This window comes from Anolis sagrei, chromosome 5 (assembly GCF_037176765.1).
Source record: "Anolis sagrei isolate rAnoSag1 chromosome 5, rAnoSag1.mat, whole genome shotgun sequence".
Classification (NCBI taxonomy): Eukaryota; Metazoa; Chordata; class Lepidosauria; order Squamata; family Dactyloidae; genus Anolis; species Anolis sagrei.
The window spans coordinates 172,790,105-172,862,193 of NC_090025.1; the positions used below are offsets into that span (position 1 = coordinate 172,790,105).

A 72,089-nucleotide genomic window follows, 5' to 3' on the forward strand; every position below is an offset into this window, starting at 1 on the left:
AACTACCTGGATCAGTCACAGTCTGGTTTCAAGCCTGGTCACGGTACTGAGACAGCTTTGGTTGCCTTTTGTGGATGACCTCCACAGGGAACTGGACAGGGGAGTGTGACCCTTCTGGTTCTCTTGGACATCTCAGCGGCTTTCGATACCATCGACCATTGTATCCTTCTTGGTCGGCTCTCCGGGATGGGCCTTGGAGGTGCGGCTCTGTCATGGCTCCGGTCCTTCCTGGAGGTTCGTTCCCAGATGGTGAAGCTGGGAGACACCTGCTCGGACCCCTGGCCTTTGACCTGTGGGGTCCCGCAAGGTTCCATTCTGTCCCCCATGCTTTTCAACATCTACATGAAACCGCTGGGAGAGGTCATCCAGAGTTTTGGAGTTGGGTGCCATCTCTATGCAGACGACACGCAACTCTACTACTCTTTTCCACCTAACTCCAAGGAAGCCCCTCAGGTGCTGGACGAGTGTCTGGCCGCTGTGTCTGTCTGGATGAGAAGGAACAAGCAGTCTGGGTGTCCTCCTGGACTCATCACTTACGCTTGAAGCTCAGGCGTCGGCGGTAACCGGGAAGGCCTCCGCACAACTAAGACTCGTGCGCCAGCTGAGACCGTATCTCGTGAAGTCGGATCTGGCCAGGGTGGTCCATGCCTTGGTCACCTCCAGATTGGATTACTGTAATGCACTCTACGTGGGGCTGCCCTTGAAAACGGCCAGGAAATTTCAATTGGTACAACGGGTGGCAGCCAGATTACTAACTGGTGCTTCTTGAGGGAGCGGTCAACCCTCAGGTTCTTACCTACAAAGCCCTGAACGGTTTGGGACCAGCGTACCTGCGTGACTGCATTTCTGTGTATGTACCCACACGATCTCTTCGATCATCTGGAGAGGCCCTGCTCACACTCCCACCTCCCTCGCAGGCGCGACTGGTGGGGACAAGGGAGAGGACCTTCTCAGTGGTGGCCCCTCGACTCTGGAATTCACTTCCCAGGGACATTAGACATGCCCCAACGTTGGCAGTCTTTAGGAGGAGCTTGAAAATGTGGTTGTTCCAGTGTGCCTTCCCAGAATAAGAACTCTCAGCAATAATGCACTTTAATACTGACTTAGGATGGATTGCGTACCCTCGTTTCTCTCTGAAAAATCCTATCCTAGTTACACTTTACCTGTTCACGTCAGCATATTCTCAATTTTAATCTATTACATTTGGCCTGGCTGTTTTTAATATGTCATTATTGATGTTGTTTTTGTTATGTGATTTATATGATTTGTATTTTATTGATTGTTTATTAAGGTTGTGTTACTGATGTAAGCCGCACCGAGTCCCTTGGGGAGATGGTAGCGGGGTACAAATAAAGATTATTATTATTATTATTATTATTATTAACCCATTGCACCACCAGGGGGAATCAAACTAGGGAATCAAAATAAAATAAATGATTTATTTTCCTATGTGCACAATAATACACTTAAACACAATTTTTCAAAGTATTTTAATTAATCTCCTCACCTGCTTACATTTTAGAACACAAGTAGCACTGAGGAGGTAGCAACCCTCTGACTGTACCAGTCCAGATCCTAGGACAATATCAAGCCATGTGTTTTTTCTCTCTTCAGGGGCTAATGGTCATATACAGTACAAAGAATGAAAACTATGGTCAGTCACATGGCTTTTTGAATGATATCTTATAGTTTTTAAAACAGTAAGAGCCACACATTAAATGTTTTTCCAAATTTAATTTCTTTTCCCATTCTTATGTGTGTACAAATCCTTTCATAATAAAAGAGTTGAACAGTTGACACTCTGGAATTAAAATACAATGAACTTCCAAAACACTGATAAAATTGATAGAAAGTTTTCTAATGCCACCTATATGCCTCATTGCTTGATAAATTTGTGCCACGCTGGGAAGACGGAACCTGCAGAAAATATCCACATCTGTAGAAGTCAATGGTCTTAAAACAGTCCAGAAAACAAATGCTGATAAATATCTAGGTAAAAAAATCCTTAACAGGAGACAGAACCAGTTCATTTTAAAAAATGTCGCTCTTCCCATTTGAGGCGTTTTTTGCGGGGCTGCACAAAGTCGTCGTCTGAATCACCTGATAAGTTTGGACTGTCTCTATTAGCACGGAAGTAAGGCTGAACAGGAAATGTTATGTTTGGAAAAATATTCTTCAGAAGTTCTTCAAAGTATGCTTCCAATTTCATGCCAGCATCAGCCACTTCTGAATCAGGCTGTTGGGAAGAATTAAACATACCAGTTGGTCCTTAGTTATATTTGCAGTAATATATGACCCAAAATAATTTGAAAGCATAGTTATCAAATCTCACTGAAATACAGTACAAGCAGTCCCTCAGTTACAAACTTCTGACTTACGAACAACTCATAGTTAAGAACAGGGCTGAGACAATAGGAAGTGAGAGAAATCTTCCCTTTGAAAGGGAAAATCACTCCTAGAAGAGTGTTCATGGGGAAAAGGTGTCTCCATTGAAGCTTTAGCACCAATCCTTGTTTCCACAACAAGCCAATTTTTTTCAAAATCCAAAGTGAGATGAAGTCTTCAGAACAGGGGCACAGACAACAAAACAAACACCACAGGGGTGTTAACTCTTCCCTATACTATCCAAAGCTTGTATGTATGTGTGTGTGTGTATCTATATATATATATATCTGCAGTTACACTTTAAAATGTACCTGTTTCAACTTACAAATAAATTTAACTTAAGAACAAACCTACATTTTGTTTGTAACTTGGGGACTCCCTGTAATTTGGTATTAACAAACAGGTAAATGAATTTCACTACTCTATTATCAGATATTTTAGCTGAAAAAATATATTCCTCACTCTGTCAAGATACACACAGTTCATGGATTCAGTCAATATGTCAGTATCTAAAACACGTTGCCACTCTGATGTAATTTACAATAGCATTTATAACTTTACAATTGGCATGCAAGATTACATTAGCACCTTATTTAGTGTAATATTATTTCCTACTCTTTGAATATGAACAAGCTTTTACTTATTATGTAAGGTCACAAAATGTAAAGATATTCAGAATTAGGCATGTGCTATTGATAAAAAGTCATTACAAAAGTATTGGGGGTGAAATGTGCTACAATGGTAAAACACATTTACCATTTACATTTACATTTACATTTAGCCCATCAAGTTTCAGATTTTTTGGGGAATTTTCAAAGGTTTTATAAACTATTTCAAAAAACTACAAGAACTATCTCTTTGAATTTGCTGTACAATGATAAAGATAACATGAGATAATTTCCCCCAAATTTCAAAAAAGTTTTGACAATTAAAAAAACCAAACACAATAGCTATCTCATTGAATGTCTCTCATATTAACCAACCCTGCCCAATCCAGAGATTTACTTACTAGAAGTGTCAGTCAGTCCTCAGCTTTGCCAATTCAATAATGTATTGGAACACTGGCTGGCTGAGGCTATGGAGGAAAAATAGCTCTCCCCAATCCTGACTGGAGCTTTCTGATGTTGAGCAGAATTCTGGGAAATGTAGTTTAGGGCAGGGTCTTTTGAATTCTCTGGCATAGGGCTCTTTGCCTTCCCAAACTACATTTCCCAGAATTCTGTGCTTTCTTTCACAGCAAACTCTGCTTTTTCCCTGCTGCTTCTCTCTCCTAATGGCAAGCAAGAGGCCATTAATTTAAAGAGGAAAGGCAGCCTTTTTGGCTTTGCTTTAATTACTTGCACTGAAAATAAAACTGACTTTGAGAGGCTTCCAAAATTTAAAAAATACAAACAAAAAAGGATTGGGTAAATTTTTGACAAAGGCCACACCCACATGTTGGATATCACCTCACAAGTATGCTTGCATGCTGGTCGCTTGGAAGGCGCTGAACAGACTGTGCTCTGGCACCACGAGAAGCAGAGCCAATCTTCAGAAATGGGGCTACAAAGTGGAATCCACGACATGCGAGTGTGGAGAGGAGCAAACCACTGACCACCTGCTGCAATGCAACCTGAGCCCTGCCACATGCACAGTGGAGGACCTTCTTGCAGCAACACCAGAAGCACTCCAAGTGGCCAGATACTGGTCAAAGGACATTTAATCAACTACCAAACTCACAAATTTTGTATTTTGTCTGTTTGTTTGCTTTGTTCTGTTAGAAATGTAATATAATTTGACTGGTTGTCCTGACACGACAAATAAATAAACCTCACAAGTAGAAATTTAACTAATTTGATCCGACTTACGAACACAAACAAAAATATTGCACAGTCCTATTAAATATCAAGTCTGAAATATGTATGTTTTAAATCTCTGTTGTATAGTCCAATGTCACATACAACTATTTAGGAACCAAGATTGTAAATATTAACACTGTTAGAAGCTGTATAAATACTATCATATGCTGGAAATAGGCAGCTTCTCTGATGTTGAAGCTTCTGTCTCTGATAAAACAGCCACAGTTCAATACAGACTGAGGTAAGACTTGGCTATGCTCTTATTCATGATAGAAAGATGTGCTGATGAAATGTTACCTTAGTTACTTTCAAATATTTGCATTTTATCTATCAATAAAAGAAACAAATGAATTCAAAGATCCTTATATTATACTTACAAAACTTTAACTGAGCACGAAGCAGATAGTTCAAAATAAAAATAATAAATGTATTTTCTAACCTCATTAAATTCTGCACAATTCTGAAAGATCAGCCTGAAATCAGCCACCACATCTTCCAGTTTTGTGTACAGTGGATAATGCATTTGCAATCTGTTTTTGATAGTTGACAAATCCATTGGCTTCTTAATTATTTTGTAGTAGTCAGGCACCTAAAAAGAAACTGATCAGTATTCTTGGAAAATAATGTCAGTGTCACTTTTGTTGTTTTGGTGATACAAAGAAATTATGTCAATGAAGATCTTAAGCAAAAGAGTCATGATATGCATTCTGTTTTTATTAATGACAGTAAATGGAAGAAATATGAAGCAAAAAATAAAATGAAAATCTTATTTAGCTAAAATAGATTTAAATCACTGCAAGGGGCAATGCCATTATCAACATCATTTGTCCCAATTTCCCAGAGGTTTCTCATAGCTGTTTTGCCACACTTTGCAGTTAACCAGAGTAACAATCTCCATTATATATTTAAAACAATTAGACACTTTGAGTGTCTTTTTAGAGAGATAAAGCAGGATACCCCATGGAGGTAAGATCAGCCCCCTCATTGATGGTTTTCCGGAAAAGACTAAAAACCTGGATGTTCGAGCAGGCGTTCAGTTAACTCAGTGCAATAAGTGTAATGATTGAAGGACTGGCAATTTGGACGACGAAACTGGATCGCGATTTTAGTCAAGAGATGAATTGGATTGTTTATTGATATATGTATTGTGGATTGTGTTTTTATGCTTTTAAACTGTATACTGTTGTTTGTTATAAGTTGTTGTAAACCGCGTTGAGTCGCCGGCTAGGCTGAGAAACGGCGGTATACAAGTATAGCAAATAAATAAATAAATAAATAAATAAATAAATAAATATAATAATGTGATGATTAATGTGATGCCTTTTCATACCAAAATAATGCATCTATCATTGATGTTTACCTGATAGCATTTACATTAATGACATGTTAATAAAAAGATCGGTGATCAGAAAATTATAGGTTTTATCAATATATATTTGGGAGGAGGGCACTCAGATCTGAGATCTGAATGATATGCTGCACTGAGGAGCAAGAATGGCTTATTCGACCAGAGATGGTTACTAACACAAACCTTTCAATGCATTAATAGAAAATATTGAAGGGACAACCATACCGTGGGAGGGACTGGATCTTGAAAAGCAAGGCTCATTTCGTGGCAGTAAAGGTACAGCAGTAGTCTTTCACATGTCTGCACAATAAAAGATAAAACACTTACTTGAAGAGCTACAAAAGCATTATAGTCACTAGATATGTAGTCCTGTTATGTTGGAGTTGCTGCTAAAATTATGACATTGTTTCATTTGCCTCTCTTCTACAGTACATACCTTTCCATGTTTTTGCTGATAGTGTATAATTTCCTAGAAGTACTGACTATGGGGGTCTGAAACATTGAGTCACCTTACTTCTGATAATTTTAATTAACTAATTAATTAATCAGCATATTCCCAAAATGTGTGAAAAAATTTGAATATCCTTTTGCTTTTACTGGCTCTTTAGAAACCATCTTCCAAATAAATGAAGATTTCAGTTTGATCTGCAGAGCAACATATAACTGACTGACTTATAATGACCTAAATGATAAAATGAACATGGTACAAAGTGCAATTTGTCTTTCTGATATGGTCTCAGTTCTGGAAAAGCAGTGACCACATAACACGGTTACTTTTATTACCAGCATGCAGTTTCTCAAGAAAGTGAGAACAATTCTAGAATAGTAATAATTTTGGAATTGTTTGTGAACAATTGCCTTTCTTACCCTCCGATCTGTAGGTGACAATTCCATATTGCCTTCCAGTTTCCTTTTTTCTTCAGACACATTACTTGGGCCGTCACAATCATATTCTACTTCTGGATTAGACAAATCACGGCAAAATGTACAAATCCATTCCCCGCTGAAGAAAGAAGACGACATGTATCAATATATATTCCTGAGTTCAAAATGACTGCAGATACAAAATGAGCTCAGGCTTGCCAGGGACATTAAAAACAATAAAAGGGCTTCTTTTCTTATGTCAGTAGAAAAGGGAAGAACAAGGAGGCGATAGGGCCTCTTTGAGGAGAAGATGGGGCAATGCTGACAGGGGATAGGGAAAAGGCAGAACTACTTAATGTCTTCTTTGCCTCGGTCTTCTCACAAAAAGAAAGTCATCTTCAACCTCAGCAAGATGGAGTGGATGAGGGATCAAAGGACACCCAACCCCAAATTGGGAAACAAGTCATCCAGGAATACCTGGCCGCTCTAAATGAGTTCAAGTCCCCAGGGCCAAATCAACTACACCCAAGAGTATTGAAGGAACTAGAGAAAGTCATCTCGGAACCATTGGCAATCATCTTTGAGAGTTCTTGGAGAACGGGAGAAGTTCCAGCAGATTGGAGGAGGGCCAATGTGGTCCCAATCTTCAAGAAGGGAAAAAAGGATGACCCAAACAATTACTGCCTGGTCAGCCTCACGTCGATACCAGGCAAGATTCTGGAAAAGATTGTTAAGGAAGTGGTCTGCAAACACTTAGAAACAAATGTGGTCATTGCTAATAGTCAACACGGATTTATCAAAAACAAATCATGCCAGACTAATCTGATCTCTTTTTTCGATAGAGTTACAAGCTCTATCGATGCGGGATGCGGGTAGATGCGGGAAATGTCGTGGATGTAGCATACCTGGATTTCAGTAAGGCCTTTGACACAGTCCCCCATGACCTTCTGGCAAACAAACTAGTCCAATATGGGCTAAGCAAAACTACGGTTAGGTGGATCTGTAATTGGTTAAATGGACGAACCCAAAGGGTGCTCACCAATGCTTCCTCTTCATCCTGGAAAGAAGTGACGAGCGGAGTGCTGCAGGGTTCTGTCCTGGGCCCGGTCCTGTTCAGCATCTTTATTAATGACTTAGACCAGTGGTTTTCAACCTGGGGTCCCCAGATGTTTTTGGCCTACAACTGCCAGAAATCCCAGACAGTTTACCAGCTGTTAGGATTTCTGGGAGTTGAAGGCCAAAAACATCTGGGGACCTCAAGTTGAGAACCACTGACTTAGATGAAGGGTTAGAAGGCATGATCATCAAGTTTGCAGATGATACCAAATTGGGAGGGATAGCTAATACTCCAGAGGACAGGAGCAAAATTAAAAATGATCCTGACAGATTAGAGAGATGGGCCAAAACTAACAAAATGAAGTTCAACAGGGACAAATGCAAGATACTCCACTTAGGAAGAAAAAATGAAATGCTAAATTACAGAATGGGGGATGCCTGGCTCAAGAGCAGTACGTGTGAAAAAGATCTTGGGGTCCTCGTGGACAACAAGTTAAACATGAGCCAACAATGTGATGTGGTTGCAAAAAAAAAAAAAAAGCCAATGGGATTTTGGCCTGCATAAATAGGAGTATAGTGCATAGGTCCAGGGAAGACCTGCTACCCCTCTATTCTGCCTTGGTTAGACCACACCTGGAATATTGTGTCCAATTCTGGGCACCACAATTGAAGAGAGATATTGACAACCTGGAAAGTGTCCAGAGGAGGGCGACTAAAATGATCAAGGGTCTGGAGAACAAGCCCTATGAGGAGCAGCTTAAGGAGCTGGGCATGTTTAGCCTGAAGAAGAGAAGGCTGAGAGGAGACATAATAGCCATGTATAAATATGTGAGAGGAAGTCACAGGGAGGAGGGAGGAAGCTTGTTTTCTGCTGCCCTGGAGACTAGGATGCGGAACAATGGCTTCAAACTACAAGAAAGGAGATTCCATCTGAACATTAGGAAGAACTTCCTGACTGTGAGAGCCGTTCAGCAGTGGAACTCTCTGCCCTGGAGTGTGGTGGAGGCTCCTTCTTTGGAAGCTTTTAAACAGAGGCTGGATGGCCATCTGTCAGGGGTGCTTTGAATGCAATGTTCCTGCTTCTTGGCAGGGGGTTGGACTGGATGGCCCATGAGGTCTCTTCCAACTCTATGATTCAATCATGTGTTTTAGAAGATAAAATAAGGTTGAGATGAAGCCATATGATAGAGATGTGCCCTGTCTTCAATTTCTTTACCAAATAGTATTTGTCATCTCATGATCAGAAGGAGATCCCCACATCAGAGGTGCAATTAGGGAACTGAAGAGGTGTGATATATGTATTAAGTCATTGTTAGAACTGTTGTTCTTTGGCAATGTGTGAAACAGTTACAATGGAAACCGCCTGATGTAATGCATAAAATTGTGAAATAAACGACAAAAATGGGTTTTACTGTTAAACTACATTTCAAACATATAATTTTTAAATTTTCTAACACTAAAATATAAATAGTATTCATAAACCTAAACAAACACCAACAAAAAGCACCCTTCTCAGAAATATAAGAGGAAAAAATATGAAAACATTTTCCAGAAAGTAGATTCCTCAATGTTATTGCCACAAAACACACTTTCACAGACTGAATTTCACAGTGAGGCTTCCTGTTAAGTCTTTAAAACAGAAAAATGCTATTTTGAGTAAAATCTGTACTCCCGATTAGCATGAGTACCTTGGAAAATTCCTGAGTGTGGGAACATGGCAAGAAAGGTGGAACACTTTAGGACACCTATCACAACACAAAAGCTCTCCTCCGTTCTGACACACTGCACACCAGTCTTCATTGGGGTCATCCTCCTTCCTGCTGTCTCCAACGTGAGCTGACCCCATCCATGCTGTCTTGCCACTGGATAGCCGGTCACCTGTGCTGTCTGGTGCTTCAGTTCTCAAGACAGTTGCTGCAGAGGAGCGGTTGGTATTCAACAACAATGAGGTAAGCATGGTTCGGGGAAATCTGGACTGCAGGAAAAAGGAAAACATGTAAGTCTGATAAAAACAGAACACTTTTACCAACACTTAATATACACACTATAGTGGCTCTTAAACAATAAAGGGAATTATGTATGTCAATAGAATCAACCAGTGTCACTGAATGGATATTTGAGTCCCCTCGGGGAGATAGGGGGGAATACAAATAAATTATTATTTATGTATGTATGTATGTATGTATGTATGGTCACCGCTTTCTCACCGGGGGGGGGGTCAATGCTTCACATACATATGAAACCTAACATAAAACAACAATAACATATAACTATCCATTAGTTATAGAGATATAGTTTTCACTATGCAAAGCTTCCAGCTACTGACTGCAGCAAAGTAGCATGAATCCCATGCAGTTATCCAGGTTCTTGATATACTCCTGCTACTTCATACACTCCAGCTATTCTAGGACTATTAGTCCCATTGGCCACCACCAAAATGGTGAATAGTTAAGGAAATCAGAGTTTTAACCTAAAAATCTAAAAAACCTAGAAATTGTCTACTCCTAACTACTCCTTTGTTGTTAAACATAAAACAAGTCCTTAGCAGTTCAACTCATTTCCCAAGAAAGTAATAGTTATTCCACTCTCCCTCATATACAGACTATTTTTCATAACTGTTTTGATTACATTTCGATTCCGGGATTCTTCATCTGTTTCTTGCTTCACTGTTACAATTGGGAAATCATAGTTCTCAGTGGGCATGCCAGGCTCTTGTTTTATTCGGATGGGCTCTAACATAACCACAGGGACTTTCTGGGTGGAATCAGCACCTGATGGTCTGCTAGAGGAGCCAGAGCTGCAAAAAAACAACAACAAAAAAACAAAAAAACAAAACAAAAAACCAGTGTGGAAACGGAGGAAAAAATCATTCAAAAAGAAAGAAAGACAGACAGAAAGAAATAGACTGTTGTACTAGGTTCTGCATCATTTTAATCAATAATGCTGTCAGGTACAATTGTTTTGATAGGGGTTATGGGAATTGGACATCTGTTATATTGCTTCCCATTTTCTACTGTTCAAAGTTTGTTTCGGCTATGAAGACACCTATATGGGAGGACATATACATATGGCAAGGTATACATATGTGTAAACTGAAAATCTCAAGTAGCTCCCAACATCTTAGGAGGGTAAAGGCGTTATTAATCTTAATACACATACACAATGCTTAGTGCTTTCTGCTCTCCCAGCCCAGTATGAAGGAACAGTCCCAATGTATTTGTATGTCCAGATCTGAGGATGTTTCATAGATCTGATCATTTCAGTCAACATATTCATTCCTCATTAATATGCCAGTATTCATATTAGAAGAACTCATAGATTTTTCATACAAAGCCAAATCTTAGTTCTAAAGTCACTTAAAATTTCAGAAGCCCATGCTGGCCCTTTTTTCAAACAGCTAAGAAAACAAGTAAAATATATCTCAATTCATATTGGTGCATCATGTTCTGTATGATTTTTTTTCAAATTTAAAACACCTCTTGACTTCCTTAAATGAAAGGTTGACAGTCAAAAGATCTGGGGTTTCTAACTTCTTTTCTATCGAGAAATTGATTCCTTTGGGAACAGTCTAGAGCAGGGGTCCTCAAAGTAAAGACCGTGGGACAGATGTGGCCCTCCAAGGTTATTTACATGCCCCCCACTCTAAACATTAGACTTAGGGTTGCCCCAAGTTTGAAATGACTTGAAGACTTGAACTTAAATATCAGCCAAAAGCAGGCTCATACGTCCCATTGAAATACTGGTATGTTTATGTTCTTCCTTTTAAATTTTGTATTGTTCTTTCATGGTTTTTTATACTAGAAATAAGATATGCTAAATGTACATTTGAATTCATTCATGTGTTGTTCAAACTATAGCCCCCCCCCCCCCCAACAGTCTGAGGGATTGTGAACTGGCCCTCTGCTTAAAATGTCAGAGGACTCCTGGTCTAGAGGCAGTGGGCAGAGAAACCAGTGAACGGTAGGGTGAGATCTAAAAGTACATTCTTTTTCTCTCACTGCCACCTCTTTCTTCCTCTCCGTCTCCACCCTTGGAGTGCTGGAAAGGGACAGTTTGCTCTTGTGACTAGAAGCAATCAGTTGCAGAAAACCTTTGAACCTAGGCTAAAAATCATATGTGACCAATTTGGAGGAAGGTACAGGTTACTCATTCTTGTATTAAAGTGATAAAACTTTCACATTGTGTGCAGACATATCATTAAGTATTTTTCTGGCCACTGTCTTGGAATGTTTCTTTCATTACTGGAAATGTTTTATCTATTAGTGTCACTTTATATACTGCCTCTTGAACCAAATAAACAAAACTCAAATTTAGTTTCACATTATTATTACAATAAGACAAATGGCATGGATTCCACCCATCTTCCCAATCCCAGCAGCAAATTAAATTGGCTAATCCACATAAACATTTTTTCAGAATCTATTTTTTTTATTACAGAGTCTTACCTGCCTCTGCTTCCAACACTGGAAGCACTGGGTGAACGAACTGGAGGATGAATACTAGAAACTGCACCTGATCCTAAATAATTAACAGAAAGAGAGGAAATATATTACCATTAACTTCTATTTTTTAAAAAAAAATCAAGAAAATGGAAACAGTATTATTTGTGCTGAGTTCCCTGCTATTAAGTGCAGAAAATTCCCAGTGTTCCAGAGGTCAAGGTGAAACTGTGATTTCACTGCAATGAAGAGGGCTCCTTATTACTTAAAGTAGGAAAACAGCTACAGAGGAATTCCTATTTGTGGAACTACTAAGGAAATATCATACTAGGGTCTTTTGAGGTGTTTTAAAAGCTGAACGATCTGTTTTAATTATGCAATGTAGTGGAGACAGTACTATAACAAAGACCTAAATGAGTAATCATTGTTGACGCCAGATCTATCATGGATTCCACTACCTCTGCCACAACAAGCAATCCCTTTCCCTCCTATATGTAAATCTGTTCCAAAGCATCAATACCCTTTATTTGATCCTAGTCTATATCTCTGGTACAGGGTTTGATTTTTTAAAATACAATGTTAATTGTGGATTAATATTGATTATTTTCCTAGTATCCCTCCGATTTTGATTTATTTTATGACTTTTTTTTGCTCTCATTAGCACCATTCTCTTATTTGCTATTTTTTCAATAGCTGCCAGCTTCATCTGCACTTAATATAAACTGCTTCTTGCTTTTACATCTTCCAGGTTCTTGATTCTTTGATGCCCCCTCATTTTTCAGTATTTTCCAGCTCATTCTTTGCTATTCTAATCTGAGTTTACTGGCTAAATGTTTTGCAAATGTCTACTTTGTTTACTTATTTACATCAAATCTACTCTTCCTTATGATTAGAATTCCTTCTACTCTCACCTGTTTGACCATCATATTATTCACTTTGATGGAACTTGATAAACCTCTCTTCCCTAGCCTTCCTTATAGTCAGCTAGGAAGAAGTAAAGACACTTGAACTTTTTATTCTATTGTGTATTTTAAATGCACCCCTTTCCATTTTCTATCTCTTATTTTGATAAATTGACTGGCAGAGACTTTTATGCAGCATTTGTTATTTTATTAATAACATTTAGCAGTGGTCATACCTGGGGATGGCACTGATGAATTTGGAGATTGCACAGTTTTGCGTGAAGGAGGTTTGGGTTGGCTCTGGTCCATAATACTCTCTCGCCTCCCCATGCTTTCCAAAGAAATATTTGCTGAACAGTCAATCTTAAGATATGAAGAGGTAAGGCAGTTATGAAGAGGAGAATCATACCATCATTTTTCATTATCTCTAATTCACAATCTTCTCATGTAAAACATAAAAAGTACATAATTGATAGCAATGCAGTATGTAGGTGTAACTTCATTCTAACAGTAAAACAGATGAACAGTAAGACAGATGCTGAACTGATGAGGCATGCCTAGTACGCAGAAAAGTAAATGTTTAAAAGGAGAGACTGTCAGAAAAAAAGGACAAAGGGATATCTAGATGCTGGTCCTCCATCTGCTAGAAGTAATGCCCTTCAAATGTTCTCTGGTTTTATTGGAAAGCTTTCATGTTCCATATCATTCAAGACATCACATATTTCATGAGAAGCAACCAACATATAATGAGATATGAAACATAGTAGATCTTACATCAGGAAGAGAAGGAAGTGTATAAGAACCACTCATTGTTGACGCCAGATCTATCATGGTTGGTGGAAACGCCTTCCCATCAAATCCAGAAGCACTATTAATTGTGGGACTGGAAGGCGTTGATGTTGTACTGCTGGCATTAGAGGGAACAGCACCAACATGTCCACTGTTGATTTGCCACTGCAAGGGAATGACAACAGAGGTAGAGAAAAATGGTTTTTGACATATATTAGTAAATATATATCAGTAATAATATACTAATCATGCAGAAATCACTGTGTGGGTCCGGATTTTGTGATACAAATTGAATATCCCTTGTCCAAAGTGCTTGGGACCAGAAGTATTTTGTAATATATTCATACAAAGACATAATGAGAGGTCTTGGAAATGGGACCTGTCTTACCACAAAATAATGTAAGTTTCATATATAATCTTAACAATTTACTAAGGTTATGCATGAAACAGTATTTCTGTATATTGAACCATCAGATATCAAAAATTACTGTCAAGCCAACATGTGGACAATTTTGAATTTTGGAGTTCCAGATAAGGTGATCAACCTGTGCTATTTGTAATACCTCAAGTGACATAAGACTATCTGACATATTCTATGGGAGAGGAAAAAAACCAAATGAATATTCAGAATAAAATCAGTTATTGAGTCACAATGAAAACCTAAGTTCTTAGGCTATTCATTTTTTAATATATTCACTGCCTTTTTGAGGTCAAGAGAGACCAAAATTTGTTGGGAAGCCAAAACTGTAGAAATATTCTGTGAAAAGATTACAGTGGTCAAAGTTAAGCATTCCACATTAGTGAAATATGCACTTCTGTTGAAATAATAGGGCAACACATATTTTTAAATTGCTCCCTGCCAACACAGGTGTGCTTTCTCTCCAGTTTTTATTTTTGTCAAAACATTAACAATGTATATAAAAGTCTGTTCTTTGTTTACAATAGTAATTCTTCTTCTAAACCAGGCCTGCACAAGTTGCGGCCCTCCAGGTGTTTGGGCCTTCAACTAAATCATTTTTCTCCTCCTCAGACAGTATGTCTAAAACATGGATACTGATACAGATGCAAGTGTTTCTCACTGGTATTTTATAGATTGATATTAAGGACAGAAAAGTAACTTCATTATATCTCCTTTTACTATTGATTTGTTTACGTATTACTATTGGCACTGAATGTTTGCCATTGTATATTTTGTTGTAAGCTGCCCTGAGTCCCTTTGGGGAGATACGGCGGGCTATAAATAAAGTTAAATTTCATTTCATCTTACCTTCTGTTACCTCGCCCTCTCAAATGTTTTGGGAAAATTAATTATGGATGATCTCCAAAAAGATACCTGTTTAATAGCTTGCTGCGCCAAAAATGCCATCTGTAATGGATTGGGTCTTGGAATGGAGTGTGGTATATGCTGGTTCTGAGGAAACCTCATTGGCTGAGCCAGAGGGACTGGGCCATTGGGTTTGAGGTTGTTATTCTGGAAGTTAACTAGACGTGGAGGTGGCTGCTGGAAAGACAAAACAATCTTCTTAGTTAGTTGTCCATGAGTTAATTTGTTCCCCAGATCTTGAGGGAGAATTAATTAATTTTTACAGATTGAATTAGGATTCATCCTCACAACTTAAACTAACATAATCTGATATCTAACTATTTCAGAGTCTATCTATGCAGAAAGAAACTACACAGTGGTACGGAAAGTTAATCTTCTTTAGAAAGTTTATTCAATTTATAGGAACTGTGCAGAGGGCACTGAACTTTTGGAATGATAAAATGAACGCTCACAGTCAGACAAGATGATGTCACTATAATTCTTTAAAAGGCACAACTATTCATTACTATAAAATTGTGTTTAGCTGCAATTCTGTTGGCTTCAGCTTTCACTTCTGAACAAAGTACAAGGAGCTAAGTGTTTTCTACTCTGAATTTACCCTAATTTACCTGAGGAAGAGGAGGTGGTGGTGGTGGAGGAGGAGTTTGGTGCATGGGCCCTGCAATTCTAGGATTTGGGAGCCCCACAGGACCTGCCCTCCGTTGAGCTTGCTGCCTCTGAGCAAGGACCTGCTGCTGCATGTGCTGAAGTCGCAGTTGGGCTAAACTGATCTGTGTTGGGAACTTGGATAGTTGATTTGAAGGTAAGCCACTTTGTGGCTGTATGTTTGGTTCCATCACAGGGCTTTTAGGCATGTGTGGTGGGATCTCATTATCTTCAATTACCAAAGAACCTGGATAAAAATAATTATATTTACAAGTTAGAGTTTTACTATGTATACCTCTGTTATGTATACCTCTGTCTTCCACAAGGTAATGTCCTTTGATGATAATCTGTGTCACTGACAAATGTCAGCATTCAGTACATCTGTTAATTGGGAGCTAGGTTGTTTAGGTACGGTATGTTTTCACTCAGTTGTCTAGACTAAAACAGAAGTTGTCAGATAATGGCTAGAAATGGACAAGTAATGTAATGTCTGTTAAATTTAAAAAATGGCAAGTATGAAATACTTGCTAAAACACACAATTAATCTGCCATTTCAATAAACTGATGGCATATTCACTATGAAAAATATCCTACACAAGTGTCACTTTTCTATATGAAATTCCGTATGTCCTCCCAATATACGTTCTCATGTGACAAACACACTTGTCCAATTCCATTTCCAAATACAATCAACTGGGCTTCTTGCCACATGCACATAGAGTGAAGCAGATGCATATATACAAACACAAAGACACATTGCCAGACTCAGAAGTGATATGTCCATGTCGGAATTCACGAACAGAGGCTTCTATGAACAAATGTCACAGGCAATAAAAAGAATACTAATACAAAACTCATAATTCTAAAGTGGGGAGTTCAGGAAAAGACACAACCTCTAACCACCCTGACCACCCAAAAATTATTCATGAAAACAATTAATTTAGAAAGCAACTTCAACAATTCCTGCCACTAAGAAGGTAGAAATGAGAAATGCAACATACCTAAATTGAAGATATTTTGTGCCCAAAAACCAGGATCACAGTGAAACTGAATAGTGGCATTAGACACTGGTAAGGCATCGCACCGTGCTCTAAGGAGATATCGTAAACGATATGTAATCTACAAGAAATTAAGAATGTCATATTAAATTAAAATTTAAGCATTTTTCTGTAGGCTACTGCATCCTGTTAGTTAAATACAGAAAGGTAAATTTTGCCTATAAATCTATTTTCTAAACTTTACTAATTATCAATAAAAATTCCTAGCAATGTTTTATTAGTGCCAGTATTTTATAGCAATGACACCTCAATCAATTCACTGCGAATATGGCTTAAAAGTGCAATAGATCTCTATCCATACCAGGCGTTTGCTGTACAGTAATGCTGTGCTGCTACCACTGGAGACTGCCCATTTGGAAAAATTCATGACATGTTCCAGTTGCTTTGAAAGACCTGCCACTTCCTGTTGCTGCTGCAGAAGCTTTGCTCGGTGTTCTTTGGCTAGACACTGCAAGGAATAATGAACAGATGAATACACATGAGATTTCTCTCAATCTCTTGCAGATTAAACAACTTTACTTCATTTTTCACAGAAGGTTCATGAAGAGACACTAGCTCGTTCCTCTGCTTGTGTACATTAAGGCAGTCTCTTCAGGTAGTCATTCACAAGAGGGTCTTGTGACTTTTATACCTTCTTAACATACAAACGCTGCATTTTATCCAAATTTTTGCATCTTTTCAGTCAAAGACCTTTTGTTTTTCTGTTTCATAATCAAGTTTAAATGATCAACTTATATGGCCCTAATAACACAAAATGCATGATGAAAGCTAAGCTGAAAGCAATCCATTATAATAGAAATGTTAACTGGGGCATTCTTCCTTTCTAATTAAGATAAATTCAAGTTCTGGTGCACACTTACTATGAGTGAAATTAGCTTGTTTGGTTGCATCACACAGATAAGATTATAGTTAAAGAGTAACGTAACAATCAATGATAAAAAGCAAGGGTAGATATACCCGAAATGACAATCTGACTTTGAAATAATACATTATAAAATATTTTAATGTATCTTGAATAATTTCTAATGATGCCCTATTAAATTACTATACCAGGCCCACTGAAATGTTTCTTCATTATCTTGGTTTCTACCTTTGGTGGGACCAGAAATTGACAGGGAAATGAGTGTGATTCTCTTGGGACAAAAAGTATAAAATATTTTATTTGCTAGATCTCTAACTTTAATCACTGCCTTTAAATGCAGCGCTGGGTCAAGAAAGAGAGCAAATTACCTGCAGGTGGAAACCTAACCTGCAGAAGAATCATAGCAGTAACTAGTCTGGCAAATGGGTTTTGTTAAAGGAAATTCTCAAAGATGAAGGAAATGTTATGTAGTAAGAGCTGATTCTAGACTTCACGGGAAAGAAAAATATTAAATTATGATTGTTATATATTGAAAAGCCAGATACACTGAAATGATTATTTTTCTAGGGACCAATAGCATCATTCAGATACACCATGGAGGCGTTACCAAGATTGGAGGAAATCCTAGATTTACAGAGGTTTTTTGAAAAGTTTCTTCACACACACACACCACACACACACACACACACACCCAGCAAACAGTGGTCACAAAATACTAAGATTACACTAGATATTTACATCCTTGTGTTGGGGGAAGGGGCAAAGAGCCAAACAGCATAAAATTAACTGGGAAAAGGTCATGGACGGCTAGAATGCTGAATAGAGCATTCCACATTGTAGCATCTTGTTACAGATCCCATGGGTTCTTAATTTGAATTTCAAGTAGTCACAAAATAAGGACATGACCAATATAAAAGGGAAAAAAAATTGCTTCAATCTTGAATTATACAATTAAAAGCTGAAGACAGAAAAAGGAAATAAACAACCACGCAATACTTCTTCAATAAAGTGCTTCCCATACAAATGTTTGATAAGTCAAAACATTTTTTTTTTGGTGTTTGTCAGGAGTGACTTGAGAAACTGGTCGCTTCTGGTGTGAGAGAATTGGCTGTCTGCAAGGATGTTGCTCAGGGGACACCAGAATGTTTGACCATCCAATGTAACCCGCATGGGAAGCTGGAGCTGACAGATGGGAGCTCACCGGATTCGAACCGCCAACCTTTCAGTCAGCAGTCCTGCCAGCACAAGGGTTTAACCCACTGTGCCACCGATATTATATAATTTCTAAATATTGATAGGCTGTGGAATGACCTGCCAGAAGAACGCAGACAGCTAAATGAACTATCGGAATTTCAAAACAATGTAAAAGCCTTTCTCTTCTGGCAGGCCTACCCAGCCAGTCTTTAAGCATGAATTTTAAAAGCGTGTCCCTTGTTTAATCTCTGTTTAGTGTTTTTTAATATGTATTTTATATGTTTTAATATGAAGCTTTTATAGAAATACATGTTAGTATGTGTATTTGTGGTATCTTTACTATGTTTATGTGTTTTAATTATTCTGTAACCCACCTTAAGCCACAAGGAGAGGTGCCGGGTAAGGAATAAAATTATCATCATCATCACCCATATTTTAAAATATTACCAATATTTTAGCAGTACAAATGACAAAAACTAGAAAAAGTATCTCCATGGTATCAGCGAAGATTTTAAGACTACCTCGCATTCCTGTGAAAACTTTACCTCAAGCTGATGTAGCAAAGCTTTCCCCTTTTTGTTTATTTCTACCATCAATGTGAAAATAGCAACTTTAATATCCTGTTCCACCAGTTTTTGATTCCGATTAACTTCCTGGATCCTATAAAATGTGAAAAATAGAGAAATACTAATTATTATAAATAATGTGGAAAATTGGTGAAATTATCGTCCAATCTCATGAAAAGACGGGTCCTGCCTACTGACTTCAAACAGATTTTTGTATGTCTGGACTTTGATGGAAAATGGGCATTAATTGCCTCAGTATATGAAAACTATGTCTTGCCTATTGTGAATGTGAAAACTTACTTTTGTATTCTTCCAGAAGAAGTTTACAGCATGAATGAAAACAAAATTCAGCTAAAACTCAGTAAGTTCCTACACGAAAAAGCAATGATCATTTTAAAATGAAACAATTTATTAAAACACAAATGAAAATGCCTGCTTAAAACTCTAAGGTATGACATCATTTGCAAAAATAGAAGATATGCCTTTATTGACACAAACCATTAGGCTCAGCAATATTCCACAATTTAAAAATCCAAAATACAATTGACCCTCCAGTTTAAAACAACATCATTACTGTTGCTTCTCTCCTTCTACTTATGCTTGGAATCTCCTCTCCAAACATATTTGTCACTCTTTTCATTTCATAAACATCTCAAACTCTAGCTTCTCTTCCCTCCTATACCATTTTGGTTTAAAACTGATGCTCACGGAATCTCAAAAAAATGCTTGGTAATGCAAAGTATGTTTTTAACATTAGAAATTTGAGTACACCATTATTTGCATTTCCTGTCCCACTTCCCACTCATTTTCTTGCTCATCTGTTTTTAAATAATATGCTTTAGACTACCAATATCTAACTTTCATCCCTTTGCAAAGAAGAAAAAACTATCATAGCTGCTACTTATGATAGCTATATATTACCCCTCGGACTGAAATCACTGTACCTCTCAATACTAGTAGAGGTTGAATATCCCTTCTCTGAAATGCCTCGGACCAAATTCTGTACCGATTCCCCCTTTTAAAGTAAATCATTAAGGCTCTGCGCCCAGGAGAGACATTCATGACACAATAATGATTCATCACTGAGCCTGGAACCTCAGGTTTCGGCGGTGATCAGGGGAGCATTTGCACAGTTAAAACTTGTGCGCCAACTGTGCCCGTACCTTGGGAAGTCTGACTTGGCCACAGTAGTCCACGCTCTGGTTACATCCCGTATAGACTACTGCAACGCAGGGTTGCCTTTGAAGACGGTCTTCAACTAGTCCAACGAACAGCAGCCAGGTTGCTAACAGGAGCGGCACTCAGGGAGCATACAACCCCCTTATTGTGCCAGCTCCACTGGCTGCCAGTTTGCTACTGGACCTTAAACTGTTCTGGCCCAACTTACCTGTCCGAACGTGTCTCCCCTTATGAACCATTGAGGACTCTAAGATCATCTGGGGAGGCCCTGCTCTCGGTCCCGCCTTTGTCACAAGTACGTTTGCCAGGGATGAGAGATAGTGCCTTCTCAGTGGTGGCCCCTCAGCTATGGAACACCCTCCCTAGGGAGATTAGATCTGCTCCCTCCCTCTTAACGTTTTGGAGACAAGTTGAAACATGGCTGTTTGAGCAAGCGTTTACAAATGCAGAGTAGCTAAAATAGGAAATTGAACGATTTGACAATGGAACTGGACAATGCTTGATAATAATGAGACGCTAATGATGTTGTCTTTATTGCTTTTGTAGTGTTTTATATTATTTAATGTATTCATCTGTATTTTGTTTTTATATGTACTGATTTGTTGGAAACCGCCGATTGGCTGAGAAAGGCGGTATACAAATACAGTAAATAAATAAATAAATAATAACTAAAAAGACAAAACATGACAAACATAGAACTTCTTCTAATCTTAAAACTATTTTAGGAAATCAACAACCCAGAAAAATAAGTAAAGATTTTATATATATAAAAAACATATTTTTCTCTTGTAGAATTAGTAAAATACCTGTTTTGAATTTGCTCCCCCGTGTATTTTATATACTTGCTTTTCTCCATCAGTTTTGTAACAAGTGTATCAATTATTACTTTTTGATTCTGAAAGGCTTCTTCTATAAACTGGTATCTACAATGGAAAAAACAAATATTTTATGAAAGCAGTAAACATTTTTCACTTCTTTAATAAACCAAAGAAGGCAACAAAACTAAAGAAAAATTTTCCTTCTCCCAGAAAAACATGGCACAAGTAGCCTACCCTAACCTCAATGTCATGATCTCTAGCTCATACCACACAACTGACACAAACCACATGGCCATGGGACACTGGGCCAAAAGAAAATGCAGAACAAATGGACCAGCCATAAAACACAATTGCCCCAAGGTGAGGGAGAACAGGACTTTGATATGGGAAGGGCTTTGATATGGGAAAGGCAGCTTTGATATGGGAAGGGCTTTGATTTGGGAAAGGCGCCAGGATTCCTGAATGAGTGGTTTATGGTATTGTAGCTAGTACTATATAGGAGGCTAGTAGTTGAAACTCTTGTATTCCGAGCAATAAACATGTTGATATCTACTCCACTTGTGATTCTCTGTGTGATCCTTCATAGGAGATTTTTCCAGAGCCACACAGCTTGGAAGAGAGATACTTGACAATTTGTTTGGAATCACTCACTCTCTCTAGCTCGGCAAGTGACGCCGAGTCAGCTGCAGATTCTTCACAGCACCTGGCCAAGGACAGGGTGAGAGTATGGCCCTCCCCATGCCACAGGGAGCCCAGAAATGCAGGAGATGAGGCAAGAATTGGCGTAAGTAAAGAAACGGCACCATTCCTTGCTCATGAGACAAGACGGCAGCCTTAGGAGTCAGGATGCTAGCCCCGGCCTTCCAGCGGCTGCTCCTTCCCCTCCGTAGGTCCCCCGGCCTCTCGACAGCAGCCCCTTCCCCCCACCGGCAGAAGACTGAGGGATGACTCCTCAGACAGCGAAGAGCTCTCGGGAAATGAGGATTGCCTGGAGTAATGCGCATCGACATCTAGGCAGCAGGAAAGTGGCGCGCCAAAGCAGGAAAGACCCTTCTCCAAGCCAGCCAGCAAGGAAGGGGCACTTCAAAACAGTGGTGAGTGGCACCGACTCTCCTTTCTGGCTGAGAGTGCGGCTGCCTAAGGAGGGGACTGGAAGAGACTTGATAGTAAATGCAATCTTGGACTCAGGGTGCACAAAATCTATAACGAAGCCTGAGACAGCTGCTAGAATGGGATTGGGCAAGGTAAAACTCTGCTCCCCAATAACGTTTGTGCAGATGGATGGGAGCAAGATGAAGGCGGGGGGGACACTCTGCAAATATAAAACCAAATGTGTTTTCCTGGGGGTGGGAGAACATCGGGAGTCTATCTCTTTTATCATTGCACCCACTGCCAGATTTTCCTTAGTCCTGGGTTTAGATTGGCTGAAACTTCACAATCCCATGGTGAAATGGAGGGAGGGGGAAATATATTTCACAGACCCTGCTTGTGAGGCTCACAAAGGTGAGCCTATGGTAGACTTGAAGGCAAGAGAGCAGGGAGGGGCTGCTACCGGATGCCACACAATCACTCCTTCATGACCGAGGGGAGAGGGAGGGAGCACGCAGGCAACAGAACCCATTGTCGCAGCCTCAGGAAGCCCACACACCGCCGCAGGGGAAGGTGGCCTGGAAGGGCCTGCAACACAGAACAGTGCTCTCACCCCTCAAACACTGGGGGGAGTGGGAGGCAGCATCCCACAGACATCAGAACACATGATAGAATCAGAGAGGCCGCAAATCCCCCCAGAATATGCAGACTTAGCAGAGGTCTTTGATGAGAAGGAGAGTGACAAACTGCCTCCTCACCGAGACACAGACTGTGCCATAGAAATCTTGCCCAATGCCTAAACAGTGAATGTATCCCATGACCCCCAAAGAGAGGGCCGCACTGAAAGAATTCCTAGACAAGAATTTGGCTAGGGGCTTCATTCAACTCTCCATGTCACCCTTAGGCGCACCAGTCTTCCTCGGGGAAAAAAAGGATCATTCACTATGGCTGGTGACTGATTACAAAAATTTTAATGCAGTCAGCGCTACTCAGGCTTACCCCCTCCCCTTGATTAAGGACATGCTAGCAGAACTTAGCACAGGCAAGATCTTCACCAAATTGGACTTGAGAGAAGCATTCCATAGGTGAGAATAAGGGGGGGGGGGGATCAGTACAAAACAGCGATAAACACTGTATTAGGAAAATATGAATTTGAAGCAATGAGGTTTGGTTTAAAAAATGGATCGCCAGTGTTCCAAAATTTCATCAATGAAGTGCTAAGGCAACACCTTGGCAAAGATGTACTCTGTTACCTGGATGACGTCCTCATATTCACACAGGCCCTGCACTCACATGTGCAGCTAGTCAGGGAAGTCCTCAAAAAACTGCTTGCCAATCAACTGTATGTCAAACTGTCAAAGTGTGCCTTCCACCAGGACAAACTGGACTACCTAGGGTACAGAATATCAGCACAGGGCATTGAGATGGATCCCAACAAAGGAGAGGCAATAGAGGGGTGAGAACCTCCCAGAACCAGGAGATAGCTACAAAGCTTCCTGGGATTTGCAAACTTTTATAGGCAATTCATTCCCAACTTTGCCCAAATAGCCTTACCCCTCACTGACATGCTCAAAACAAAGAGAAAGGGAGTGGGGAGACAAACGGAAAGCAAACCCAAGCCAGGCACCAAATTGCCTTGGAGCAAGGAAGCCCAAGAGGCTTTCGAGATGCTAAAACACCTCATGAGCTCTGAAACACCCAACACCCTTTTGTTATGCAAGTGGATGCCAGCAACGCGGCCACGGGGGCAGTGTTGCTACAGAAAGACGACAAAGGTATCCTGCGCCCATGTAGTTACCTGTCAAAGAAATTTAATGGAACAGAAATACACTGGCCAATCTGGGAGAAGGAAGCAGCAGCCGTCAAATTTGCTTTAGAAGCCTGGCGGCATTTTTTTTTGAAGCCCCCCCCCCCCCCCCCACACACACAAATTTGTAGTGTACACTGATCACAGGAACCTGGAAGCACTCCAAACGGCACACAAAATGACCCCAAAGCAATTGAGGTGAGCCAAATCTTCTCCAGATTCGACTTTAAGCTAAAATACCTTCCAGGGAAGGAGAGCTTCCTAGCTGACAGCTTATCCAGGTTGTCACAGCACAATGCAGGCAAACAAGACACAAGGGACAATCTTTACGCGTACCCAACTAGGCATGAGTGTGTTCACTAGAAGCCAGGCAAGCAAAGAGAGGCCAGAACTGGAGGCCATGCCACCCCCAGGCGTGGAGGTTAGCGATCAGTGGCTCAGGGAACACCATAACGAATTGAGGTACCGGGACAGGGTGTGGCTGAAAGGCAACAAAATCTATGTCCCAGGGGATCAAAGAAAGCAGGCCCTTCGGGATCACCATGACCACAAAACAGCAGGACGCTTTGGATTTGTAAAAACTCTGCATTTGCTGAGGAAGAAACATTGGTAGCCATTCATGCGAAAGGATGTGAAAGCATATGTTCACCAGTGCCCTGTCTGCGCCACAGCAAAGGGCTTGGAGGCAAACCATCAGGTTTCCTGCGCCCACTGGAGACCCCCAGAGCCCCCTGGGAACATATCAGCATGGATTTCATTGTAGATATCCCCCCTAACTGTGGGAAAACCACAATTTGGGTAGTAGTAGACCTGTTCTCTAAACAAGCCCATTTCATTCAATGCAGAAGCATGCTTAACGCAGAGCAACTGGCACAGATGTACATTGAAAATTACTACAAGTACCATGGGGCTTATAACGAACCGTGCGGAAAAGTATGAAACTTTATTTGATACTAAAAATCCCAACGCTGCTTCATCAAATTATAACGATCACACAGCAGCCTATCAAATTATAACAATGACACCACTACAGATTAGCTCACCAAAAATATAGAGGGAGAATAGTTGTTGAACCAACTGTATATTTACAAGCTAGGAATTGGGAACCACTGAAACTGTGAGACTTAAAAGAATTATTTAAAAGGTTTCCTCTGCCACCGTATTACTAATGAACAGGCGAAGGTACTATTGAGAGGTTGTTCAGTAACACATTCTGTGTTAACTCTAGTTTTCTTAGAGGCTGGTAAAATGCTAACTTAAATAACACTTTTACCACAAAGGTATTCACAATGAGGCTGGTATAAGTTGGTAAAAATAACAAGAACCTTTATTGAACAGACTTAGATATTTCAGGTACAAATGCTTGATGGTTCACTTCCCTCCCAGTGAATCTGAGTGGGTAAAGGAAGCTGACATACATGCACCCGCCCTCATTGAAAGGTTTCACACACAATACCCAGAGAAACCCCCTAACCACAGAGGGGGGGGGACTGCTTTGGGAGGGGGCGTGAAGTCATGATCTCTAGCTCATGCCATACAACTGACACAAAACTTATCATCTCATTCTCATGGGCATCTTTGGAATCAATTAGACATATATTAGCATCAAAGCCTACCATGTACCAGCCTACTGCTTAAACTTTGTCAGAGCATGCTTCTTGTATTCCGAACAATAAACGTGTTGATATCTACTCCACTTGTGATTCTCTGTGTGATCCTTCATAGGAGATTTCTCCAGAGCCACACAGCTTGGAAGAGAGATACCTGATACTCATATAATAAGCAAACAAGAAACATGTGCAGGTAGTTTGCTTAACCCCACCCTGATAAAAGAACATGCATTCCCACTGAAATGAACCTGGGCTCATCCATCATTTAGAAAAGGACTGCTGTTCCAACATCTACTTTTCCCTTCTTGCCCCTTTCTTTCTGTATCATGAGCTCATAGGCCAGATCTTCTCCCCAATTACTATACAGCACTTACCAATGCTGAAGAAGACTGTATTATTATTTGGTTTTTAGCTTGCTTTTGTTGTGTGCCTTCAAGTCATTTATGATCTATAGCACACATATCAAACGAAAAGTCCGCAGGCCCAATTCGGTCCAGCACATCATTTTATGTGGCTTATGAGGCTTCCAATGCCAGAGCAACATAGTTATATTTATACAGGCTTACAATTACAAATGGCCTATTAAAGGCAACCATAAGGCTCATGTGGCCCACAGTGAAAAAGAGTTTGACTTCCTTGATCTATAACAAAACTATTGTGGGATTTTCTTAACGTAATTCAATTAGAGGCAGTTTGCCCCCTGAGGCCGAGAGTGTGTGAATTGCCCATGGTCATCCAATGGGTTTCCATGGCTGATTAGGTATTCAAACCCTGCTTCAATATTCAAACCACTTTCAGTTTAAAGTCAGTAAAAATGTGCATCATCTTATATTTAGAAAATATGTGATGTACATTACTAGTTACAGCCAACGGATCTCACTTTTAAAACTGAAGCATGCTCTGACAAAGTTTAAGCAGTAGGTTGGTACATGGGAGGCTTTGATGCTAATATATGTCTAATTGATTCCAAAGATGCCCATGAGAATGAATGATAAGTTTTCCCTCTGACTGCAGACACTGTTGCTATGAAGAGTGACATACATACAATTGCTTGGAGTGACTTCTATAAGAGATCCTGCCTAAGGTGGAAGGCTCACTTTTTCAGAGGCTGTGTTGTAAAGCTTTTGCAGATAGAACATTTATGGACAGTATGTTCCTCTCCCAAAGAGAATGAGGAGACTGTATGCCAACACATGGAGTAGTTTTAAAAAAGGGAAGTAGAGAGTATAAGGGGGTGTGGGGGAAATGATTCTAAAAATAGAATAGTAGGGAATTGACAGGAGTTTGAAGGAAAAAGAGAAATATCAGAATAGAGAAAAGAAACTAGTCAACAATAGAACTACATAAATTACACATTTGGCAGGTGGAAATAAACTAAGAGGATAGTGGTTCAGTGGGCTAGGACTTGTGTGTTATTTAGAAGGGTACAGAGTTCTCACCAACCCACTTGGTTCTAGAACATTATGATAGAATCTCTGAACAGAAACAAAAACAATTTCTGTGACATCACAAAAACATGTATTCATTCATATCGGTAAAGAGGTAAACCTACAATGGTACAGATGCAAGCAAAACAGTTTATTTAAAAAGTCAAATGACACTTGTATTTTAAAAAACTAGAAAAAAAGATCAAACTACCCTGAGAAACTGTAACAGGTTGTCATTGCCCTTTGTGAGATAGCCTATCACTTGAAAATGCATCATGTGAGATTACTGAGATACTTATTTTCTTGTAATAAATTACTCTTTGCCTAACTACTAGTCTCCCTTTTATTTTAATCCCATGCAGTTTATTTTAATACCTGTGCTCTTTATGTTCCAACAACTGGCAATCTCGACACGTCAGCTTGTCACATGTTTCACAATAGAGCTTCAGCTGCTCCTTTTTGTGATAAGGGCAGAACACAGGTCTCTGACTAGTTACACCAACAGCCTCTATAAAGCAAAAAAAAAAATCAACTTATTGGCTTTCGCTGCCATGGACCATCAAGACCTAAACTCAAGATTTAAAATGTTGAAGTGTACCAAATTTTTATTTAAACATAATCAAATCTCTTCAAATTTGGAAAGAAGGGACAATGCACGCATTCTTATTACATTTTTATTGGAATTATTCCAACCAAATAATGATGTTAATATACTCCAGCTGCCATTTCAGAGCACCATCAGTGGCTATTTCTATGAACTTTTATTCTTGTGCTGTTGTGAGTCCCTTTAGTTCATACACATTAACAGAAAATGGATCACTAATCTAGCTTTTGCTTGCATCAGGAAATTATTCATAAAAGGTATCATACAGTAAGTGATGTGTCATTCTCAGACAACCAAGATAATCTGTGAAGTTTGGAAATGTCTCAGTTTCAGTTCCATAAACAATGATGGCACAATTCAAACTTTTTCATCATTGCATAAAATTGTCTTCAACTTTAAAAAAATGTGAACCTTTTCTCTTTGAAGGCTGAATGAAGATCTCAGCCAAATATGCTAATTTTACTAACCAGGAAAAATCTGTCAAAGGCTCACTGAGATGAAATTACTGTCCCATGTCTCTCAATTTCCCAAAACAAGACCAGGTTTACATTCAAAAGAGTTTTCTAAAATACTACTACATCTAGTGTAAATTAAAAACATTACATGTAATACAGAAGGGATCCGATCTTTTAAAGCTGGAGAACAGATTTAGCAGATTTTCCACGTTGACTCGGTTTAACTGGCCAGCAGGAGAGTCTCAAGTATAAGTATTTGGCAAATACTGAGCAGATTTGAGTGATCCCACAAGAACAAATGATGACTAAACAAAAACCAAAGTGGCTGAAGCAATGCTGGATAGTATCAAGGTTTTCAGTTGACTAGACGTATTTGTTTTCTAAATGCAAAATTCTCAGAAGGAATTAAACATTTAAAAAGGATTACTCCATTTTTCCACTCTAAATTTTGTGTAACATTTAAAATACAAGAATGGAACCAATAATCAAGTTGTGCAATCTAGCAATATTATTTTGTAGTAGCAAATTCAGGTTTGCTCCAGTCAAAATGTATTTTACAAACACTAATTAAAAATAGGATAGTATTTTAAATATTTTAACTTTTTAAAATAATGTTAACCATTTTTGTTTAATCCTATTTTAATATTATATGCTGGAGATTTAAAACTATATTGTTTGTTAATTGTTGTGACCCACTTTTTTCTCAATTACAGAGATAAAAGCATAATATAAATAAATAAAATAAAATAATTACAAATATGTTGCAAGGAATACAAGTATGACACAAGCTCTCTCACGACCCCTCTTTCCAATAGACAAAGAATTCTCAGGTCTAATCGAGATGTTCCATTTAACTCTCACAGTTAATACCCACTGAAACATATCATTGCTTCTTTTAGCTTTTCCAATACTGGACCAAACTCAGCTATTACTAGTCTACTCCAAAAAGGGGCAATTTCTTTTTTGATATGAGTTAAGATACAATACTTGCATCAATCCACAAATAAGTAGACCCAGGTTTTTTGGGTTGATTTTTTGACTGAACTTTCTAGGCTTGTATCTGAGTATATAGGGTAATCTGATATGAATTCAGATAACTGCAAAAAACAAAACAAAGGTAAATATCTACATGGAGAATCAAGTTAGATCTAAATAAACAAAACTTCAAGCAGATTTGAGCAGTAAGCACAAAATCCCTTACCTGGAGGCACCTCCTCTTTCTGTCTGACTGTATGGTCTTTTGTGAATTTCACTCTCTGATGAGCTCGTATGCAGGTTTTACATAACCACTCAACACACTCTACACAAAAACCATTGGCTTCTGCATTGTCTTCACAGCTTGTACAAACCTGGCAAAACATTGAAAAAACATTGATCAAATCACTGTTTTCAATTTCAGTGACATCACTGGAAGTAACAAGGAAGACAGGCAAGGAATTGTGCATGCCAATCAGACATTTATCTTTACCATTCACAGACATTTACCTAGCTACTTCCACCTTAAAATTGATGCTACCACAGCATTGCAAAATGGTATTTTGAGCGGAAATCAAATCAAAACACACAAAGCTGATCTTAGGTGCATGATTCAAAGTGTTAGCTATTAACCATAAAGTCCTATATAGCTTGTGTCTTGTCCACATTATCTGAAAAACTTCATACGCCTCCCTGGATTCGGAGATCTTTTTGCAGTCTCACCACTCTCACAGATATATTTCGTGTGAACGTAAGAAAAAGCCCAACTAGATGGTAACCTAGCTCTGGAACTGCCTTCCAAGAGAGGATATATTGGTACCCACAGCTGCGTCTCGTCAAATAGCTGCCTTTGGCAACTGATTGTGATGTGGAAAGAATTTTTAATAATTTTGCTGAATTGTCTGTGTTGTTTTTTAAGTTCGTATGCTTTATTTTAACATTTGAATGTTTTAGTGAAATGAACTTTTAAATTATACACATTTAATACACACCTGATTTGACTTCTCCACTGTACTACTGGGAACCTCAGTAGTATCTTTCACAAAGATGTTATCAATAATGTGTCTTTCTGCACATTCCTGGCCACATATTGGGCAACGAACAACACCAACTAGTAAAAAGGGGAAAAAACAAAACAAAATGGTTGCAAATTAATTTCAAAAAGCCTTCCACAGTCTTTCTATTTTCTCTCGGTAATATTACCTTATTCCCCTTATTTTAGTATGATAAGCTGGCCCAAAGTATAAATGCTAATTTCTTTATAATGGAAGATTCCTTATTGCAAAATTATGGTCAAATGGGAGATATTCAAGACAGTGGTAGACAACCATAATTCTCCTGTTCCAGAATTAAACCAATCAACACTATTTACACTCTACGTTTAGCCACCCATAGCAAGCAAACACATCATCATAGGCTATCACTTGTGGTTGAGTATGACTGTCTTCCATGATAGAGTATTGGCGGTGAGTTCACAAATGACTATTCTAGATCTGCATTGTCTTTTGCAGTGAGGACATACACTTCCAGATTGAAGGCGGTTCCAACAAGGGTTTGTTTGACACACCTTCCTCTTGGCACATTTCTCCCTTTCATCTTCTACTGATGCCTCTTCAAAATCCACAGCGCTATTGATAACAATTGGTCTTCAGTGACAACGCACAAGGGCCAGACCTTCCCAGTTCTTGATGTTTATACCACATTTTTAAGGTCACCTTAAGCCCATCTTTAAATCTCTTCTGCTGTCCACCAACATTCCATTTTCTGTTCTTGAACAGAGACTAGAGCAGTGGTTCTCAACCTGGGGTCACCAGATGTTTTTTGCCTTCAACTTCCAGAAATCCTAACAGCTGGTAAACTGACTAGGATTTCTGGGAGTTGTAGGCCAAAAACATCTGGGGACCCCAGGTTGAGAACCACTGGACTAGACTAGCTGCTTTGGGAGATAGTGATCAGGCATTCGGACAACGTGGCCAGCTTAAATTGATGGTAGAGAATCATCGCTACGGTGCTGGTGGTCTTTGCTTATTCCAGAACGCTGATGTTTGTCCAACTGTCTTCCCAAGAGATTTGCAAGATTTTTGGAGGCAATGCTGATGGAATCTTTCCAGAAGTTAAAAATGACATTTGTAGATGGTCCATGTTTCGCAGGCATACAACAGAATTGGAAGGACAATAGCTTGATAAAAAAGTATCTTGGCATCCCTACGATCTTCAAACACTCTCTGCTTCATTTAAAAAAATGTAAGAGTACATTCTGCTTTTAATTATAAAAAGGACATAACACAGGAAAGTGCCATAGCCAAACCTCTGCTAGGTCTAGCACTTTAAGATGAAGGAAGTAAGTATGTCACATATCCAGGCAAAAAATCTTATAAATTAACTTGGCTTTTCAAAATAGGAAAACTTGAATATTATTTATATAATATAATTTTTTAATCTTCTACTTTATTCCTCCAGGTAATAGTATTTGTATGATCTGTAGATAAAATAGTTTTAACTGCCAACCACTGTACAAAATTATACGTTTGGCCACCCATAGCAAATTATAGTGACTTAAAGCAAACCATTGTTTGAGAATTATTCATATTATATACATTTCCATTACTTTTAAATATTAGCACACACCATTTAATACAGACCTGTTAATTCAATAGTTTTCACACTAAATGACCATTTCTTTTCACTCCTATTAATTTTTGAGCTACAGAATAAATTATTTTTGTAAACTCCTCTTTCCAAAAATCTATGCAGAATCCGAAAGTATAATTTTTATTTCTATCATGGCCATAATGGCTTCCTGGTCTTTTCCACAAAGATCATTCTTCAATTAGCTTTTAATATTTCATGACTCTTAAGATCCTGGACCTTCTTTATAAATGTGTTTATATATGTGGGGGTTGTCTTAATAAAATATCAGTTATCCAATAAAATAACTGACTATAGCAACTTCAAAATGCCTATCACATACACTAAGAAACCTCAATCCTTATGTAGCTGTTTTCCACCTGAGCAGAAAACAGACAAATACACAAAGAAACCATGAGCACACTTGGAGAAAACTAAGATGCAAGAGAAACAGGATGCAATATGTTCAACAAAAGATTTCCACATTACAAACAGTTGCTATGATGATGTCAAATGTAATGCATTAATGTCAAAAAGGTGTTTTCATTATGCTACCCAACTGTCCCAAAATTACTGGCTGCTAATTTATAGCCACTTTCTAGGAAAGTTACAGTTCTAATCTATCACCAAAATGTCAGTCCCTCAGATAAAAGGGTTTAAGAAACACTGCCATGCATTTTACTTCTGATATAACCAGGTTGTCTGTTTTGTATGTTTTATAAGCACTAAATGAAATTGTTAAATACAAGGAACAATACTGGAAGATATTATCATAATGATGGTACTTTTTCTTCCTATACTTTGAAGACTGGAGAGGAAAGAAGGAATCAAGTTCTCAATATGGATACTGCTATTCTTCATGTATGTTATGTCAATGCAGAAGCTAGTAATTTGCAGAACCATGGAAATCTATGGCATCTGTAATTCTCTCACTTACACAGACCCAAGTTGTGGATCATGGGTTTTGATGGCTACAGTGGATAAGGAACAATAAGATAAAATTCAAAATAAGGAAGATGTGGATCTTGGAGGCCAGGGAAGTCAGTAAATTTAAATAATAGTGTGAAACTGGTCATGAATAGGATTTCATCCTCTGTACCAGGACCAGCTGTACTATCCCGGCTGTGGAACACCCTCCCTGCTGAAGTTAGACAGGCGCCCACCTTGATGGCCTTTCGTAGGGGCCTGAAAACATGGCTCTTCGAGCAGGCCTTCAACTGAGTGTATCTTGGAATGACACTGGAATGAACTAGGACTACGAAATTCGGCTATGACCCTAGGACTTGACGAAGCGGATTTTTAGTATAAGTACATGTTATGTTGTATTTGTCTGGTTTGTATTGTCGGAATTCACTGTACACTGTCTTTCTTTGTTGCTGTTCACCGCCCCGAGTCGCCCTCGGGCTGAGAGGGGCGGTCAATAAATGCAAGAAATAAATAATAAATAAATAAATAAATAATAAATCACAAATAATAATCTTGGCTAGAAGCATTTTTAAAACTCTAGCTTGTAAAATTCAGTTCAATTTTATTATGCCTGACTGCTCAAAAAAAAAAAAAAAGGAAACAAAATAGATACAGGAAGAATATAGCTAAGCATGCTGATGAAGAATGGCAAACTGAAGACTAGTCAGAAACTATTCAATATGGTGGAATCTAGAGAGCTTCTGTACTGATGGTTTCACAAGCCCCACCTTAGGAGTGGATAGCGTACTCCTCTCTCCATGCATTTACTACCTCTGTGTCAAGAAAGTAAAAGTTCCCCCTAGAAACCTCTTGTTATAAGTAAACCTTCCCACTGGACGAATGTAACTAGAAGCAGATAATATGGTGGTGTTTTTCGTTTTTTAAAAAATAGACCTACAAATCCAAATCCAAATTTGTAAAGGCAAACTGATATGTTTTGATATTTAGAGAAAGAATCATTCATTCATTAGACTATGATAGTAGAAATGTCAATGTCTTTTACCATAGCATCCAATATTGTGTCTATCATAGAGTTTCCTAAGTATTTTCTAGTGTAAAAGCTCATTGGTTTTGGTATCTCTTTGTTACCTCTGCAAATCTATTTTGTCTCTTTTTGGTTTTAAAGTGCAGAAAATTAGGAAAACTTCGTATTAAAACACTCAACTAATTTTTAGTGCAAGGCTTTTTTCCCTATAACTTTTATAGACACTGCATTTCATGATAAGGACCTTAGAATGTTTCTGCAAATGTACCAAATTAGAAAAAATAACAGAAAATAGTGTGTGTGTGTGTGTGTGTGTATGTGTGTGTGTGTGTATATATATATATATATATATATATATATATATGAGGGTTATCAGGAAAGTAAGGTTACAAGATTTTTTTAAAAAAATACAATGAATGAATATATTTTAATAAAAATTACATGGATTGTAGAATAGGTATTACATTATTATTCCACATAATCACCATTCAGTTCAATACATTTTGTTATCTGTGGGGAGAGTTTTTGATGCCTGTGTCATAGAAGTTACCCTCCACCTTTTTCAGCCAGTTCTTCACTTTGATTTTCACCTCGTTGTCGGAAAAGTGTTTTCCACCAAGGTGTTCCTCCAATTTTGTTAACAGATTATAGTCACTGGTTGCGAGATCGGGGCTGTGAAAGGGGTGGCTTAAAACATCTCAATCAAATGAAGTCAACAACTCTTGTGTTGCATGTGTGCAGATGCGCATTGTCATGAAGGAGACAGACTTCTGCCGTCAGCATCCCACAACATTTGTTTTGGATGGCTCTGTGAAGTTTCTTCATGGTCTCACAATATATTCCGCACCCATTTTGTCACATGCTGTCTTGACATTACATCCTCTCCATAAACTGAAACAATTTAAGGATGAATCGCAGCAGCATTCATGCCCTTATCATTTAGGTAGTGTATTATAGCACAAACTTTGCACTTGGAGGGAAATGGAATGAAGACACTCATCTCTAATCTTCACCAAAACGCCAGTCGGTGAGCTACTGATATTGGCACTGCTCGTTTACTTCTGCTGGCTTCCCACTACATGGCAGTGATACCAACATCCCCCACAAAAAATCCCTGTGAGAACTACGTGCCTTGTAACCTTACTTTCATGATAACTCTTGTAGATTTCTAAAGCATAGGAGTAGGGAACGCCTTCTACCCCTGAGGCCAAAATCCAGTTGAAGAGGTTGGAGGCTGCATTCCAATAGTAGGATAAGGGCACAGACCAAATAATAATAATAAAATAAATTTTATTTATATGCCGCCACCATCTCCCAAAGGGACTTGGGGCGGCTCACAAAGAACTCAAAGGTGTGAACACACAAAATGTAAAAATTGCAGAAACAATAACATGAAACAATAACAACCAACATAAATATCTCCCTTCACAAAGCCCCCGGTTAAAATCAATACAATACAGCAATATAACAGTAATAAAAAAAGATTTCTCTCAGATGTAAATGTTCCAGTGTGTCCCAGCTGAACAGCTTTCATACATGGAAACCTTGCCAGACTGCAAACATGTGATGTCTTTTCAGCATGCAAACAAAAATGTATTTGAATGTACAGCCTTTCTAAATCTTCAATAGGGCCTTAGCCCTGATCACTTATCTCCTCAACCCCACTACAGTACAGTAGGTGAGTGATACTGATAGTGACGGTCTTTGGGTATGACAGATTTTGATAGAATGATCAAAACATGAAAACATCAAGCAAAGAAAATCTTTTGATATATGTACCATTTATCCATGTGAAGACAGCATGTAGAATTCACAGCAAATTATCCACACTGAACTAAATGCAATACTACTAAAAGTAGTAACTCAAAAACTAGTGGTAATCCAAAGTCTGGTAGTTATCCAAAGACCTTCACTTGCACATCTGGCAAGTTACAGAACAGATACTTGTAGCTTCTTGTTTTTAATAGCTGTAGCTGCTCTTGCTCCCATCCTCTCAGCTATGGTACTATCACAGGAGAGATAAGAATGAAGCCATTTCTCTTCCCAACCCCCCAGAGCTCTGAGCAACTCTACTCAGGTCAACAGACACTAGTTTTAAAGGCCTGGCTTATTTGGTTGCCAACTCTGTGGACTGTGTACAAACCTAGAAAGGACAAAGTGTAACCTATAACGTTTATATGGTATTAGAAGGCTTGATGTAGTAGAATGTGTGATGTATTATTTGAACCTTGTGATAAGTCTAAGAAAAACACACTAGAAAGGGATTGAAACACCAGCATTTCTAACGAAACTGAGATGTGACCAAGAATAACCTTTCAGCTAGTGGAACTATAATGGTAGGCAGTGAAAGTCTTCTCATATACCAAGATCTTTAAGATTTGAGTCTCCTAGTAAAACACAATCAACTCATAGTTAAGGACATCTGTTCTGGTTGGATAACTGATTGCATTGGCGAGCCTAGGAAGAGAATAAAAGGTGTCAAGACAGAGCAAGCAGATTAGACTGCCTTTTGCAAGCCTGCAAGTTCCTGAAAACTGTGTTGTTTCTGATGGAATGATAAATTGCCAAAGCATGTTGAAAGACAGGTTGAAAGATATATCATGGAGGTAAGAAAAAGAAATTCTTTACTCCTATCTAGGCTACACTGACATAGATATATCAGTATGTCACATTATGAGTGTAACACATGACCATTAGGATTCTTACGGATGTAACGGGTACTGTTAAGATTTAACAGTGCTCAAGGAGGTTATCCTACGTGTTTACAGATGCCTGCTTAGATGTGTAAGCATCTCATCTCAACAGATGAGATTGTATTCTTTGATGAATAAATGGTTATAGATATAATATATCTATATTATACTGTGCTCAATCAATGAGCAAGGAGAGCTCTAAGTCTTTCAGTAATCTGGAGGTACCTGGTTAGAGCAGAACACAGACTAACAGCAGTTTTTCATTCCAAATCAGGAAGGTTTTTATCTTGCAGATTTCAGTAGCAAATATACAAACAGCTCTATACAAATATAAGTCTGTCCTTATCTTACTCTCAGCCAATTCTCCGAGGTAGTAAAATGTAGACCTCTCACTCCAATGTCCATCAACACCAAATCACCAACAAACAACATATTGGCTATTTCACATATACACAAAGCCCTAGCCAATCATTTATTGCATTGCATCGTGTTGCATCACTCCTAGTGCTTAGACACTACCTCATGGTCTTGCATCATCCCTGGTGCTTGGACACTAACTCATGGTCTTGCGTTATACATTTAGCTCGCAATGTTATCCTGATCTAGCAATTAGCTATCGGGATATCCCATCACATTTGGCTTCTTGCTAAAATCCTAAAAATACAAGGGCATAATTCTGCATGTAGTACTTTTGACAGGGTGGCGTATGTGAACCTATCATTTAGAATGAGTTTTCCGCCAAACTACTCAATTCAAAAATTTTCCATGAGTTAATGCTCTCTGGAGCTGCAAATCTGATTTATGCACACAGATCACAGAAGAGTAAAATATGCCTCTATTTAATGGAGAAAGCATCCCCTTCAATCAAATCAATTGTTCTGAGGATCTGACAAGTAATTCCAAAGCAAATTAAATTTGAAAAAAATACATCTGCATTATAGGAAAAAAAATCTTTTGTAAAACACATATACATACGTGCGTATACCCACCAAGGTATAACATTCACCTCGAGTGTTACTAATTTTCCCACAAAGAGTCGTGTATCTGTCTATACACAACCATGTCAGAAATATTTTTTGGGATTAATATTCCTAAATAGATATCACTGGCAAAGACAACAGCAGAAATTGCTTTGCCTGTTTAGGTAAATTAATGAAAGACTCTTCCCTTGCTACAGCATATTTCACTTCTTCACAACTTCCTCAAAATATTCTGTTTCTTTTCTCCTGTTTCTCATTGGCACTATCATTCATTATGTCCTACTCTTTGATAAATAATCTGATCAGGGGATTTCAAACATTGGACCCACATGGCTCTCTTAAAGAGCCAAACATCACTGTCCACAAGTGACAAAGTGGTAGATTTATAGTTTGGCATAATCAGTTTGCAATTACTAGTGAGCATTATTATTACAATTACTAAATGGTTTGCAATAAATTAAAACCATTTCTAGCATATTTACCTCTGAGCAAGAGAAAAAGCTCCCTACACCAAATGTCTCTATCTCCCAGTCACCTCAATTCAGTTCCACCTTGTTGCTATGCTCAAGCAGGTAGGCATATGCACATGCCTATGTGTTCCTATTGCTACTATCCAATGCCAGATTGTTCTTCTGAGTTGGGGAAACTGGCCATTGCTCCAGTTAGAAGATGGGGTAGCAGCTTTTTTTTCAATCCATCTAAACTTCAATTTTCTTCCTCCTTGTTCTTTCAAATCCTTCCCTCAAACTTGGCTGGAATGTCTCTTATCACTTTTCTCAATTTGGCATAATGCAAACCTTTCTAAATACACCTATGCAATACATATGTACATGAACTACAATTGGCATCATTCCAACCAAAAAGCTGAATAGTAGGCAGAAAAGATACTGAGTAGTCTGAACCTTGATACATTTCTGCTGGCCAAATTCTGGGAGACCCGTGGATCCATTTTTGCGTGCCTGCCGCAAACAGGCAGGATGCCAAATAGCCGTTTCTAGTCCGCAGTCGAAGGCTCCTCTTTCCGTTCCTGGTATCCTTTCCTTTCTTCCTTTCAAGGGAGTCACAGAGAAAATTGGAACAAGAGCGCATCTTTATGGCCGGAGTTGAGCATCGCCTCCAGATCCCAGAGATGAAAAAATGAAAAGGGCTTTGTCTGTGTATTGTATGTTATTGTTCACTGTGTAAAAGGCATTGAATGTTTGCCTTATATGTATATACCATAATCGCTCTGAGTCCCTCTGGGGAGATAAAGTGGAATATAAATGAAGTGTATTATATATTATTATCAATTTGTTATTATCAAAACAAACAACTCAGCATCTATATGCTTGTCCACAATGTCCTGCCTCATGCAGAGAGGAAGAATTGTTTAAAGCTACAGACAATGTGGTCGCTGTTACCCTTGTTTGGTCTAAAATTATTTAGCCGCTTGTGCTCCTTCCATTTTTATCAGTTTTATTCTTATTTATGCAATGCTTTTAACACAAAATAAATAAATCAATTGGTACTACCTGACCGGGAAGGTAAACGATGCTTGTAAAGATTTCACCAATTTGTAACGAAGCCACCACTTTGTAAGGGCTTATTAAATTGATAGCGTAGCTAATATCTAGTAATACTGAATTGGTCTTTCTTCAATGTGTAGCTGGGTTTTCCATAGCAACCCAGCTTAAAGTGAGCTGAGCTGGCTACCATCCCCCCCAGTTATGCAACTTTAAATACTTACCCTTTCAAACGCCTATCTATAACTATACATAACAAGTTTATTCTTTCTTTGTGATATTTCTGTTGTAATAAAGATTCTCACTGGGTTTCTCTCACCCTTTCCACTCATACACTAACTACTAATATAAATAAGTCAACTCGACTTATCTAAACTACCTAGGCTAAAAGCGAGACAGGGCCTTTTCTGTGGTGGCCCCCCGACTCTGGAACACCCTCCCCAAAGATCTTAAGACAGGCCCCTACATTGGCAGTCTTTAGAAAGAACTTGAAGACCTGGCTGTTCCGATGTGCCTTCCCAGAATAGGAAATCTCCAATACCAAGTCCCAGAAGCACTTTATTAGAACTAAGACTGCCGCACACTGCACACTGCACTTACCCTATAATCCTTATATACCACCTGTCACATCAGCACTTTTAATTCTGTACCCATTACTCTGGCCCGACCCAGTTTATTGTGTTTTGGTGTATTGTTTATTGCTTGTTGTTTTGTTGTTTAATATTGCTTTAATTGTTTTTAATTTGCTTTAGGTTTTGTATTGTTATGCTGTGTATTGAGGCCTTGGCCTTTGTAAGCCGCATCGAGTCCTTCGGGAGATGCTAGCAGGGTACAAATAAAGTTAATAATAATAATAATAATAATAACTGTAGATTAAAATTCACACTTCACCACAATGCTCCATGCAGTCATGCTGGCCACAGGACCTTGAAAGTGTCTACGGACAACGCAGGCTCTTCGTCTACGGACAACGCAGGCTCTTCGGCTTAGAAATGGAGATGATCACCACCCCCCAAAGCCGGAGCTGAGAACCACTCTTCAAAGCCGGAAGGGCAAACATTTACCTTTACCTGTGATTGTTGTTTCTAGGCTCTGAATGCTTGCCTTGTGTCTGTGTTTGCTGGAATCCACCCTGAGTACCCTCAGGGAGATAGGGTGGAATACAAATAAAGTATTTTTTCACCAACAAAGCAATAAATGATCTCTGACTCTGCCCACCAGCCTGCATGTCTTCAGTGGAATCAGTTGGAGTTTGGCACAATGAGGGGATCCTGTGATTTCAGACAACACTACTGGTGCCCTCACAAACCCCAAAACTGAGAATTTTGTTTTACATGGATGGCAAGTATACCACTATATGTTCACCAGAGCAAACCATCATCTACACAAGTTTATACTGTGCCTGATCATTTCTTTCTTTCCAGGCAGAGAAAAGGAGGAAAATATATTCTGGATTTTCTTATTGTATTTGAATGTTACTTTTATGACTGTGAAATCTTATGAGTGGACAAGTGGGATTTATAAATAAACTTGAATATGTAATGTTATCCAGTATTACATAAAAACAAGCTTTTCTACTGAATATTACTCTGGAAGGTACTGATATAAACCCATTTCCTTTTCAGGACAGTTCATTGGCAATGAAATATTGCATCAATTAACCTATAACAAAACAAAACAAAAAACTAAAGACATTACAAGAAAGTATGTAAATAACTTTTGGTTGAAGAAGTCAGAGCCATCGAAAATTCATAAAAGTACAAAGAAGCCAAGTCACCAAATAGATATTAAAAGGATATAAAAACTGAAGGAACTTCCGCTATGAGAATTTTACATGCAACTTTTAAAAGAATGAGAAGACGTGTATAAAAACAAATTCAGGTTAATAATAATGACAGATTGAATAATCTGAAAGGATATAGAAGAGAATATATAATACAAAGACATCAATTTGTCCCTGATCACCCCTTGCACTTCAAGTTGCCATGAAACATGCAACATTTTTTTACTCTTTATCTCCACTAATAGCCAAATATCCAAAATTTCAATATATGTCACCCAAAAATTAAGATAACACAAGCATAGAAACATCAACTTAATAACCAGCAATGGCCTTAGCCAGAAGTCCCTCACTGAAAGTTATCAAGTGTTATTTTTAAAGTGTTGTTCCCGACATCCTCAAATAAACATTAATACAACAAATTCTATTTTGCCCAATACTTGACTTCAATAGGGATAATAAAGGGACCATTTCATTGAACTAAGATCTGGCAAGGATTCCTGGCTCACATCTACAGCAAACACAGGATGCTGGGCATAAACAATAGGAAGTTGCAGTCAATTATGGTTTCCCTTCCTAAAGGCAGAGTTTTAAATGGCATCTCAGTTCCTGCCCAGCACCAGAAATACCTACTCTGTCAAGAGGCAGAAAGTGGCTACAAGCACGGCACTTAAAACTGCTACAACCACATAGTACTGTTTATTTTTCAGATCCCATCTCTCAGGATGTATCCCACATATGCGTTTCCGGTTCTTCTCAACCCACCACATCTCTCCATTCTTTATGCATCTGATGGAAGTAGGAACTTGCCTCTCGCAAGATTACACACCAGCTACCTTGAACAAAATCCATTATTCCAAGGCTCCCAAATCTGAAACTGTCTATATGGGTGGCTGACGCTGTGAACCCCTTTGTTTTCTGATGATTCGACATATACATGCAGAACATTATTTTTAACATGATTTTTAAAATTACCCACAAGCTATGTATATAAGATATATATCAAACAGAAATGATTGTCACGTTCAGACTTGGGGTCCCATCTTCAGGAGTCTCCATACAGATATACATGCAAATAGTTATTCCAAAATCCAGGAAAAAGCCCTAATGCACATTTCTGCCCCCAAGCAATCCCACATATGGGACACCCAACCTAAAGTTCTCTTGTTTACAAAATGGCAGGACAGCAGTGGAGGTAATGGAACCTCAACTTGTATTTGAAAAAAGACAAACAAACAAACCAGGATAACGGCTGGTAAAGGTTTCCCCTGACATTAAATCTAGTTATATCTGGAGGTGGTGCTCATCTCCATTTCTAAGCCAAAGAGCTGGCACTATCCATAGATGCCTCCAAGGTCATGAGGCCAGCATGACTGCATGGAGCACCATTACCTTCCCACCAAAGTGGTCCTATTGATGTACTCACATTTGCATGTTTTTGAACTGTTAGGTTGGCAGAAGCTGGGGCTAACAGCAGGAGCTCACCCCGCTTCCTGGATTTAAGCCACCAACCTTTCGGTCAGCAAGTTTAGCACCTCAGGGGTTTAATCCGCTGCACCACCAGGGGACCCTTAGAACTGCCTTATCTGTCCCTTATTTACAAAATGATACAACATACATGATTATAAAATGGGACAATATGCACAAACTTTGTTCCACACAAAAAATTATTTAAAGTATTGAATAAAAAAAACCCAAATCCACACTTCTGGTCTGAAGCATTTTGAAGAAGCAATACTCAACCTGTGTTTGAAAACAATAGAACTGCATTACAATCCCTTTATTTATACAAATGCCTTATTAAATAAGTGGAGGTACCAGCGAGCCCCAGCTTTGGATAAGGGATACTCAACCTATACTGCTTGAGGAATTCTTAAAAACAGGGGAATTCCAGACAAGAAACAATCAGGACCAGCTAATCACCCCCCCCCCCAAAGGATTCCCCCAGGCAGGAAGCAGCTAAGCTTTGGAGCTGGAAGGCTGTTCAATGATAATAAAAGTGTTCAATTGCAACAATTCACACTTGCCTCAAACAGACAAGAGTTCTTTCTCTCACCCTGGACATTCCACAGATAAATCGGAATATATTCGGAATGGATAAAAAGAGGCAAAGGCAATGTAAATATTGTACAGAGATGGGAAAAGCTGAGCTCATGGATGGAGTTAGAGTTCTAACGGAAATGTGGTATGGGTTCAGGGTGGGGGAGGGGAGGGAAGAAAAACAAAAACAAAGGAGTGAATGAACTCAAAGACATACTAGATAAGTGAGTGGACAACATTGAATGAAGGAGGTGAAGGATAATGGAAGGGTGTAGAGAAATGTGGTTATAGACAACTTGCATGTAATAATTGTATAAATCCCTCACAAAGCAAAATATCAATAAAAATATTTTTTTAAAAAAACAAACCACACAACCTCTAAGAATGCCTGCCATTCGTAGAGGTGAAACGTCAGGAGAGAAATGTCAGGAGAGAATGCTTCTAGAACATGGCCATACAGCCCAGAAACCTCACAGCAACCCAGTGATTCTGGCAATGAACACCTATGACAACACATTATACTGCTTCAACTTGACCTGAGGGTCTTTATTATTATTAACTTTATTTATACCCCACAAAATCTCCCAAAGGACTTGATGCGGCTTACAAAGCCAAGGCCACCAACAACAACAGCATACAAATACAATAAAATTCATAAGCAAATAATAAAACATCAAGCAAAACAATAAAACACTAAAAACAATGACACCATGACGCATTTAAAACCTAAAGGCCGGGCCAAATGTAATGCACAAATTTAAAAAGCGCTGGACTTGGCAGGTGATATGTAGAGGTTTTTTGGAGGTAGGTGCAATGTGCAGACAATCCTAAAACTAACAAAGTGCATTTGGAACATGATGCCAGGACTTTCCTATTCTGGAAAGGCACACTGGAACAGCCAGGTCTTCAGGCTCTTCCTAAAGATTGCCAATCTTTGGCCAGGAATGTCCCTCTCAAATGAATGTCACGTTTACGCTGAGGTCCCATTCCAATGGCTGCCAGTCTGCTACCAAGCACAATTCAAAGTGCTGGCTTTAGGCTATAAATCCCTAAACAGTTCCGGCCCAGGTTACCTGTCTGTATCTCCCTCTATGCACCATCTCGGAGGTTAAGTTTGTCTGGGGAGGCCGTGCTCTCGGTCCTTCACAGGTGTGGCTGGTGGGAACTAGAGACAGGACCAGGCCGGTAGCCAGGATTTTGTTGGGGGGGGGGGGGGGGCCGAGTCTGAGTGAAAGAGGGTCTACCCTAGCAAACCTTTTGTATCATTACCCCAATACCCCCATGCATATAGGATATATTGAGTATAGTGATCAGATCATGATATGAATAAACGTAACAGTTTAAATAATGCACCAGTAAGGCCTTTTCGCGAACCACCATGAGAATTTCGGGGGGGGGGGCGAAGCCCCTCAAGCCCCCCCCCCCCGCTACATGCCTGGACAGGGCCTTCTCAGTGGTGGCCCCTCGCCTGTGGAACTGCCTTCCCAGTGACATTACATCAGCCCCCTCCCTCCTATCCTTCAGAAGAAAGGTAAAACTTGTCTGTGGGATCAGGCCTTTGAAGACTAGTGCAGTGCAATTAACAGATCTGTAATATAGGGAATGACTAGGAAACGACTTGAGGTACGCGGCTGAGGAGGGAGGGGCCTGAGGCAATTAGGAATGGTGGGAGTTGAAGACCAAAACACCTGGAGGGCCCAAGTTTGCCCATGCTCGGCACAAGAGCTACTCAGCTCTTCCTCACCTGGGTTGCAGTGGAGCGGCGAGGGCGGCGCGGCTGTGGCCGGGGGCGAGGCGGAGGCGGGCGTAGGCGAGGGCTGGAGCGGCGGCGGGGGGAGCGGCGGGTCCTTGGGGCCTGCGCCGCCGGCTCCGGGCGAGGGAGGGGCGGCGTGCGGCGGGAGCATGAGGTAGCGGTGGGGCGGCGGCAGGCAGCGCAGGCACAGCGAGTGGAGGCAGGGCAGCAGCTTGGGCCGCCGGCTCTGGATGTGCTGCCCGCACACCCCGCAAGTGTCCAACAGGTTGAGGCGGGAGCCGGCCCCCTCGGCGCCCTCCCCAGGGCCCTGACGGCTCTCCGCCTCGTTCTCCCCGCCCATGGCCCCCGCCGGGGCGGACGGCGTCGAGGGCCCGGCTCCTGAGGGAGAGGCCTCCATTGTTTGCCGCTCCTCTTCCCTTCCCTCCTCCTCCTCCGCCTCCGCCTCCTCACCGAACGCCCAGAGGAGGTCGCGAGCGCACACAGCAACCGCCGCGCGACCAACGGCCACTCTGGACCCGCCCCCTTTCGCTCTCCCGCCCGAAGCCACGCCCCTTTCCCTCTCCCGCTTCTTGGCCTCTCCGTCCCTGACGCGCTCATTCAGCCCCGCCCCGCCCCTCCGGTCGCCTTCTCTCTCTCTACAATCGTTGCCTCATACTAAGCCACGCCCCTTTAGCTGCGAGGCTCAAAGCGTTTAGCCACGCCCCTTTCTCTCCCTCTTCTTGGCCTCCGTCCCTGAAGCGCTCATTCAGCCCCGCCCCCTCTTCGTCCCCAACCATTGCTCCATACTAAGCCACGCCCCTTTAGCTTTGGGGGCTCAAAGCGGATAGCCACGCCCCTCACCGCTCCAGCCACGCCCCTTTTCCCTCCCTCTTCTTGGCCTCTTGGTCCCTGACGCAATCACTCAGCCCCTCCCCCTCAGTCGCCTTCTCTTCGTTCCCCCAACCATTGCTCCCTACTAAGCCACGCCCCTTTCGCTCCGCTAAAAGCGGTTAGCCACGCCCCTCACTGCTCAGTCCCGCCCCTTTCTCTCCCTCTTCTTGGCCTCTCCGTCCCTGAGGCACTCATTATGCCCCGCCCCCTCAGTCGCCTTCTCTCTTCGTCCCATTGCTCCCAACTAAGCCACGCCCCTTTCGCTCGCGCTCAAAGCGGTTAGCCCCGCCCCTCACTGCTAGGCCACGCCCCCTTTCTCTCCCTCTTTGGCCTCTCGTCCCTGAGGCGCTGATTATGCCCCGCCCCCTCAGTCGCCTTCTCTTTTTCCCCCAAACATTGCTCCCTAATAAGCCACGCCCCTTTCGCGCGCGCTCAAAGCGGTTAGCCCCGCCCCCTTTTCGCCCTCTCCGTCCCCGACGCGCTCATTCAGCCCCGCCCCCACCTCAGGTCGCCTTCTCTCTCTCTTCGTCCCCTCAACTATTGCTTCCTACTAAGCCACGCCCCTTTCGCTCGCGCTCAAAGCGATTAGCCACGCCCCTCACCGCTCCAGCCCCGCCCCTTTTCTCTCCCTCTCTTTGGCCTCCGTCCCTGAGGCGCTCATTATGCCCCGCCCCCTCAGTCACCTTCTCTCTCTTCCCCCAACCATTGCTCCCTTCTAAGCCACGCCTCTTTTCTCTCCCTCTTCTTGGCCTCTCCCTCCCTGACACGCTCATTCAGCCCCGGCCCCTCCGCAGGTCGCCCTCCCGCTCTCTCTTCCCAACCGTTGCTCCAGACTAAGCCACGCCCCTTTTGCTCTCTGCCTCGAAACTGTTAGCCACGCCCCTCCCGTCTTCCAACGCTTTCCATTTGACCACAGCTGGCTCCTCCCTCTCGTTTGACTCCGCCCTTGGATTCCCTTCTATAAAACCGTCTCCTCTAGAGTTGCTGGACATTGAAAGCAGAGGATGAAAGCTGTTAGCCACGCCCCTCCCGAGTTCTAACGCTTCCCATTGGACCACAGTTGGCTCCTCCCCCTCGCTTGACTCCGCCCTCAGATTGTATTCTATATATCAATGGTTTCCTGCAGAGTTGCTGGACAGTGAAGAACGAAGAGAAGCTCAAAACTGTTAGCCACGCCCCTCCCGCGTTCTAACGCTTCTCATTGGACCACAGCTGGCTCCTCCCCCTCTCTTGACTCCGCCCTTGGATTGTCTTCTATATATCAATGGCATCCTCCAGAGTTGCTGGACAGTGAAGAAAGTAGAGAGGAAGTAATTGGATTCAATTCTGCTATTGAAAAATAATTTTATGGATCTCATGGATGGATGATGGATTCTTGAAAAGATAAATAATGGATTCTGGAGGAAATCAACATTGATGTTTCCCTGGAAGTCAAGATGACTGAACTGAACCTATCATGGCTTCAAACTACAAGAGAGGAGATTCCATCTGAACATTAGGAAGAACTTCCTGACTGTGAGAGCCGTTCAGCAGTGGAACTCTCTGCCCCGGAGTGTGGTGGAGGCTCCTTCTTTGGAAGCTTTTAAGCAGAGGCTGGATGGCCATTTGTCAGGGGTGATTTGAATGCAATATTCCTGCTTCTTGGCAGGGGGTTGGACTGGATGGCCCATGAGGTCTCTTCCAACTCTTTGATTCTATGATTCTATGACCAGACTCACTCAAAAAGAAAATACAGATGGATACTTATTCAATATGCTTGAGTTTTTTTTTTTATTCCCCCCCCCCCCCCCCCGGTTTTGGAATACCTGGATCTACATATAAACAAGTGAGATAGGACCCAAAGCAACAATACATTTGTTTATGTGTATCATGTATATCTTACATAAAATGAAGACAATTTTATTTCATTATTATTATTATTATTATTATTAAACTTTATTTGTACCCCGCTAGCATCTCCCGAAGGACTCGATGCAGCTTACAAAGGCCAAGGCCTCAATACACAATATAACAATACAAAACCTAAGCAAATTAAAACAATAAAGCATAATAAGCAACAGGCACTAACAATACACTAAAACACAATAAAATAAACTGTGCCGGGCCAGAGTATTGGGTACAGGATTAAAAGTGCTGATGTGACAGATGGTATCTAAGGCATTATAGGGCAAGTGCAGTGTGCGGTGTGCAGCAATCTTAGTTCTAGTAAAGTTCTTATGGGATTTGGTATTGGAGATTTCCTAATCTGAGAAGGCACATCGGAACAGCCAGGTCTTCAAGTTCTTTCTGAAGACTGCCAATGTAGGGGCCTGTCTAAGATCTTTGGAGAGGGTGTTCCAAAGTCGGGGGGCCACCACGGAAAAAGCCCTGTCTCGTGTCCCCACCCAGCTCGCATGTAGCTTCTAGGCAATTTTACACAATATTCGGCTGTTTTAAAGCGATTGTCTTGCTCCAAGTTCTTTTTTAATTGAATCTTTGTAATTTAAAAGATAAAGGAAAAGAAATACTGTTATGAATGACTTTTCAGTGACTTATTTATTTTATTTATTTATCGTGTCAGTAGCAACCAGACAATTGTATTACATTTTAAACAAATTTTTAACAAACAGACAAAACGGAGCTTGCAAGCTTGGTAGTTGATTAAATGTCCTTTGACCAGTAGCTGGCCACTTGGAGTGCCTCTGGTGTTGCTGCAAAGAGGTCCTCCATTGTGTATGTGGCGGGGTCAGGCTGCATTGCAGCAGGTGGTCTGTAGTTTGCTCTTCTCCACACTTTTCAGTGACTTTAAAGCATAGGTTCTTTTCACTGCAATTTCCAGTGTAAGAGGGTATATTAGATTACAGAAAAAAAACATTTAGACAAAGAATGACATTAGACATACAGATTGTATGCAACTACATTGGATTCACAATTACATGGCTAGTAAACAAACAAACGGGAATTACATTTTCACTCAGCATTCCCACACATGTACACGCATTCATCCACATGCATCCAAAATATTACCATATCCTTTTCTCCCTCCTTAGAGAAGCACCTGTTAGGCCAAACCTTGCTTTCCTGCAGCCTTCCAACGTATAATTCCATAACTTCTATAACGCCATAACTTCAAAGCACCAAAATGTCTAAACGTCTTCCCTAAGAACAATGCCAAGGACCAGATCTCTGTTTTCCATACAGCAGAACCTGACTCCCTGCACAAAATCTAAGATTCCAAAAGCACACTTCTTCCTCTTCCCTTGAGAAAGAAGCCCCAAAGTGATCAGTATCATGCTATCCTATGATCATGATATGAAGATGTTGCTATTGTACACTACTTTAGAGTCTTGCTAAAGTGGTTTATAATTATTGGACAAAATCAAATGACAACTGATCATATCCAATGCCAGCAAAGATGGTATTATCTTCCTTTCTCTGTCCCATTGCAATAATCTATAGTGTTCTAAAGATAGTCTGGACCAGATGTAGGGAGGAGGCTAGTGAGCTACGGGATTGCCAGTTCTGGCAAAAGCCCTGAAACAGGACAGAAGTAGATGTGTTTTCTGGCCAATAAGAAGAAAGGAAATAAAAAGCAGCTGTGGAAGGATGGAGTGAAGTTTCCAGACCGTGGATGCGCACAGAAAATGTTATACCTTACAAACCAAAAGTTAGAATGTTTAGACCATGTTGGTCAAAAAACCCTTTTTTGCAATTGGGCAGGCTCTCCATGGTGGTAATGGTCTACCTCTTGCAGCCTATTTCACTTCAATTCAATATAAGACACAGAGAAGGGGCAACTAGAAATAAAGTTCAAAGCCGAGCCAAAAGAAAACCGGTCCAGTATAAATGTGCATAAGACTGCACCTTAAAGCAACTCTGAACCAGGAACGAGAAGGTGGTGTAAATTCTCCTTTATTTTTCTCTATAGTGATAGGAAATACAGATGTTTCTAGTTAGCCTTTTGCAGTAGCTCTCCTGTAAGATTAGTATTTTAGATTAGTTTATTCAATATGTATAAAAGGTGGCCAATAAGAAGGAAATAAATGATATTATATAACGGGAATGGGTTTGGAATGAATAAGGGTGTAAACTTAATTTTAATCTTACATAAGAACCTGCAAATCAACTGCAACCATTACTTCAGGTCATGAATTGTTAGTGAAACTTAAAAATGTTTCAAATGAAATGTTTATGAAAATGCTGCAGGGGTAACATTTCTGCAGTCTTTGTCTAGACGTGACAAAGTATAATATATAAGATTATAGCCCAAAGCCAACATAACATCAAAAGAAAAAATGTTTTAGCAGGTTTCCATCAGTTTTCAACTGTACAAGTTGCAGTGCATTTGTTCCAGTTGTCCACATCAGAAATTGTGCAACTGGTTATATAATGCTTATGCAAATATTTGGGCAACAGGTTACACAACTTGTTGCATAATGGTTACGCAATTAGGTATACTGGTTGTGTCATAACCCTAGCAACTGACATTGTGTTGGGTATGGGCATTTCACTTGTTCATAGTCCAGAAAAAGAGGCCAAGATGTTGTTGGTGTTCTGTGCTAGCTCCAGATGCCTAAGTAGCATCTGGAGTAAAACAACTGTTGGCATACTTGAAGTAGCACAGCAAGAAAAAATATTCTTGGTGTTAAGAGAGAAAGCCGATGGCTCCTGAGAAGCTTATTTCTATTGTATTTTCTTCCAGGTTGATCCTCGATGTTAAAGGTCTAGCTTGGACAATTACTGAAATGGGCAGTCCTGGAGCTGGCAGCTTCCTTTTCTGGTGATTGTGGTGACATTATCTGCCTTTGTTCAACAATATCACCCCAAATGCACTATGATTGTGTAACCTTCTGTACAGAAGTGTTTATTATAATGTGTTTATAACTGTATTAATGTTTTATATTGATTGCCTATGGCTGGAGCGGCCTAGCTGTGAGAGATATGTTGCCATGGAAACAAGGCAGAAGAGGAGGTGGGAGGAGCTTAGAGAGAAAAAGGTTTAGAAAGTGACAGTTAAGTTCAGTCAGGAGGAAGAGACCCTGAGAGAGTAGCAGAGTCAGGATAGGGACTCTGAGAGAGTAGCAGAGTCAGGGAAGAGACTCTGAGGAGTGAAGAAGTGTGGAGTTAGTTTTAGTGTTCGTGAATATTTCTTCAGCTAGGGAGCTGAAGGGGAAAACCTTGTTAGATTTCTTTAGTTAGAAAGAACTAACAGAGGCTTTTTAGGATCGCCAGTCGGTGGAAGACTGGAGATCAGTGATTTGATCCAGTATTGATCAAACAGTGAGAATATTCACAGCAGGGAACACTGAATAATAAAGCGCTTCACTACAGCAAGAGTTTATAAGTTGTAACATCAAAAGTTCTGATTTGTATCGCAACCAAGTCATATTGTAACCATCAAGTATATGCCAAGCTTAACCTCTTCATATTGTAACCATCAAGTATATGCCAAGCTTAACATCTTTATATTGCAACCATAAGCTTTGCTTAAAAATAAACTTGTTCTCTTTGGTTTTTTCAAATCTGCCTCATCTCCATTGATTTTACGTTCTGTGCATCCACTCTACCAAAATTACCTCACAACACAAACAGAGACTTTTATACCAGAGTCTCTTTACAATTTGGTGGCAGTTTAATTAGCATTGTCGGAGGTTCTTTACAATTTTTGGTGGCAGACGACGGGATACGTTTAACAACTGATCAAGTGCCTTAAGACTATTTTAGGAATAAGTTGTGAGGTAAAAGTTATCGGAATATGGCTACCAGGCGACAGAGAAAGCTTGCTGAGGAAACAGAGGGAGACCAAGAAGGAAGTTCGGGCTCTGAAGCAGAAACAGAGTCAGTGCCTATGTCAGAGATGGCTTATAAGTACAAACTAGAAATGAAACGATTGGAGATAGAGGCAAAACAAAGAGAGAGAGAACTGGAGATGGAGGCAAAAGAAAGACAAAGAGAGAGAGAACAGGAGTTAGAATTGAAGAGAATGGAATTTGAGCTGCAGAAGCAAAGATTAGCTTTGTCTCAAACATCCAGTGACATCCAGGAAGGGAGATCTGGAGTGGATACCCCAGATTTGATGAAGAAATTCCCTAAATTTACCAAGGACGATGATCCAGAGAAATTTCTGATCTCTTTTGAGAGATGTTGTAGAGATTTTGGGGTAGCTAAGGAAAAATGGATGACATACCTAAGGCCTCAGATAAGTGGGAAACTCTTACAAATTTATGGACAAATGCCTGAGGAGTCTTATGGAGATTATGATTTGTTTAAGAAACAGATTCAACAAGAGTTTCGTTTAACTCCTGAATACTACAGATTTAAGTTCAGGACCCTAAAGAGAGATAAAACTCAAAGTTTTGCTCAGGTGGCCTCTAAATTGTCTCAACTGTTCGATAGTTGGCTGAGGACGTCTGAGGTGGAAGATTACCAACAGCTGAGAGAACTTTTAAAGTTGGAACAATTTTTTCAATTAGTGCCTTATGATATTCGCTGGGTGATTCAGGATCGCAAACCATCCACTATTGTAGAGGCAGCGGTTATGGCAGATCAAATAACAACCCTAAAAGAAGGATTCAAAAGAGAAGATCTGCCAAGTGATAAAAGAACAAACAGGCAGCCATTTTATCAACAACAAACGCGCCCACAGCAAGAAAAAGGTTCTGACATAGAAAACACCATCTGGAGGAGGCAGGGTGTAACAAGACAAACTGCTCCTGAGGTAAAAAGAAGGTGCTTCCAGTGTGGAGAATGGGACCATATAAAGTATCAATGTCCCCTGTTAAGGAAAGAGAAAACAATCCTCTTTGTGAATAAAGTAAAAGAAACACAAAAGGCAGAACCAGATACTTTGTCAAAGGAGAGTTCAGAATCAGAGCCTCAAGAGAAACAATGTTTGTTCATCTTGTCAAACAGCCCATCTAAAGATTACTTAGAAACCATTTCCATTGACAACAAAGACATGAAAGGACTTCGAGATACAGGCTCTGAAGTATGTATAGTACATCCAGAAATAATACCTCAGAAATTTCAGCGGCCTACCTCTGAAATAAGATTAAAAGGTTTAGGACCTGCGATACCAACAGCAGTGGTGACTTTGCCAATAGAATATGGAGGATGGAAGGGTATGTGGGATTTTGCAGTCAGTCCTGACATACCATACAGATGTTTAATTGGAAATGATCTGGCTAAGAAGATTGAAAACTGGAGGATGACGTGTGAGGAGGAAGAATATAACAACGAAAGCCCTGATCAAAAAGCCATGTGTTTTGCCATACAACAGGATGGGGATGAGAGTCCGGAATCCAGCGCTACGGTTGCTGAGCTTGTTAAGAAGACGGGAGGAGTTGAAGAAATTCGGCAGGAACAAGGAGCCGATGAATCTCTTAAACCTCTATTCGCTTTGGCTCAAAACCCCACAGTATCGGCAAAAGGACAGCCCTCCGAGTTTGTGTTAAAGAATGGTGTCTTATATAGAGAAACCAGAAATGTGAAGTCAACAGAGGGATCAGTGACATGGAGTCAAATTGTAGTGCCTCAAAGTTTTAGAGAACAGCTGATGAGGGTGGCACACGAAAACCCTCAAGGTGGACATTTGGGTGTGAGGAAAACCACAAAGAGAATCACTAAGAACTTTTATTGGCCTGGCATGTTACAGAAGATCAAAGAGTTTTGCCAGTCTTGTGATATCTGCCAAAGATTGAGTACTGGAAGGGATAAAATTAAAGCTCCTATGATCCCTATGCCGATAATTGGAGAACCATTTTACAGAGTTGGCATTGACATAGTGGGTCCTCTTTGTAAGCCAAGCAGACGTGGTTACCGATACATTTTAACCATGATTGACTACGCCACAAGATATCCAGAGGCTGTAGCTCTAACTAACATCGAGACAACAACGATTGCAAATGCACTGTTATCCATTTGGGGAAGAACTGGTTATCCTAGAGAATTGGTTTCAGATTTGGGAACCCAATTTACTTCCAGACTTATGTCGAAATTGCTTGAGTTATGTGGAATCAGACACCTGACTTCAACAGCTTATCACCCACAGACAAATGGACTAGTTGAAAATATAAACAAGACTTTAGTCAAAATGATAAAGTCTTACAGTCAAAAGAAGCCATACGACTGGGACGTCAAATTGCAACAACTGTTATTCGCCTACAGGACCGTCCCTCATGACAGTACTGGCTACAGTCCATTTGAATTGCTATATGGAAGGAAGGCTCGTGGTCCATTAGACCTGATAAAGGAATATTGGGAGGAAAGTCCGGCAACAGATCCAGTTCCAGTGTCGGAGTATTTAAAGGATCTTCAAGCAACAATGCAACTGGCTAGGGACATTGCTCAAGAACATTTGCTTGCGGCTCAGCAGAGACAAAAAGACTATTATGATTCTACTGCTAAACCAAAGATCTTCAACATCGGAGATGAAGTTTTATTTTTATCTCCCAACAAAACCAACAAACTTCAATTGTATTGGTCGGGACCCTGGAAGATCACCAGGAAGCACAACCAAATAAACTATGATATTTATGATGAACATTCCAATGTAGAAAGAAGAGTCCATGTAAACATGTTAAAGCCTTATGTTGGAAGGTCTGCTAATGTATGTTTTGTTATTTCGGAAGAAGAATCCGGTCCCTTTTCTTTTTGGGAGGGTGATCGTGAACAGTACAAAAATTTGGATCGAGTAGAAATGAACATAGAATTGTCCCAACCACAGCGAAGAGAGGTTGTGGAAGTTTTGAGTAAATATAAAGACATATTTTCGGATTTGCCAGGAAAGGTCCAGGGAGTCCAGCATCAAATAAACACCGGTGATGCAACTCCTATAGTATCTCCACCCTACAGGGTCACGGGGAGAATTAATGAGTGTATTGAAAAGGAGATTAAAGAAATGTTGGACCTAGGTATCATTGTTCCATCAGTTAGCTCTTGGGCTTCACCCATAGTGTTAATACAGAAGCCAGATGGCTAGATAATGTGAAAGGTACGAATAACAAATTGCTGAGATGGAGTTTATGTTTACAGGATTTTACATTTGAAATTAAACATGTTTCAGGTAAACGGAACATAGTTGCAGACGCCTTATCTAGAATTTCGTAAGGTTAAAGGTTTGTATGTATGTGTAATTGTAATGTATTTAACCATAATATGTTTCCCTTTCAGAAATGGTGTGTATGTATATATTGTTGGATAATATGTGGAATTATTTTTGCCATTCCGGGATTGAGAATGGTCCAAAAATAATTTTTCTGGGGGGGGGGGAAGGTGTACAGAAGTGTTTATTATAATGTGTTTATAACTGTATTAATGTTTTATATTGATTGCCTATGGCTGGAGCGGCCTAGCTGTGAGAGATATGTTGCCATGGAAACAAGGCAGAAGAGGAGGTGGGAGGAGCTTAGAGAGAAAAAGGTTTAGAAAGTGACAGTTAAGTTCAGTCAGGAGGAAGAGACCCTGAGAGAGTAGCAGAGTCAGGATAGGGACTCTGAGAGAGTAGCAGAGTCAAGAGAGACTCTGAGAGAGTAGCAGAGTCAGGGAAGAGACTCTGAGGAGTGAAGAAGTGTGGAGTTAGTTTTAGTGTTCGTGAATATTTCTTCAGCTAGGGAGCTGAAGGGGAAAACCTTGTTAGATTTCTTTAGTTAGAAAGAACTAACAGAGGCTTTTTAGGATCGCCAGTCGGTGGAAGACTGGAGATCAGTGATTTGATCCAGTATTGATCAAACAGTGAGAATATTCACAGCAGGGAACACTGAATAATAAAGCGCTTCACTACAGCAAGAGTTTATAAGTTGTAACATCAAAAGTTCTGATTTTTATCGCAACCAAGTCATATTGTAACCATCAAGTATATGCCAAGCTTAACCTCTTCATATTGTAACCATCAAGTATATGCCAAGCTTAACATCTTTATATTGCAACCATAAGCTTTGTTTAAAAATAAACTTGTTCTCTTTGGTTTTTTCAAATCTGCCTCATCTCCATTGATTTTACGTTCTGTGCATCCACTCTACCAAAATTACCTCACAACACAAACAGAGACTTTTATACCAGAGTCTCTTTACAATTTGGTGGCAGTTTAATTAGCATTGTCGGAGGTTCTTTACACCTTCCATTAGGCCAACTAGGTTCACCAATAGGATTGTAATTTAAATGCGTATAACAGCATAATTTATGTTTGTGAAATTGTTGAATATTGGCTTATCTAATCAGAAGCACAATGAGAGAGAGAGAAGAATAAAGACGCTGTGCTTCACAAGACAGGACTCAGCAGCTGTTCTTAAGGCTGTGGTAAGATTTAGTGATTATAACTCGGCTTCTTAGGATATTCGCTGTATTATCATCCTTTTACCCTGTATTTGCTATATGTTCACAGGAAAGCAACATTTTTTCTCCTTTAGCTTTAGTATAAATTAAATATCAATACAATGTTACAAAAACATTGAACTAGCTAAACATTCTCCATTCCTCTGTTCAATCAATCAGTATTGAAACTGCAGTCAAGATATAACAAAAAGGCAAGGTCTTTGGAGGACCATTATGACAGAATGTCAAGACTGTGAGATGTGAAGATAGACCATTGAATCCTAAATTTAGAAAAATAGGGGGAAATATAGCAGAAGGGTTCAAAATTGATATCAAATAATGTTAAAGATAATTCCTATAAAATGATGTCTTGATGGCATTTAAGACTCCAAAAACCCAACAATCAAAAATGTATAAAGGTGCATATAATAAATGTTGAAAAGGTGAAATTCATGAAGGCTCCTACAAACATATGTGCTGAACCTGTAAAAAGGTCAAAAATTTTGAAAAAAATGGAGCAATAAAAAAATTTGCAAAACAAGAATAAACTTCAAACCAGAATTTATATTACTAGTAGTATTAGATGATCAAATAAAACAAGGAACAGGGAAGAATACTGCAGTGCATGTTAACAGTGGCAAGAATTCAATATGCTCAACAATGGAAAAAGACAGAAACACCAACTATAGAAGTCTGGATGCTGAAGATGTGGGAATTAATAGAAATGGACACATTAACAATGTTGCTGAAGGACAGCTCACTGGGCATATTCTCAGAAGAATGGAAACAATTTTATCAATATATATTGAACAGAAAGGGAAAGACTTTACATACGGGTTTGGAGACATAAAATGTTAAAACAAGTAGAAATAAATACTTCATAGAGTACGAAGTAGAAGAAAAATGTTAAATTTATATGGAAACCAACAAAAGAGAAGCCAGAAATCCACATTTAAAACAAATTATGTATATATTGGTTGTTTTAGAGTTATAGGTAGAGTAGAGATTTGTGTTTGTCAGGTAATCATTATCAAAGTATGTCTATGTTTATATCCTCAAAAGTATTGTGACCTTTCTTTTTGTGTGTTTTATTATCAAAAAGTTTAAGATTTTTTTGAGGAAAATAATACTAACGTTGCCCGTGCCATCATTTTTCCAATATCTTGTTATGATTGTGGACAGTGAAGAAAACTGATAAGAAAAGATTCAGTTCATTTGAAATGTGATTCTGGATAAAACGTCTATGGCAAAGAGAAAGGTAAGTGAGTCCAAGAGTAAATCAAGCTGGAACTACTTCTAGAAGCCAAGATTACTGATCTGAGGTGTCCATATTTTGGACATGTTATGAGAAGACATGACCCATTATTTATTTATTTACAACATTTATGTGCCACCCTTCTCACCCCGAAGGGGAGTCAGAGCGGCTTACAAGTAAAAAGTAAATACTTATGTTATTATGTTATTACCATAGCACAATATTAATATTATATATTACATTGTACTATAACATTATACTGTAATATTATTAGTAATACTACATTTAATATAAAATATATAATTATAATATCATATTATTATTAGTAGTAGTATATTGTATTACATTATAATATTATCAGTATTATATGTAGATACAATATGTTATATTATATTATATTATATTATATTATAAGCAGAGTGCAGGAGACAAGATGAAATTGCCTTCCTGGCCCCTCTCTTCACTCTGATCTCAGAGCAGCAGCTGGTGCTGAAGGGAGAGGATCTCCCAACTGATGACACTGGAGGCAAGATGGAACTGCCTTCATGGCCCCTCTCTTCACTCTGATTTCAGAGCAGCGGTTGGTGCTGGGGGGGGGGGGGGTCCCAACTGATGACATTGGAGGCAAGATGGAACCCATTAGAAAAGACCATGGGAAGAGTAGGAATAGAAGAAGGCCACATTTCAAATGGGTAAATTCAAAATCACTTCCCGAAGTGTGCAAGACCTGAGCAGGACTGTTGATGATAGTGACTTGAAGGTGTCTCATTCATAGATTTGCCATATGTCAAAGTTGAATTTACAGAAATTAACAGCAACAAATGGCATCTTTCCTGACATTATTCTTTCTTTTATATCCTCCCTTGAGCTCTCAAAACTGGGACTCAAGGCAATTTATCAAAATTAAAATCTAGTTTTATTCCCTAGCATGCAGGAAAAACAAATAAAGAAAATGATATACAAGGCAATTAAGTGATATAATTAGAACAATTGAAAACAGATGCATTGTATAAAAAGTATATTTTATGTTAGATACTACCTATGGAAATAAGGTAACACACTTCCAGTGAAGTTGATCTGGATGTATGGATTATGTAATCCTGCCCTATATTTCAGGATCTAATCCCAAATTAATTGTGTCATAATGAAATATGATATATATGAATCAATTGTATGAAAGGTGTATGGATGGGGCCTAATTTGGCTGGAGACACCATTCTAAATCATTTACTATCTGCTTGCTGGACTGTAATTAAAAGTTGGAAAATTGCAATAAAAAGTACATATGCTTTAAAGTAATTGAAAATTATTCATCAGAATTGCTTTGAGCTGGATTATATGAGGCTACACTGCCAGATAATCTGGGATAAGAAGATAATCAGGTATCAGATTCTGGGATATAGGGCAGTGTAGATCCAGCCATAGACATCCACAACATATCAGCTATTCAAATATGGCTTGGGGAAAGGCTATGAGTATGTTTTAAAAACTGGTGTTAGTTATCTCTAATTCTTTTGGGATAAATCCAATTTTATTTCCAAAAAGAATAGACCCATGAAAATTGAAATGACTTAAATTAATGTTGGCTAACAAGCAATATGAACGCCAGTGTTTCTGTTCTTTTTAGAACTAAAATTGGATGTAGCAGTTTTTCCTTTTTAAAAAGTTTTCCACATAAATATTTTATTGCAGAAGAATTTATCTCAGAACTACAGTAACAATGAATTTATCCTAAAGCTAAATATAATTACAGTGAGTTTGCAAGTACTACATAATATATGATTTTATATAATTGCTTTAGAATTATATTAAGCATTTCTATACTATATTAAAAATGTATGATATCCGACAACTGTTAATTAATCTATGTGTGTATAAGCAAAAAATGTTTGCCTTCACTATAACATGCTCTTGATTAATCAGACAAAAGATTAAAAATGTATATTTTAAGGATGTTATGGGTTTTTTTTAACACTTTACTACCAAATTAAAAAAGAATGCTGTGAAAAAGAATATGCTTTTTAAAATCTTTCATTGTGGATACATGCTTTCCTGTTTTTTGTTCTGTTCTTGTTATTGAACACCACTAAAGAGAAAGGTTTCCCCTTGACGTTAAATCTAGTTGTGCCCAACTCTGAGAGGTGGAGCTCATCTCCATTTCGAAGCCGAAGAGCCAGTGTTGTCTGTACCTCCAAGGTCATGTGGCCGACATGACTGCATGGAGCACCATTACCTTCCCACCGAAGTGTTACCTATTGATCTACTCACATTTACATGTTTTCAAACTGCTAGGTGGCAGAAGCTGGGACTAAACACATTGAGTGATCTTACATCTCCCTCTGTCATTCCCCCCATAATGTTTGTTTGTCCCCATATTGCACCAATCATATTCTGAAAGCCTGACTGGGCAATTAAGTACCTGACATAATCATACCTGCTGCTTTGAGTCTTCAATATGCAATGCTAGCAAGTGATATTTAATATAGGAGTGGTGTAGTGTTGGTCATGACTTGAACTACTCAACTCTGACCTGTGATATATTTGCTCAGGCATTGATAAGCTGAAACTGGCATTGAACTAAGTAAAAAGGGGCTTCCAAAGCTACTGATATTTGGAAGAAGCAGGATAAAATAAATAGTGAAAAACGTAAGTGTGGTGAGTGAAGTAAAGATGGACTGCATTGTTTTGGAAAATGATGTAAGCCATTCTTTGGGCATGAAAGGGTTAACAGAACTTAGAAATGTTGAAATGCTGAAATGCAAACCTAAAGAGGGGTTTGTCCCTCTCCTCTGGCCTGCAGAAGACCAAAAGCCAAGAGGAGGTAATGTATCTAGAAGACACAAGATGCTATATTGCCAAATACGCCCAGGGAGTACCCACGGTGGGTTAACACCCAAAATGCTTATCTGTAACAATAATGTGTATGTTTACGTAGTTTGTAGAAGGTTATCAGTTAGAGACACTGAAGCGGCAAAATATGAGAAAAACATGTTTTTGAATGGTTGATCTGATAAGAGAAGTGTGTGCCCATGACACAGCGAAAAGACATGTATATAAGGTGACTGAAAGATCCAAATGTTACAGACAGCCTTCTTTGAAGACACTGGTCTGTCTTGGCTGTTTCTCCCTGTGTGGCCACACTTGAATAAAGAGATTTTGCTTCACCTATGGAGACTGCTTGCTTTCTGTTACCAGCTTTGGGGTGCCTAACAAAAGGGGTACCCTTCAGGCAGACTTCTAATCACATTGAGCCAACATGCATGCCTGTGTTGCTATTTCTATTTAAACAATAAGCATAGTCCCTCCCCTTGCTCTCAGCACCAAGATGCAAATTAGATCATAACTCAATTTTGGCTTAGGGGAAGGGATGAAATATCTAGCCCAACATGAAGCAAGAGTGTATTGGTTTTTTAAAAATTATTTCATTGATTTTTGACACAGACAATCTAATATCCAATCAGAAAATATACATTCAAAAATAATGAAACATGCCTCTGAAGTTCAATTTAATTGCTGTATTCAAATGGTAAAATAGGCATAACATCTTTGCCATTCACTAGGATTCAAGACATTCTCAGAGCAAAATCTGTACAAACTAGAATTATTGGTTGTTATGTTTTAGGAAAAGGCGCTTCAATCTGGATAATAGCAAGAGTACTTAAAGTTTTTTTTAAAATGTCAGGAATGTCTTGAGAGGCTGCAAGTTGTTTCTGGTGTGAGAGAATTGGCCGTCTGCAAGGACATTGCCCAGGGGATGCCCAGATATTTTACCATCCCATGGGAGGCTTCTCTCATATCCCTGCATGAGAAGCTGGACAGACGGGAGCTCACCCACTCCCCAGATTCAAACCATCAACCTTTCAGTCAGCAGTCCTGCCGGCACAAGGGTTCCAGCACCTAAGTAACACCTGGAGTAAAACAGCTGTCGATATAGTGGTGTCAAGAAAGAAAGCCAATGGCTCATGAGAAACTTATTTCTGTAGTTTAGTGGTTCCCAGCTTTTTTTTTTTTTTTTTTTTACCAGGGACCACTTGACCAGGGACCACTTTCTGGGCTGTATGGCTGTGTTCTAGCAGCATTTTCTCCTGATGTTTTGCCTGCATCTGCACCTGGGATCTTCAGAGAATTCTGCCACATGACACCCCACTGAAGAGATCATTATTGGAAGGTACTGGGATGTGCTGTCTGAGAACCAGAAAGGAGATGCGATGAACTGGCTAAGAGAGCTTCATACGGTTGAGGTGTTCACAAGTGTAGTATGCCAATCTTGTGGTTTTCCACTTCAGTCTCCCACTTCTGCAGCACATTTTTATACACCACTACTCATCAAAACAACTTGCTCATTCATAGCTATAAAGGTCTAGGCTTACACACTTCATCAGATACATGGAATGATGAAGTATACAGAAGTATATGAAAGCTTATGCTATCAATTTATCTCTCTTCTTAAAGGTGCTACAAGAACCTTCGGCATAAGAATTCAGGTTTTGCTTTCACTTGGGGCTGTTCTACAACAATACTCCCTGTTGGGAATGGTGCTTTGTGAGTCAATACTGTGATGCTACTTTAACTTCATCTGGAATCCTGGGGTTTGCAAAATGCGATGGCATTTGAGCTCTCTGGGTGAGAATTCTAAGTACTTCTTTCTAAACTGCAAATTCCAGGATTTCATAGGATTTGACCATGTCAGTTAAAGTGGAATCATAGAACAATAATTGTATGGTGTAAAAGAGCATGTAGTCTTATGGGTCAGTGGTACTTTTAGTCAGTACAAATTTATTTATTTGCCATACTTGTAACCCATTGTTCTCTACCCCAACAGGGGTACTCAAGGTGGCTTACAATGGCACAACGTCGTGCTTCAACACAATCACCTAAACAAAATTGCAGCTTATTAAACAGAGTTAAAACAGATTGAAAAGGTTAAAAACTTAGAAAACACATCATCCAAATTCATGGTTTGAGTCTGTTCTAAGGTTAATTGCACAAGGTTTCAATTAAAAAATACTGCATTGCCTTAGTTTCCAAAGGCCTGCTCACAGAGCCAGGTTTTGACACTTTTCCTAAAAGCTAATAGGGAGGGAGCTGCTCTGATGTCGCTAGGGAGGGAGTTCCACGACCAAGGGGCCACCACTGATTAAGATCTTCTGGAGAGCAGGGCCTCCCCAGAAGATCTTAATCTACGCGCTGGTTCATAGGGGATGATACGTTCTGACATTATACATTTACCTTTTGGGGTCTGGATTTCCATTCATACGTGCATGGTCTGTACCTTCGCAATGACAAGGGATCAGCAGTATTGTAGTATTGAACATTCTTTTTTATTCATCAAGCTAAAGACTAGGTGAGGCATCGAAAATGAGCAGGGAAAAATGGCTGTACAATTTTATTCAGTGGTTGAACAGCTTTATATGGATGCCTTCTGGCATTTTCATTATTGTTACACATTTCCCTCTCTGACCCCTTCACTTGTTCTTTTTAGCCGAGGAAAAGGTTACAGATTCCAGCTCTTAAAGATCAATAAGCTTTTATTTTCAGCCAGCTGAGGAAGCAAAGGGGGTGTATAACCAGCACAGAATGAAACTGGAGGGCACCTCGCTGGGCAACCAAGGACCCGTTTGTTTCATGTGACATCAAAGTTTGGAAACATTAGTTTTTCAAATGGAATACATCCCCATTACTCATAGCAGGGTTTGGAATGTAACACATATTATTTTACTTATTATAATACTTAAAAAGTAATTTAACCACTGGTTCTTATTGTCTTATTTTCCACTATATCTTTTTGTGAAGAGAAGTTTAATTAGAGAATGTGAGTCCTGAAAAGATCATGTCCAACTAGAAACCATTACTTGTTTCCCCAACCAAACAAATTTATTCTTATCAGAGGTGCAACTAGAAGGGAGGCAAAATGAGGGTATTGGTCCTCTCATAAGAATTCTCCCTTCCATGATTTTTTCCTTCAGTCCTCAAATTTGTAGCACTGCAGTAAATCCAAACTTCACTTGATCATTTTGAGTTTAGGCACCCAAAGAAAAGGAGAGAGATAGTTGCAAGCAAGGCGAATAGAGCATATGTAAGAGTTGTGTGTGTATATGATTTTACAGTATCGTACTGTCTACAATGCTAGAAATTTGGGGACTGAAGGACAATTTCATTGTTGTTGTGTGCCTTCACAGAGTTTTCAGGGGCAAAGATTAATACATTTCCATGTCGCCCTATGGGTTTCCGCAGCTGAGAGGGAAATCGAAACCTGGTCTTCACTACACCATTTGGACTTCCACACTTTAATTGGAGAGGCAAAATTCATATCTGAAGGGCCAAATCCCTCATTTTGCGCCCCCCCCCCCTCCAATACCCCTGTAAAGATACCCAGGGGTGATTTTGAAACATGGCTTTATTCCACCATTATTGTTTCTAAAAATAACTAACTTATTTGTAATTTGTTGCCTCCAAGCCCTGTAGCTCACAGAAAGATGTTTTAGAACAGCATTTCTCAACCTGGGGGTCGGGACCCCTGGAGGGGGTCACAAGGGAGTGTCAGAGGGATTACCAAAGACCATCAAAAAACACAGTATTTTTTGTTGGCCATGGTGGTTCTGTGTAGGAAGTTTGGCTCAATTCTATCGTTGGTGGGGCTCAGAATGCTCTTTGATTGTAGGTGAACTACAAATCCCAGCAACTACAACTCCCAAAATGTCAAGTCTATTTTCCCCAAACTTCACTAGCATTCACATTTGGGCATATTGAGTATTTGTGCCAAGTTTGGTCCAGATCCAGTGTTCTCTGGATGTAGGTGAACAACAATTCCAAAACTCAAGGTCAATGCCCATCAAACCCTTCCAGTATTTTCTGTTAGTCATAGGAGATCTGTGTGCCAAGTTTCATACAATTCCATTGTCAGTGGAGTTCAGAATGCACTTTGATTGTAGGTGAATTATAAATCCCAGCAACTACAGCTTCCAAATGACAAAATCAATCCCCCCACAACCCCACCAATATTCAAATTTGGACATATCGGGAATTTGTGCCAAATTTGGTCCAATGAATGAAAATACATCCTACATATAAGATACTTACATTATGATTCATAATAGCAGCAAAATTACAGTTATGAAGTAGGATCAAAATAATTTTATGGTTGGAGGTCACCAAAACATGAGGAACTGTACTAAGGAGTCATGGCATTAGGAAGGTTGAGAACCACTGTTTTAAAATATGCTCCAACTGAATATTTTTATTTTGAAGAACATATAACTATCTGGTATCCCAGTTCAAACAGGGTACTCTCTAACACATAAAATTTGTATCCTAAGATTTGTTTTAGTGGGACTGAGGAATATTCAGCATATTTCTTCAACAATTTTTAACTTTGTACATTGGTTTCTTGGAAGTGTGGCTGTTTGGAGCAGTGTGATCTGTTGAGGACTGTGTACATTTATATGCACATTTATTTATTTATTTATTTATTTATTTATTTATTTATTTACTTCGCTTATATACCGCAATTCTCAGCCCAGGGGCGACTCATTGCGGTGTACAACATAGAAAAACAAGTGCAAAATACAAGACATAGTGTAAAATAATCCACAATTCATCATTATCACAAACATCCTCATCAAAAACATCAACATTAACGTATGGTTTGTTGAGAAAATTTCTGATTCTTCTTATTGTCAAAGAAGGCCACTTTGCAACATTTTACAGAACACTGCCTACCATTATTTTTCGTTTAGCCGCATACTGAGATGTAGAGGATATATTTATAGAAGAAAAATCCTTGAATTCCAGTTAAAAATAAGTTCAATGCCATTTTTGAGAAATAGGAGGGAGCAGCTGCTGAAACAGATAAAGATAAAAGCAAAGCATGTTAATTGTTAACCATACCCTGTTGATACAATGTAGGTTGCATCAGTTCTTTATTTGACTGTCAGAACCAAATTCTAGAGAGGGAACTATGTTGTAATGAAAACAGAATTTTGATGTCACCTAGAACAGTTTTGAAAATTAATACATGCTGTTGATGATTCTGGAAGTGTTGTTAAAAGAAGCTATGTTTTTCACGTACTGTCAAGAGAAAAGGCAACACCTGAAGATTCATTTTGCCTCTTCTATCCTCATTTTTTTACTTTTCCAAATGGCAAATTGAACTTTCAGACACATTTAGGATGGTGGCATTTGCTCCCTTGATGTAAACCCCTAGGTCTCTTTGGCCAAAAGAAGCCTAATAGAATTCAGTTTCCATTTTCAGGAGTCTGTGTGTTTCTAGGACACTCTATCTACCTCTGATTTTTGACCTACATTTCATCAGAGTGAATCGTTATTCAGTTTATAATTGCTGCTGATTGTGATTTGTATGTTTAATTCACAGGTTATGTCTGCTTGTCCTAGATGCCAGTGAAGGCAAAAGATTAAACAAAAACTTGGGAATCTGCTGAAGTTTGCTTCCAGAACTACCCTCGGATAACAAAATCAATGGATGTTCCAGTCCCATTGTATGCAATGTAGTAATAAAATTATTATTATTATGTTTATGTTTATGTCTCACCTTTTCTCTCCATAAGTAGACTCAAAGTAGCTAACATTAAAAGCATTACAATACAATTTAAAATATACAAATATTAAAACAGTATTAAACATCATTAGTATTAAAAACAATTCAGATTAAATCCATAAAAACATATAACATAATAATAAAATGGTGACTATTATATAAAATGGCAAAATTAGGTATTCTTTTTAAAACATTTTCATGCCATGGATGGTTGAATCTTTGAACACGAAAGCCTGACAATATTTGAAAAACACTGAGAGGACCTTTGTTTTGTCCTGCCATTTTGTGGCTTCCACACAGCCATATAACCCAGAATATTAAGGCAGATAATCCATAATATCTGTTTTGAACTGGGTTATCTGAGTCCACAATGTCATATAATCCAATTCAATGTGGATTTTATACAGCTGTGTAGAAGGGGCCTTAAAGAGTCTTATTGGGCAGGGATGCGAGACAGGACAGTGGCTCCATTCAGGCTCTGCAAGTTTCTTCTTTGTGGTTCTGCAATCCTTTCACACTGTTAAGTTATAGTAATATGATTTCACTTTAGCTTCCATTGCAACCTCCTATGCAATCCTGAAATTTGGAATTGAGTGAGGGATACTGAGCATTCTCAGAAATAGAACTCTGGTGCCTCACTAAGCTATACACCCAGGGTTCCATATATTCCAGATGTGGCACTTCAAAGGAGAGACATAGTATCAGAACTATGTTTTTTTGTCCCACATGGCTTCAAAATCAACAGGGAATATGATTACCATGCAATGATGGCTCTCTTCAACCACACTGGACCTCTTCAGCATGGATGAACCCATGGTAGTTAAAGCAAAAGCATAGTGTTATAGTTGTTGGTCCTCTACATAAGATAGCTTTGGAAACACTGTTTTAACTAATTCACTTTTATGTTTCAATTGCCGTTTCATATTTTCTTATGTTATAAATTTGTTAGCAGCTTGAAAATCTATTTGAGGTGAAAAGATAGTAGATGTATGAGTGAATAGAACTTCCTAGTAACTGTGTTAGAACCATACTCTTGGGTGGTTAGGTGTTGTGTCCTTATTTACTTGGACATTTGACAGACACTTAGAGTACAAAAGTAGCTTATGCCATGGGAGATAAAGCACTGTCCTGTATTTCCAAATGAGGTTAATTATATCCTTTTCTGTTCAACTTTTTAGACATTTCCTCATTAGTCAAGGCATTGCAAAATGGTACGATTTTTGAGTCCTGGGCTAGTAAATGGACCAAAGGATTCCATTTATGCCATTTCCCTCCACTTAATCCCTCAAAGGACCATGCTGTGTGCAATAGGAAGAGAAGCAAATGCTGTAAATACCTCAGTGTTCAAAACCTTACTAGCAAAGCTAAGAATATTTTACGCTAAAGTATTCTATGCTTCAGTGATATCTAGGTGATCAAAGGTGAATGCCCAATGGCAGTATGACACATTATATTTACTTTTTTGGGATGGGAAGGGGATAATCTTTAGAACTTGCACCCCACTACCACTATTTATATGCACATAACTTAAATAAATACATATTTTCCCCCTATTTTCCTCTTCCCTCTTTCTCTGGCAAATTTCCCATGGCAAATTTTAGTTCATAAGCTCTTCATGCCAGGGAAGTATCCTGACACAGTGTTATTGTAGGTTTTTCTGGCTATATGGCGGTGTTTTAGAAGCATATTCTCCTGATGTTTTGCCTGCATCTCTGGCAAGCATAGATGCCATATAGCCTGAAAAACATACAAGAACCCAGTGATTCCAGCCTTGAAAGCCTTCAACAATATATCCTGACACATCTTCCATGATGATGACACTATATGCATAATATCAGAGCTTGGAAAGAATACATTAGAAATAATTACCCATAATACATTAGAAATAATTACCCATGATTCTTTACTTTTGTAAGTCATGAGGGATAACAAGCTTTTTTTCTGAAACATCAGTAATGATAATGATTTCTTGTAAAAGTACAACAGTGAGTCACGAAGCAAGTCATTTTAAAATAGTATTGCTCCAGCTCTTCATGATACATTTTAATATGAACAGAGATTTGCAATTTTAAATCATATTGAAACAGTAATTTTTCATGTTCCTAAAAGAAATTTTGATTGCACATCAAGAAATGCAAAAATCAACTAATCAGTAGATAGAAACCTCGTGCCCTACAGTACTTTTCCAGTTTAATTCCAAGGTTAGTTCCAGATAGTTTTCTATTAACTAAAAAAAGAAATAAAAATAAAAATAAGATATACTGACTGGCATATACACTATGAAATACTACATGTTGAATCTCTGTTTGACATGCCGGATAGCTGAAGCATTGAAAAATAAGGAGCTTTCCGATCTTAACCTTGCTAAACTCCTTACAGAATTTAATCTGCCTAAATCACTCTGGAACCGAAAAACTGCTTAACAATTTCTTAAATGTAAATCACATAATAAAGGAACTGCTTAATTTTTTTCCTGCCCATTTGTTGCACTGATAGGCTGGTGTTTCAGTAACAAATGTGTATTTAAACACGTTGTGCATTTCATTACTCTCATTCAACAAGCAAAAATAACTCCATCAATAACATTTTCCTTAATATGATTGATGTGGACAAATCTGGTCCTCACACCAATGGAAGAGTTATAGGTTTATGAGCAGTAAACATAGGCCAAGATGATATTATTATATTATATATGTCTATATATAGTATGACCACTGTATCTTCAGGGGATATGTTCTAGGACTTTGTATGAATAAGTGAAACTGAAAAGAATAGTGAATCCTAATGAAATAATGGCATCTAGTAGAAGCATACTATAGCATCTTTAGGTCCTCCAGTGTGACTCTATGGCCAACTTCTGATGGAAGCATATCACAGAATCCCCTCGAATATTAAGGTACATGGTGAAGTTCCTGTGGGATCACTACCGGATATGTGTGTGTTAAGAGGAAAAGATATGCCCTATTAATTGCAAGCCACAGGCTGAGGAATCAAGGTCAATCAGTTTGGGCCACTCCCAAAGGGGTATAACTGGAGAATCTTTGTTCTATGATTTGGACTTACTGAGTGTTTGCTCCTGGGCTTGCTGAATTCTTGTTACTCAGCGTAAACTCCTGACTTGCAGCCTGTTTGATGCTGGCAAGTTTGTTTTCTCTGCTTGTCTCCAAGAAAGGAAAACTGGAAGAGACATATTTTCTACTGGAAGAATTACATAAATCAAATGCACGGACTATATGCGAGTATAATACTCAGAAGAACTGTGACTGTATTATTGAAGTCGCTATTTTCTTGAACTTTGCTTCTACAAGAGTAAAATTTAAGTTTTGCATTCTTCTATTTTGAGTTGCTCATATGGAAGCAAAGAGGAAGGACAATGAACTGTCCAGTTAATTTGGGAAGACATCCTTTCTCTGGAATGCACTGGTACAAGATGACGCATTCAGCAAAATACGCACATATTTTAATCATTGTGTGCAATATGACCCATATATACATGATATACATGATATATTAATACTTATGTTCTTTCCATCCCATGGCAACCGTGGCTTGGGCCGCAGCTACCATATATTTAGTCATCTCACTCCAATCTTTATTGCCACTTTCCCCTTCTAATTTCAGGGCAAAAAACTATTTTTTTGCTCCATTTTCCCCTTTATTTTTCTGTAGAGTTCTTGAACCTTGGCACAACCCCATCACATATGGATAAATGTTCCAGTTTCCCCACATTCATGCTGTAACAAAACAATTAATTTAATTGAAGTTTTAACTGTGTTTATTAGTGTTGATATATAACAAATGCAGGCAGGACTTGGCTACTGCTGATTGGTTGATGCATGGGTATAGTAGCATAGCACTGCAGTAGAAATGCATCCATTTCAGTTTAGCTAGGAGGAGAAAGGGGTGGACTAACTGAAAGGAGAGGAGGGAAGAGCTAAAGGGAAGATGTCTCTGGCTATGTCAGCTGGAGTTGAGTAGGTTCCTATTCTAAGTTTAAGTCTTCAGCCTTGATATTAAAGGCATTAAAGGAACCATTTTGAATTGGAATCTAGCCTGTGAGCTAGGGGAAAGAAATGCCCAGTATTATATTGTGCCTTCAGTGGCAAAACTGAAGTAATAAAAAGGATAATCAGAATTTAAGTCTTCAGTCAGTGTGACTGAGAAAAAAAGTGTTCTTTGAGAACAAGTTTACAGTTAAACTATTGAGAAAAAGGAAGAAATATAAGATATAAGTTGCCCAGTCAGGAGACTGAGAAAGAATTACATTTTAAAGTGGAGAAAGTTACCAATCCAAAGTTGGCATAAGATAAGCCATTCTGAATGTTATATAGCAACAGTTTTATTTATTAATAATAGTAAGAGCCGAGTGTAACAATATCCAGGAAGTACTGTGAAGAAAAATACTGTGTGAACATTACACTTTATGTGCCTGAGAATCCATAAATTTCTTTGTTCAATTCATACAATAAAGACTAGTGTCAAGTTACTGCATTGAAGATATTCTACAGGAAGATGGCTGAAGATCATATTGGAGCTGAATACAGTGTACAGTATTGGTTTACACATTAAAAGGGCACATATAAACATTTTTAAAAGTAAAACCTTCTCACAAACAAATATAATAAAAGGTGTTGAGCCATTCCTCCTCTTTTCCCCACATTTTCCAAACAGATTTTAGATGTTCTTCTTGTAATATTAGCTATTTGCTGAGTGTCCTATACAATTTTGTCAGTATTTTCTGTTGCGTTTCTTTGATCTCTAAATGTTTATTTTTTATTGAATTTATCCACAGTTCTAAGTCCTTCTGATTACAGTTTATTATCTCTTTCCATATTTCTAACAGGGTGGGGTTTCTACTCCCTCTAGTTCCATCTTTAGTTCTGGGATTGGCACAAAGTCCTGTCCATAAACCACTTTGAATGGAGTACTACCTATAGACTCATGAAATGAGTTATTATAACACACTTCAGCAAACGGAAGCAACTGTTCCCAATCATCCTGTTGATAACTGACATAGCATCTTAAGAATTGCTCCAAAGATTTTTGAACTTGTTCTGTGCAGCCATCAGTCATGGGATGGAAAGCAGAGCTCAATCCTTGCTCAATTCCCATCATGCGTAGAAAGGCCTTCCAGTACTTAGCTGTAAACTGTGACCCCCGGTCCGATATTATTCTCTCAGGACACCCATGAAGGCAATATACATGTTGTAGCAGTAACTTTGCCAGCTGTGGTGCGCTTGGAACGTTCTTTAGCAGTACGAAATGAGCCTGTTTGGAGAATAAGTCTATAACGGTCCAGATAACTGTACACCCTTTGCTCTCAGGCAGATCTACAATAAAATCCATCGCAATCTGTTTCCAGGGTTTAGAAAGACTGGCCACTGGTTGTAATAAACCTCTTGGTTTTCCAATCAAGGACTTTTCCCTTGCACAGGTGACACATTCTTGTACATAGTGGTTTACATCTCTCAGGATTTTTGGCCACCAAAACTGACGGGATACCAGCTGTAAGGTTTTTACATAGCCAAAGTGTCCAGCTGTTTTATGATCTGAGTATGAACATTTATCCCTGTTGAGATTAACTTCACAATTCAGCAGCAGATCAGTTGCACAACTTCAGCGCTTTCCAGTAGCTTCTTCCTGCACAGTATTTTCAGTCAGCTGCTCCCAAAGCCTGCAGTCACTCTGGAACCTTTTACAGACACTTGAGCACATGCCCGGCCATTGTCAGTTTTACCATTGTCTTTTCCCCAGTCTAGATGATATTACAAACTTACCACAGCATACAGTTATATCTTGTCTTAGCAGACAGGTTCTTTTAATTACATATAGCCTTCGACGAACAACATCACAGCACAAGGAGAAATATACACTGTACATGACTTTCTTATATACAATTCATTTACACATAGCAATTCATTTACACATAGTTAAGTCAATGAGTTCCCAACTCATTGACTTAACTCAGACCCAGGATTACATCATTCACAATCACCTGGGCTAGGCCAGAACACATTCCCCAAATGAAGTTCTACATACAGTTAATGCATGACTCAGCATTTCCAATTGAAGCCCATTATCAGTGCATGACACAGCTATATTACATTACAATACATTGTAAAACCTGACAATCCCCCACCACTGTACAAAGCAACTCTCATTTTTTTAAAAAAAATTGAGTTGTTTTATAAAATATTACAACAGGTCTTCCATTTTTGAGGTTGTTAGGTTGTTTGAGGTTGTTGAGGTTGTTTGAGGTTGTTAGGGGTGCAGGGAGACATGTGAATTTTAAAAATGCCACTTTTAATCTAGGTAGGGCCTTTTTAGAAATCTCTAGGTCCTCCAGGGTAACTCTATGGCTAATTTTTGTTGGATTGGCTTGGGGGACCTAGAGATTCCTCATGATCCCATATAAAACAACAACAACATCATGGCCTCATTCAATTTGCTAATTCCTGTGTTCATCCCAGCAAATACCTTTGAGTTAAGAACTCCAAACCTTCCGTTCCTTAGGAAAGATTAGGTGGCCAGTTTAGAGCCCAGAGGGACAAGATGGGTG

At 39.3% G+C, this 72,089-nt stretch overlaps 1 protein-coding gene across 2 annotated transcripts; it reads right to left on the minus strand.

Annotated features, from left to right (window-relative positions):
• Nucleotides 1-1,473: 1,473 nt before the first annotated feature.
• TRIM24 (tripartite motif containing 24) lies at nucleotides 1,474-45,091 on the minus strand. Of its 2 annotated transcripts, none has more exons than XM_060776855.2 (19): nucleotides 44,553-45,091; nucleotides 30,227-30,345; nucleotides 29,461-29,608; nucleotides 27,576-27,708; nucleotides 21,256-21,372; nucleotides 19,250-19,364; nucleotides 16,950-17,096; nucleotides 16,592-16,709; nucleotides 15,554-15,837; nucleotides 14,955-15,119; nucleotides 13,607-13,786; nucleotides 13,069-13,195; nucleotides 11,937-12,009; nucleotides 10,120-10,288; nucleotides 9,180-9,466; nucleotides 6,439-6,574; nucleotides 5,797-5,871; nucleotides 4,663-4,812; nucleotides 1,474-2,236 (listed from the first exon to the last, which is right to left on the minus strand). In XM_060776855.2, exons 1-19 carry the CDS (start codon nucleotides 44,956-44,958, stop codon nucleotides 2,027-2,029), a joined length of 3,159 nt encoding a protein of 1,052 aa, XP_060632838.2. In that variant the 5' UTR covers nucleotides 44,959-45,091; the 3' UTR covers nucleotides 1,474-2,026. The 2 variants fall into 2 exon arrangements, with proteins under 2 accessions (XP_060632838.2, XP_060632837.2); XM_060776854.2 differs by having other exon boundaries at nucleotides 14,955-15,122.
• Nucleotides 45,092-72,089: the final 26,998 nt, after the last annotated feature.

Bases quoted from the DNA above. Each gene is read 5' to 3' on its own strand.
- TRIM24 (XM_060776854.2), bottom strand. From the start codon at position 44,958: ATGGAGGCCTCTCCCTCAGGAGCCGGGCCCTCGACGCCGTCCGCCCCG. The intron at 19,365-21,255 runs GTATTTTACTAA...CACATTTTATAG, and splicing joins GGGGAGCAAATTCAAAACAG to GATCCAGGAAGTTAATCGGA. The intron at 13,196-13,606 runs GTAAGATCTACT...TCATATCTTAAG, and splicing joins CACTTCCTTCTCTTCCTGAT to ATTGACTGTTCAGCAAATAT.